Raw genomic sequence first — 72,089 nt, forward strand, 5'->3', positions numbered from 1 at the left:
TGGACAGAGGACAGAATGAGGACGGACAGAGGACAGACTGAGGACAGAGGACATACTGAGGGCAGACTGATGACGGACAGATGACAGACAGAGGACATACTGAGGACAGACAGAGGACAGACTGAGGACAGACAGAGGACAGATTGAGGACATAGGACAAACTGAGGACAGACAGAGGACATACTGATGACAGACTGAGGACTGACAGAGGATGGACAGAGGACGGACTGAGGACATACTGAGGACAGACTGAGGACAGATAGAGGAGAGACTGAGGACAGAACGATGACAGACTGTGGACAGACTGAGGAAAGACTTAGGACAGACTGAGGACAGACTGATGAAAGACTGAGGACAGACTGAGGACGGACTGATGACAGACTGATGAAAGACTGAGGACAGACTGAGGACAGAGGACAGACTGATGACACACTGATGACAGACTGATGAAAGACTGAGGACAGACTGATGACAGACTGAGGACAGAGGAGAGAATGAGGACAGACTGATGAAAGACTGAGGACAGACTGAAGACGGACTGATGACAGACTGATGAAAGACTTAGGACAGACTGAGGACAGACTGATGAAAGACTGAGGACAGACTGAGGACGGACTGATGACAGACTGATGAAAGACTGAGGACTAACTGAGGACAGAGGACAGACTGATGACACACTGATGACAGACTGAGGACAGACCGAGGACAGACTGAGGACAGACTGAGGACAGACAGAGGACAGACTGATGATAGACTGATGACAGACTAAGGACAGACTGAGGACAGACTGAGATCAGACTGAGGACGGACAGAGGACAGACGGAGGACAGAGGACAGACTGATGACAGACTGATGAAAGACTGAGGACAGACTGAGGACATACTGAGGACAGACTGAGGACGGACAGAGGACAAACTGAGGACGGACAGAGGACAGACTGAGGACAGAGGACAGACTGAGGACAGACTGAGGACGGACAGATGACACACAGAGGACAGACTGAGGACAGACTGAGGACAGACAGAGGACAGACTGAGGACAGACTGATGACAAACTGAGGACAGACTGAGTACAGACTGAGGACGGACAGAGGACAGACTGAGGACAGACTGATGAAAGACTGTGGACAGACTGAGGACAGAGGACATACTGAGGACATACTGAGGACAGACTGAGGACGGACAGAGGACAAACTGAGGATGGACAGAGGACAGACTGAGGACAGAGGACAGACTGAGGACAGACTAAGGACGGACAGATGACAGACAGAGGACAGACTGAGGACAGACTGAGGACAGACAGAGGACAGACTGAGGACAGACTGATGACAAACTGAGGACAGACTGAGTACAGACTGAGGACGGACAGAGGACAGACTGAGGACAGACTGATGAAAGACTGAGGACAGACTGAGGACAGAGGACAGACTGAGGACAGACTGATATCAGACTGAGGACGGACAGAGGACAGACTGAGGACAGAGGACAGACTGATGACAGACTGATGAAAGACTGAGGACAGACTGAGGACAGAGGACAGACTGAGGACATACTGAGGACAGACTGAGGACGGACAGAGGACAAACTGAGGACGGACAGAGGACAGACTGAGTACAGAGGACATACTGAGGACAGACTGAGGACGGACAGATGACAGACAGAGGACAAACTGAGGACAGACAGAGGACAGACTGAGGACAGACTGATGACAAACTGAGGACAGACTGAGTACAGACTGAGGACGGACAGAGGACAGACTGAGGACAGACTGATGAAAGACTGAGGACAGACTGATGACATACTGAGGACAGACTGATGAAATACTGAGGACAGACTGAGGACGGACAGAGGACAAACTGAGGACGGACAGAGGACAGACTGAGGACAGAGGACATACTGAGGACTGACTGAGAACGGACAGATGACAGACAGAGGACAGACTGAGGACATACTGAGGACAGACAGAGGACAGTCTGAGGACAGACTGATGACAAACTGAGGACAGACTGAGTACAGACTGAGGACGGACAGAGGACAGAATGAGGACAGACTGATGAAAGACTGAGGACAGACTGATGAAAGACTGTGGACAGACTGAGGACAGAGGATAGACTGAGATCAGACTGAGGACGGACAGAGGACAGACTGAGGACAGAGGACAGACTGATGACACACTGATGAAAGACTGAGGACAGACTGAGGACAGAGGACAGACTGAGGACGGACAAAGGACAGACTGAGGAGAGACTGATTAAAGACTGAGGACAGACTGATGACATACTGAGGACAGACTGAGGACGGACAGAGGACAAACTGATGACGGACAGAGGACAGACTGAGGACAGACTGAGATAAGACTGAGGACCGACTGAGGACAGACTGAGGACAGAGGACATACTGAGGACAGACTGAGGACGGACAGATGACAGACCAAGGATCGACTGATGCCAGACTGGTGAAAGACTGAGGACAGACCGAGGACAGACTGAGGACACACTGAGGATAGACAGAGGACAGACTAATGATAGACTGATGACAGACTGATGAATGACTGAGGACATACTGAGGACAGAGGATAGACTGAGATCAGACTGAGGACGGACAGAGGACAGACTGAGGACAGAGGACAGACTGATGACATACTGATGAAAGACTGAGGACAGACTGAGGACAGAGGACAGACTGAGGACAGACTGAGATCAGACTGAGGACGGACAGAGGACAGAGGACAGACTGAGGACATACTGATGCCAGACCGAGGATCGACTGATGCCAGACAGAGGACAGACTGATGATAGACAGAGGACAGACTGATGATAGACTGATGACAGACTGATGAAAGAATGAAGACATACTGAGGACAGAGGATAGACTGAGATCAGACTGAGGACGGACAGAGGACAGACTGAGGACAGAGGACAGACTGATGACATACTAATGAAAGACTGAGGACAGACTGAGGACAGACTGAGATCAGACTGATGACGGACAGAGGACAGACTGAGGACAGAGGACAGACTGATGACAGACTGATGAAAGACTGAGGACAGACTGAGGACAGAGGACAGACTGAGGACATACTGAGGACAGACTGAGGACAGACTGAGGACAGACAGAGGACATACTGAGGACAGACTGAGTATAGACTGAGTACAGACTGAGGACAGACAGATGACAGACAGAGGACATACTGAGGACAGACTGAGTATAGACTGAGTACAGACTGAGGACAGACAGATGACAGACTGAGGACAGACCGAGGACAGTCTGAGGACAGACTGATGACAAACTGAGGACAGACTGAGGACAGACAGAGGACATACTGAGGACAGACTGAGTATAGACTGAGTACAGACTGAGGACAGACAGAGGATAGACTGAGGACAGACTGAGGACAGACTGAGTACAGAGGACAGGCTGAGTACAGACAGAGGACAGACTGAGTACAGACTAAGGACAGACAGAGGACAGACAGAGGACAGACTGAGAACATAGGACAGACTGAGGACAAACTGAGGACAGACTGAGTGCAGAGGACAGACTGAGGACAGACCGAGGACAGATTGATGATATACTGAGTACCGAGGACAGACTGAGGACGAACAGAGGACAGACTGAGGACATACAGAGGACAGAATGAGGACGGGCAGAGGACAGACTGAAGACAGACTGAGGACAGACTGAGGATATAATGAGGACATAGGACAGACTGAGGGCAGAGGACAGAATGAGGACAGACCGAGGACAGACTGAGGACAGACTGAGGACAAACAGAGGACAAACTGAGGACGAACAGAGGACAAACTGAGTATGGACAGAGGACTAACTGAGGACAGAGGACATACTGAGGACAGACTGAGGATGGACAGATCACAGACAGAGGACAGACTGAGGACAGACTGATGACAAACTGAGGACAGACTGAGAACGGACATAGGACAGAGTGAGGACAGACTGATGAAAGACTGAGGACAGACTGATGATATACTGAGGACAGAGGACAGACTGAGGACGAACAGAGGACAGACTGAGGACGGACAGAGGACAGACTGAGGACATACTGATGAAAGACTGAGGACAGACTGATGAAAGACTGGGGACAGACTGAGGACAGAGGATAGACTGAGATCAGACTGAGGACGGACAGAGGACAGAATGAGGACAGAGGACAGACTGATGACACACTGATGAAAGACTGAGGACAGACTGAGGACATAGGACAGACTGAGGACGGACAGAGGACAGACTGAGGACAGAGGACATACTGAGGGCAGACTGATGACGGACAGATGACAGACAGAGGACATACTGAGGACAGACAGAGGACATACTGAGGACAGACAGAGGACAGATTGAGGACATAGGACAAACTGAGGACAGACAGAGGACATACTGATGACAGACTGAGGACTGACAGAGGATGGACAGAGGACGGACTGAGGACATACTGAGGACAGACTGAGGACAGATAGAGGAGAGACTGAGGACGGAACGATGACAGACTGTGGACAGACTGAGGAAAGACTTAGGACAGACTGAGGACAGACTGATGACAGACTTAGGACAGACTGAGGACAGACTGATGAAAGACTGAGGACAGACTGAGGACGGACTGATGACAGACTGATGAAAGACTGAGGACTAACTGAGGACAGAGGACAGACTGATGACACACTGATGACAGACTGAGGACAGACCGAGGACAGACTGAGGACAGACTGAGGACAGACAGAGGACAGACTGATGATAGACTGATGACAGACTGATGAAAGACTGAGGACAGACTGAGGACAGAGGATAGACTGATATCAGACTGAGGACAGACAGAGGACAGACTGAGGACAAAGGACAGACCGATGACAGACTGATGAAAGACTGAGGACACACTGATGTTATGCTGAGGACAGAGGACAGACTGAGGACGAACAGAGTACAGACTGAGGATGGACAGAGGACAGACTGAGGACAGACAGAGGACATACTGAGGACAGAGGACAGACAGAGGGCAGACAGAGGAGATACTGAGGACAGACAGAGGACAGACTCAGGACACACTGAGGATAGAGGAAAGACTGAGGACAGACTGAGGACAGATAGAGGACATATTGAGGACATACTGAGTATAGACTGAGTACAGACTGAGGACACACAGAGGATAGACTGAGGACAGACTGAGGACAGACTGAGTACAGAGGACAGGCTGAGTACAGACAGAGGACAGACTGAGTACAGACTAAGGACAGACAGAGGACAGACTGAGAACATAGGACAGACTGAGGACAAACTGAGGACAGACTGAGTGCAGAGGACAGATTGAGGACAGACCGAGGACAGATTGATGATATACTGAGTACCGAGGACAGACTGAGGACGAACAGAGGACAGACTGAGGACAGAATGAGGACGGACAGAGGACAGACTGAAGACAGACTGAGGACATACTGAGAATATAATGAGGACAGAGGACAGACTGAGGGCAGAGGACAGAATGAGGACAGACCAAGGACAGACTGAGGACGGACAGAGGACAAACTGAGGACGAACAGAGGACAAACTGAGTATGGACAGAGGACTAACTGAGGACAGAGGACATACTGAGGACAGACTGAGGATGGACAGATCACAGACAGAGGACAGACTGAGGACAGACTGATGACAAACTGAGGACAGACTGAGAACGGACATAGGACAGTGTGAGGACAGACTGATGAAAGACTGAGGACATACTGATGATATACTGATGACAGAGGACAGACTGAGGACGAACAGAGGACAGACTGAAGACGGACAGAGAACAGACTGAGGACATACTGATGAAAGACTCAGGACAGACTGATGAAAGACTGGGGACAGACTGAGGACAGAGGATAGACTGAGATCAGACTGAGGACGGACAGAGGACATAATGAGGACAGAGGACAGACTGATGACACACTGATGAAAGACTGAGGACATACTGATGATATACTGATGACAGAGGACAGACTGAGGACGAACAGAGGACAGACTGAAGACGGACAGAGAACAGACTGAGGACATACTGATGAAAGACTGAGGACAGACTGATGAAAGACTGGGGACAGACTGAGGACAGAGGATAGACTGAGATCAGACTGAGGACGGACAGAGGACAGAATGAGGACAGAGGACAGACTGATGACACACTGATGAAAGACTGAGGACCGACTGAGGACATACTGAGGACAGACTGAGGACGGACAGAGGACAAACTGAGGACGGACAGAGGACATACTGAGGACAGAGGACAGACTGAGGACAGACTAAGGACGGACAGATGACAGACAGAGGACATACTGTGGACAGACTGAGGACAGACTGAGGACAGACAGAGGACAGCCTGATGATAGACTGATGACAGACTGATGAAAGACTGAGGACATACTGAGGACAGAGGATATACTGAGATCAGACTGAGGACGGACAGAGGACAGACTGAGGACAGAGGACAGACTGATGACATACTGATGAAAGACTAAGGACAGACTGAGGACAGACTGAGATCAGACTGAGGACGGACAGAGGACAGACAGAGGACAGAGGACATACTGATGACAGACTGATGAAAGACTGAGGACAGACTGAGGACATACTGAGGACAGACTGAGGACGGACAGAGGACAAACTGAGGACGGACAGAGGACAGACTGAGGACAGAGGACAGACTGAGGACAGACTGAGGACGGACAGATGACAGACAGAGGACAGACTGAGGACAGACTGAGGACAGACAGAGGACAGACTGAGGACAGACTGATGACAAACTGAGGACAGACTGAGTACAGACTGAGGACGGAAAGAGGACAGACTGAGGACAGACTGAGGACGGACAGAGGACAAACTGAGGATGGACAGAGGACATACTGAGGACAGAGGACAGACTGAGGACAGACTAAGGACGGACAGATGACAGACAGAGGACAGACTGAGGACAGACTGAGGACAGACAGAGGACAGACTGAGGACAGACTGATGACAAACTGAGGACAGACTGAGTACAGACTGAGTACAGACAGAGGACAGACTGAGGACAGACTGATGAAAGACTGAGGACAGACTGAGGACAGAGGACAGACTGAGGACAGACTGATATCAGACTGAGGACGGACAGAGGACAGACTGAGGACAGAGGACAGACTGATGACAGACTGATGAAAGACTGAGGACAGACTGAGGACAGAGGACATACTGAGGACATACTGAGGACAGACTGAGGACGGACAGAGGACAAACTGAGGACGGACAGAGGACAGACTGAGTACAGAGGACATACTGAGGACAGACTGAGGACGGACAGATGACAGACAGAGGACAAACTGAGGACAGACAGAGGACAGACTGAGGACAGACTGATGACAAACTGAGGACAGACTGAGTACAGACTGAGGACGGACAGAGGACAGACTGAGGACAGACTGATGAAAGACTGAGGACAGACTGATGACATACTGAGGACAGACTGATGAAATACTGAGGACAGACTGAGGACGGACAGAGGACAAACTGAGGACGGACAGAGGACAGACTGAGGACAGAGGACATACTGAGGACTGACTGAGAACGGACAGATGACAGACAGAGTACAGACTGAGGACAGACTGAGGACAGACAGAGGACAGTCTGAGGACAGACTGATGACAAACTGAGGACAGACTGAGTACAGACTGAGGACGGACAGAGGACAGGATGAGGACAGACTGATGAAAGACTGAGGACAGACTGATGAAAGACTGTGGACAGACTGAGGACAGAGGATAGAGTGAGATCAGACTGAGGACGGACAGAGGACAGACTGAGGACAGAGGACAGACTGATGACACACTGATGAAAGACTGAGGACAGACTGAGGACAGAGGACAGACTGATGATAGACTGATGACAGACTAAGGACAGACTGAGGACAGACTGAGATCAGACTGAGGACGGACAGAGGACAGACGGAGGACAGAGGACAGACTGATGACAGACTGATGAAAGACTGAGGACAGACTGAGGACATACTGAGGACAGACTGAGGACGGACAGAGGACAAACTGAGGACGGACAGAGGACAGACTGAGGACAGAGGACAGACTGAGGACAGACTGAGGACGGACAGATGACACACATAGGACAGACTGAGGACAGACAGAGGACAGACTGAGGACAGACTGATGACAAACTGAGGACAGACTGAGTACAGACTGAGGACGGACAGAGGACAGACTGAGGACAGACTGATGAAAGACTGAGGACAGACTGAGGACAGAGGACAGACTGAGGACATACTGAGGACAGACTGAGGACGGACAGAGGACAAAATGAGGATGGACAGAGGACAGACTGAGGACAGAGGACAGACTGAGGACAGACTGAGGACGGACAGATGACAGACAGAGGACAGACTGAGGACAGACTGAGGACAGACAGAGGACAGACTGAGGACAGACTGATGACAAACTGAGGACAGACTGAGTACAGACTGAGGACGGACAGAGGACAGACTGAGGACAGACTGAGGACGGACAGAGGACAAACTGAGGATGGACAGAGGACATACTGAGGACAGAGGACAGACTGAGGACAGACTAAGGACGGACAGATGACAGACAGAGGACAGACTGAGGACAGACTGAGGACAGACAGAGGACAGACTGAGGACAGACTGATGACAGACTGAGGACAGACTGAGTACAGACTGAGTACAGACAGAGGACAGACTGAGGACAGACTGATGAAAGACTGAGGACAGACTGAGGACAGAGGACAGACTGAGGACAGACTGATATCAGACTGAGGACGGACAGAGGACAGACTGAGGACAGAGGACAGACTGATGACAGACTGATGAAAGACTGAGGACAGACTGAGGACAGAGGACATACTGAGGACATACTGAGGACAGACTGAGGACGGACAGAGGACAAACTGAGGACGGACAGAGGACAGACTGAGTACAGAGGACATACTGAGGACAGACTGAGGACGGACAGATGACAGACAGAGGACAAACTGAGGACAGACAGAGGACAGACTGAGGACAGACTGATGACAAACTGAGGACAGACTGAGTACAGACTGAGGACGGACAGAGGACAGACTGAGGACAGACTGATGAAAGACTGAGGACAGACTGATGACATACTGAGGACAGACTGATGAAATACTGAGGACAGACTGAGGACGGACAGAGGACAAACTGAGGACGGACAGAGGACAGACTGAGGACAGAGGACATACTGAGGACTGACTGAGAACGGACAGATGACAGACAGAGTACAGACTGAGGACAGACTGAGGACAGACAGAGGACAGTCTGAGGACAGACTGATGACAAACTGAGGACAGACTGAGTACAGACTGAGGACGGACAGAGGACAGGATGAGGACAGACTGATGAAAGACTGAGGACAGACTGATGAAAGACTGTGGACAGACTGAGGACAGAGGATAGAGTGAGATCAGACTGAGGACGGACAGAGGACAGACTGAGGACAGAGGACAGACTGATGACACACTGATGAAAGACTGAGGACAGACTGAGGACAGAGGACAGACTGATGATAGACTGATGACAGACTAAGGACAGACTGAGGACAGACTGAGATCAGACTGAGGACGGACAGAGGACAGACGGAGGACAGAGGACAGACTGATGACAGACTGATGAAAGACTGAGGACAGACTGAGGACATACTGAGGACAGACTGAGGACGGACAGAGGACAAACTGAGGACGGACAGAGGACAGACTGAGGACAGAGGACAGACTGAGGACAGACTGAGGACGGACAGATGACACACAGAGGACAGACTGAGGACAGACAGAGGACAGACTGAGGACAGACTGATGACAAACTGAGGACAGACTGAGTACAGACTGAGGACGGACAGAGGACAGACTGAGGACAGACTGATGAAAGACTGAGGACAGACTGAGGACAGAGGACAGACTGAGGACATACTGAGGACAGACTGAGGACGGACAGAGGACAAAATGAGGATGGACAGAGGACAGACTGAGGACAGAGGACAGACTGAGGACAGACTAAGGACGGAAAGATGACAGACAGAGGACAGACTGAGGACAGACTGAGGACAGACATAGGACAGACTGAGGACAGACTGATGACAAACTGAGGACAGACTGAGTACAGACTGAGGACGGACAGAGGACAGACTGAGGACAGACTGATGAAAGACTGAGGACAGACTGAGGACAGAGGACAGACTGAGGACAGACTGATATCAGACTGAGGACGGACAGAGGACAGACTGAGGACAGAGGACAGACTGATGACAGACTGATGAAAGACTGAGGACAGACTGAGGACAGAGGACAGACTGAGGACATACTGAGGACAGACTGAGGACGGACAGAGGACAAACTGAGGACGGACAGAGGACAGACTGAGTACAGAGGACATACTGAGGACAGACTGAGGACGGACAGATGACAGACAGAGGACAAACTGAGGACAGACAGAGGACAAACTGAGGACATACAGAGGACAGACTGAGGACAGACTGATGACAAACTGAGGACAGACTGAGTACAGACAGAGGACAGACTGAGGACAGACTGATGAAAGACTGAGGACAGACTGATGACATACTGAGGACAGACTGATGACAAACTGAGGACAGACTGAGTACAGACTGAGGACGGACAGAGGACAGACTGAGGACAGACTGATGAAAGACTGAGGACAGACTGATGACATACTGAGGACAGACTGATGAAATACTGAGGACAGACTGAGGACGGACAGAGGACAAACTGAGGACGGACAGAGGACAGACTGAGGACATACTGAGGACTGACTGAGAACGGACAGATGACAGACAGAGGACAGACTGAGGACAGACTGAGGACAGACAGAGGACAGTCTGAGGACAGACTGATGACAAACTGAGGACAGACTGAGTACAGACTGAGGACGGACAGAGGACAGAATGAGGACAGACTGATGAAAGACTGAGGACAGACTGATGAAAGACTGTGGACAGACTGAGGACAGAGGATAGACTGAGATCAGACTGAGGACGGACAGAGGACAGACTGAGGACAGAGGACAGACTGATGACACACTGATGAAAGACTGAGGACAGACTGAGGACAGAGGACAGACTGAGGACGGACAAAGGACATACTGAGGAGAGACTGATTAAAGACTGAGGACAGACTGATGACATACTGAGGACAGACTGAGGACGGACAGAGGACAAACTGATGACGGACAGAGGACAGACTGAGGACAGAGGACATACTGAGGACAGACTGAGGACGGACAGAGGACAAACTGATGACGGACAGAGGACAGACTGAGGACATACTGAGGACAGACTGAGGACAGACTGAGGACAGACAGAGGACAGACTGAGGACAGACTAATGACAAACTTAGGACAGACTGAGGACCGACTGAGGACAGACTGATGGCATACTGACGACATACTGAGGACAGACTGAGGACAGATAGAGGACAGACTGAGGACAGACTGAGGACAAACTGAGGACAGACTGAGTACAGACTGAGGACGTACAGAGGACAGACTGAGGACAGACTGATGAAAGACTGAGGACAGACTGAGAACAGACTGAGATCAGACTGAGGACGGACAGAGGACAGACTGAGGACAGACTGAGATAAGACTGAGGACCGACTGAGGACAGACTGAGGACAGAGGACATACTGAGGACAGACTGAGGACGGACAGATGACAGACCGAGGATAGACTGATGACAGACTGGTGAAAGACTAAGGACAGACCGAGGACAGACTGAGGACAGACTGAGGACAGACAGAGGACAGACTGATGATAGACTGATGACAGACTGATGAAAGAATGAAGACATACTGAGGACAGAGGATAGACTGAGATCAGACTGAGGACGGACAGAGGACAGACTGAGGACAGAGGACAGACTGATGACATACTAATGAAATACTGAGGACAGACTGAGGACAGACTGAGATCAGACTGATGACGGACAGAGGACAGACTGAGGACAGAGGACAGACGGATGACAGACTGATGAAAGACTGAGGACAGACTGAGGACAGAGGACAGACTGAGGACATACTGAGGACAGACTGAGGACGGACTGATGACAGACTGATGAAAGACTGAGGACTAACTGAGGACAGAGGACAGACTGATGACACACTGATGACAGACTGAGGACAGACAGAGGACAGAATGAGGACGGACAGAGGACAGACTGAAGACAGACTGAGGACAGACTGAGGATATAATGAGGACAGAGGACAGACTGAGGGCAGAGGACAGAATGAGGACAGAACGAGGACAGACTGAGGACAGACTGAGGACGGACAGAGGACAAACTGAGGACGAACAGAGGACAAACTGAGGACAGACTGAGAACGGACATAGGACAGAGTGAGGACAGACTGATGAAAGACTGAGGACAGACTGATGATATACTGAGGACAGAGGACAGACTGAGGACGAACAGAGGACAGACTGAGGACGGACAGAGGACAGACTGAGGACATACTGATGAAAGACTGAGGACAGACTGATGAAAGACTGGGGACAGACTGAGGACAGAGGATAGACTGAGATCAGACTGAGGACATAGGACAGACTGAGGACGGACAGAGGACAGACTGAGGACATACTGATGAAAGACTGAGGACAGACTGATGAAAGACTGGGGACAGACTGAGGACAGAGGATAGACTGAGATCAGACTGAGGACAGAGGACAGACTGATGACACACTGATGAAAGACTGAGGACAGACTGAGGACATAGGACAGACTGAGGACGGACAGAGGACAGACTGAGGACAGAGGACATACTGAGGGCAGACTGATGACGGACAGATGACAGACAGAGGACATACTGAGGACAGACATAGGACAGACTGAGGACAGACAGAGGACAGATTGAGGACATAGGACAAACTGAGGACAGACAGAGGACATACTGATGACAGACTGAGGACTGACAGAGGATGGACAGAGGACGGACTGAGGACATACTGAGGACAGACTGAGGACAGATAGAGGAGAGACTGAGGACAGAACGATGACAGACTGTGGACAGACTGAGGAAAGACTTAGGACAGACTGAGGACAGACTGATGAAAGACTGAGGACAGACTGAGGACGGACTGATGACAGACTGATGAAAGACTGAGGACAGACTGAGGACAGAGGACAGACTGATGACACACTGATGACAGACTGATGAAAGACTGAGGACAGACTGATGACAGACTGAGGACAGAGGAGAGAATGAGGACAGACTGATGAAAGACTGAGGACAGACTGAGGACGGACTGATGACAGACTGATGAAAGACTTAGGACAGACTGAGGACAGACTGATGAAAGACTGAGGACAGACTGAGGACGGACTGATGACAGACTGATGAAAGACTGAGGACTAACTGAGGACAGAGGACAGACTGATGACACACTGATGACAGACTGAGGACAGACCGAGGACAGACTGAGGACAGACTGAGGACAGACAGAGGACAGACTGATGATAGACTGATGACAGACTAAGGACAGACTGAGGACAGACTGAGATCAGACTGAGGACGGACAGAGGACAGACGGAGGACAGAGGACAGACTGATGACAGACTGATGAAAGACTGAGGACAGACTGAGGACATACTGAGGACAGACTGAGGACGGACAGAGGACAAACTGAGGACGGACAGAGGACAGACTGAGGACAGAGGACAGACTGAGGACAGACTGAGGACGGACAGATGACACACAGAGGACAGACTGAGGACAGACAGAGGACAGACTGAGGACAGACTGATGACAAACTGAGGACAGACTGAGTACAGACTGAGGACGGACAGAGGACAGACTGAGGACAGACTGATGAAAGACTGAGGACAGACTGAGGACAGAGGACAGACTGAGGACATACTGAGGACAGACTGAGGACGGACAGAGGACAAAATGAGGATGGACAGAGGACAGACTGAGGACAGAGGACAGACCGAGGACAGACTAAGGACGGACAGATGACAGACAGAGGACAGACTGAGGACAGACTGAGGACAGACATAGGACAGACTGAGGACAGACTGATGACAAACTGAGGACAGACTGAGTACAGACTGAGGACGGACAGAGGACAGACTGAGGACAGACTGATGAAAGACTGAGGACAGACTGAGGACAGAGGACAGACTGAGGACAGACTGATATCAGACTGAGGACGGACAGAGGACAGACTGAGGACAGAGGACAGACTGATGACAGACTGATGAAAGACTGAGGACAGACTGAGGACAGAGGACAGACTGAGGACATACTGAGGACAGACTGAGGACGGACAGAGGACAAACTGAGGACGGACAGAGGACAGACTGAGTACAGAGGACATACTGAGGACAGACTGAGGACGGACAGATGACAGACAGAGGACAAACTGAGGACAGACAGAGGACAGACTGAGGACAGACTGATGACAAACTGAGGACAGACTGAGTACAGACAGAGGACAGACTGAGGACAGACTGATGAAAGACTGAGGACAGACTGATGACATACTGAGGACAGACTGATGAAATACTGAGGACAGACTGAGGACGGACAGATGACAAACTGAGGACGGACAGAGGACAGACTGAGGACAGAGGACATACTGAGGACTGACTGAGAACGGACAGATGACAGACAGAGGACAGACTGAGGACAGACAGAGGACAGTCTGAGGACAGACTGATGACAAACTGAGGACAGACTGAGTACAGACTGAGGACGGACAGAGGACAGAATGAGGACAGACTGATGAAAGACTGAGGACAGACTGATGAAAGACTGTGGACAGACTGAGGACAGAGGATAGACTGAGATCAAACTGAGGACGGACAGAGGACAGACTGAGGACAGAGGACAGACTGATGACACACTGATGAAAGACTGAGGACAGACTGAGGACAGAGGACAGACTGAGGACGGACAAAGGACAGACTGAGGAGAGACTGATTAAAGACTGAGGACAGACTGATGACATACTGAGGACAGACTGAGGACGGACAGAGGACAAACTGATGACGGACAGAGGACAGACTGAGGACAGAGGACATACTGTGGACAGACTGAGGACGGACAGAGGACAAACTGATGACGGACAGAGGACAGACTGAGGACATACTGAGGACATACTGAGGACAGACTGAGGACAGACAGAGGACAGACTGAGGACAGACTAATGACAAACTTAGGACAGACTGAGGACCGACTGAGGACAGACTGATGGCATACTGACGACATACTGAGGACAGACTGAGGACAGATAGAGGACAGACTGAGGACAGACTGAGGACAAACTGAGGACAGACTGAGTACAGACTGAGGACGTACAGAGGACAGACTGAGGACAGACTGATGAAAGACTGAGGACAGACTGAGGACAGACTGAGATCAGACTGAGGACGGACAGAGGACAGACTGAGGACAGACTGAGATAAGACTGAGGACCGACTGAGGACAGACTGAGGACAGAGGACATACTGAGGACAGACTGAGGACGGACAGATGACAGACCGAGGATAGACTGATGACAGACTGGTGAAAGACTAAGGACAGACCGAGGACAGACTGAGGACAGACTGAGGACAGACAGAGGACAGACTGATGATAGACTGATGACAGACTGATGAAAGAATGAAGACATACTGAGGACAGAGGATAGACTGAGATCAGACTGAGGACGGACAGAGGACAGACTGAGGACAGAGGACAGACTGATGACATACTAATGAAAGACTGAGGACAGACTGAGGACAGACTGAGATCAGACTGATGACGGACAGAGGACAGACTGAGGACAGAGGACAGACTGATGACAGACTGATGAAAGACTGAGGACAGACTGAGGACAGAGGACAGACTGAGGACATACTGAGGACAGACTGATGACGGACTGATGACAGACTGATGAAAGACTGAGGACAAACTGAGGACAAAGGACAGACTGATGACACACTGATGAAAGACTGAGGACAGAGGACAGACTGAGGGCAGACATAGGACATACTGAGGACAGACAGAGGACAGACTCAGGACATACTGAGGACAGAGGACAGACATAGGGCAGACAGAGGACATACTGAGGACAGACAGAGGACAGACTCAGGACACACTGAGGACAGAGGAAAGACTGAGGACAGACTGAGGACAGACAGAGGACATACTGAGGACAGACTGAGTATAGACTGAGTACAGACTGAGGACAGACAGAGGATAGACTGAGGACAGACTGAGGACAGACTGAGTACAGAGGACAGGCTGAGTACAGACAGAGGACAGACTGAGTACAGACTAAGGACAGACAGAGGACAGACAGAGGACAGACTGAGAACATAGGACAGACTGAGGACAAACTGAGGACAGACTGAGTGCAGAGGACAGACTGAGGACAGACCGAGGACAGATTGATGATATACTGAGTACCGAGGACAGACTGAGGACGAACAGAGGACAGACTGAGGACATACAGAGGACAGAATGAGGACGGATAGAGGACAGACTGAAGACAGACTGAGGACAGACTGAGGATATAATGAGGACAGAGGACAGACTGAGGGCAGAGGACAGAATGAGGACAGACCGAGGACAGACTGAGGACAGACTGAGGACGGACAGAGGACAAACTGAGGACGAACAGAGGACAAACTGAGTATGGACAGAGGACTAACTGAGGACAGAGGACATACTGAGGACAGACTGAGGATGGACAGATCACAGACAGAGGACAGACTGAGGACAGACTGATGACAAACTGAGGACAGACTGAGAACGGACATAGGACAGAGTGAGGACAGACTGATGAAAGACTGAGGACAGACTGATGATATACTGAGGACAGAGGACAGACTGAGGACGAACAGAGGACAGACTGAGGACGGACAGAGGACAGACTGAGGACATACTGATGAAAGACTGAGGACAGACTGATGAAAGACTGGGGACAGACTGAGGACAGAGGATATACTGAGATCAGACTGAGGATGGACAGAGGACAGAATGAGGACAGAGGACAGACTGATGACACACTGATGAAAGACTGAGGACAGACTGAGGACATAGGACAGACTGAGGACGGACAGAGGACAGACTGAGGACAGAGGACATACTGAGGGCAGACTGATGACGGACAGATGACAGACAGAGGACATACTGAGGACAGACAGAGGACAGACTGAGGACAGACAGAGGACAGATTGAGGACATAGGACAAACTGAGGACAGACAGAGGACATACTGATGACAGACTGAGGACTGACAGAGGATGGACAGAGGACGGACTGAGGACATACTGAGGACAGACTGAGGACAGATAGAGGAGAGACTGAGGACAGAACGATGACAGACTGTGGACAGACTGAGGAAAGACTTAGGACAGACTGAGGACAGACTGATGAAAGACTGAGGACAGACTGAGGACGGACTGATGACAGACTGATGAAAGACTGAGGACAGACTGAGGACAGAGGACAGACTGATGACACACTGATGACAGACTGATGAAAGACTGAGGACAGACTGATGACAGACTGAGGACAGAGGAGAGAATGAGGACAGACTGATGAAAGACTGAGGACAGACTGAAGACGGACTGATGACAGACTGATGAAAGACTTAGGACAGACTGAGGACAGACTGATGAAAGACTGAGGACAGACTGAGGACGGACTGATGACAGACTGATGAAAGACTGATGACTAACTGAGGACAGAGGACAGACTGATGACACACTGATGACAGACTGAGGACAGACCGAGGACAGACTGAGGACAGACTGAGGACAGACAGAGGACAGACTGATGATAGACTGATGACAGACTAAGGACAGACTGAGGACAGACTGAGATCAGACTGAGGACGGACAGAGGACAGACGGAGGACAGAGGACAGACTGATGACAGACTGATGAAAGACTGAGGACAGACTGAGGACATACTGAGGACAGACTGAGGACGGACAGAGGACAAACTGAGGACGGACAGAGGACAGACTGAGGACAGAGGACAGACTGAGGACAGACTGAGGACGGACAGATGACACACAGAGGACAGACTGAGGACAGACTGAGGACAGACAGAGGACAGACTGAGGACAGACTGATGACAAACTGAGGACAGACTGAGTACAGACTGAGGACGGACAGAGGACAGACTGAGGACAGACTGATGAAAGACTGTGGACAGACTGAGGACAGAGGACATACTGAGGACATACTGAGGACAGACTGAGGACGGACAGAGGACAAACTGAGGATGGACAGAGGACAGACTGAGGACAGAGGACAGACTGAGGACAGACTAAGGACGGACAGCTGACAGACAGAGGACAGACTGAGGACAGACTGAGGACAGACAGAGGACAGACTGAGGACAGACTGATGACAAACTGAGGACAGACTGAGTACAGACTGAGGACGGACAGAGGACAGACTGAGGACAGACTGATGAAAGACTGAGGACAGACTGAGGACAGAGGACAGACTGAGGACAGACTGATATCAGACTGAGGACGGACAGAGGACAGACTGAGGACAGAGGACAGACTGATGACAGACTGATGAAAGACTGAGGACAGACTGAGGACAGAGGACATACTGAGGACATACTGAGGACAGACTGAGGACGGACAGAGGACAAACTGAGGACGGACAGAGGACAGACTGAGTACAGAGGACATACTGAGGACAGACTGAGGACGGACAGATGACAGACAGAGGACAAACTGAGGACAGACAGAGGACAGACTGAGGACAGACTGATGACAGACAGAGGACAGACTGATGATAGACTGATGACAGACTAAGGACAGACTGAGGACAGACTGAGATCAGACTGAGGACGGACAGAGGACAGACGGAGGACAGAGGACAGACTGATGACAGACTGATGAAAGACTGAGGACAGACTGAGGACATACTGAGGACAGACTGAGGACGGACAGAGGACAAACTGAGGACGGACAGAGGACAGACTGAGGACAGAGGACAGACTGAGGACAGACTGAGGACGGACAGATGACACACAGAGGACAGACTGAGGACAGACTGAGGACAGACAGAGGACAGACTGAGGACAGACTGATGACAAACTGAGGACAGACTGAGTACAGACTGAGGACGGACAGAGGACAGACTGAGGACAGACTGATGAAAGACTGTGGACAGACTGAGGACAGAGGACATACTGAGGACATACTGAGGACAGACTGAGGACGGACAGAGGACAAACTGAGGATGGACAGAGGACAGACTGAGGACAGAGGACAGACTGAGGACAGACTAAGGACGGACAGATGACAGACAGAGGACAGACTGAGGACAGACTGAGGACAGACAGAGGACAGACTGAGGACAGACTGATGACAAACTGAGGACAGACTGAGTACAGACTGAGGACGGACAGAGGACAGACTGAGGACAGACTGATGAAAGACTGAGGACAGACTGAGGACAGAGGACAGACTGAGGACAGACTGATATCAGACTGAGGACGGACAGAGGACAGACTGAGGACAGAGGACAGACTGATGACAGACTGATGAAAGACTGAGGACAGACTGAGGACAGAGGACAGACTGAGGACATACTGAGGACATACTGAGGACGGACAGAGGACAAACTGAGGACGGACAGAGGACAGACTGAGTACAGAGGACATACTGAGGACAGACTGAGGACGGACAGATGACAGACAGAGGACAAACTGAGGACAGACAGAGGACAGACTGAGGACAGACTGATGACAAACTGAGGACAGACTGAGTACAGACTGAGGACGGACAGAGGACAGACTGAGGACAGACTGATGAAAGACTGAGGACAGACTGATGACATACTGAGGACAGACTGATGAAATACTGAGGACAGACTGAGGACGGACAGAGGACAAACTGAGGACGGACAGAGGACAGACTGAGGACAGAGGACATACTGAGGACTGACTGAGAACGGACAGATGACAGACAGAGGACAGACTGAGGACATACTGAGGACAGACAGAGGACAGTCTGAGGACAGACTGATGACAAACTGAGGACAGACTGAGTACAGACTGAGGACGGACAGAGGACAGAATGAGGACAGACTGATGAAAGACTGAGGACAGACTGATGAAAGACTGTGGACAGACTGAGGACAGAGGATAGACTGAGATCAGACTGAGGACGGACAGAGGACAGACTGAGGACAGAGGACAGACTGATGACACACTGATGAAAGACTGAGGACAGACTGAGGACAGAGGACAGACTGAGGACGGACAAAGGACAGACTGAGGAGAGACTGATTAAAGACTGAGGACAGACTGATGACATACTGAGGACAGACTGAGGACGGACAGAGGACAAACTGATGACGGACAGAGGACAGACTGAGGACAGACTGAGATAAGACTGAGGACCGACTGAGGACAGACTGAGGACAGACTAATGACAAACTTAGGACAGACTGAGGACCGACTGAGGACAGACTGATGGCATACTGACGACATACTGAGGACAGACTGAGGACAGATAGAGGACAGACTGAGGACAGACTGAGGACAAACTGAGGACAGACTGAGTACAGACTGAGGACGTACAGAGGACAGACTGAGGACAGACTGATGAAAGACTGAGGACAGACTGAGGACAGACTGAGATCAGAATGAGGACGGACATAGGACAGACTGAGGACAGACTGAGATAAGACTGAGGACCGACTGAGGACAGACTGAGGACAGAGGACATACTGAGGACAGACTGAGGACGGACAGATGACAGACCAAGGATCGACTGATGCCAGACTGGTGAAAGACTGAGGACAGACCGAGGACAGACTGAGGACACACTGAGGATAGACAGAGGACAGACTAATGATAGACTGATGACAGACTGATGAATGACTGAGGACATACTGAGGACAGAGGATAGACTGAGATCAGACTGAGGACGGACAGAGGACAGACTGAGGACAGAGGACAGACTGATGACATACTGATGAAAGACTGAGGACAGACTGAGGACAGAGGACAGACTGAGGACAGACTGAGATCAGACTGAGGACGGACAGAGGACAGAGGACAGACTGAGGACATACTGATGCCAGACTGAGGACGGACAGAGGACAAACTGAGGACGGACAGAGGACAGACTGAGGACAGAGGACATACTGAGGACAGACTGAGGACGGACAGAGGACAGACCGAGGATCGACTGATGCCAGACTGGTGAAAGACTGAGGACAGACCGAGGACAGACTGAGGACAGACTGAGGATAGACAGAGGACAGACTAATGATAGACTGATGACAGACTGATGAATGACTGAGGACATACTGAGGACAGAGGATAGACTGAGATCAGACTGAGGACGGACAGAGGACAGACTGAGGACAGAGGACAGACTGAGGACAGACTGAGATCAGACTGAGGACGGACAGAGGACAGAGGACAGACTGAGGACATACTGATGCCAGACCGAGGATCGACTGATGCCAGACAGAGGACAGACTGATGATAGACAGAGGACAGACTGATGATAGACTGATGACAGACTGATGAAAGAATGAAGACATACTGAGGACAGAGGATAGACTGAGATCAGACTGAGGACGGACAGAGGACAGACTGAGGACAGAGGACAGACTGATGACATACTAATGAAAGACTGAGGACAGACTGAGGACAGACTGAGATCAGACTGATGACGGACAGAGGACAGACTGAGGACAGAGGACAGACTGATGACAGACTGATGAAAGACTGAGGACAGACTGAGGACAGAGGACAGACTGAGGACATACTGAGGACAGACTGAGGACAGACTGAGGACAGACAGAGGACATACTGAGGACAGACTGAGTATAGACTGAGTACAGACTGAGGACAGACAGATGACAGACTGAGGACAGACTGAGGACAGTCTGAGGACAGACTGATGACAAACTGAGGACAGACTGAGGACAGACAGAGGACATACTGAGGACAGACTGAGTATAGACTGAGTACAGACTGAGGACAGACAGAGGATAGACTGAGGACAGACTGAGGACAGACTGAGTACAGAGGACAGGCTGAGTACAGACAGAGGACAGACTGAGTACAGACTAAGGACAGACAGAGGACAGACAGAGGACAGACTGAGAACATAGGACAGACTGAGGACAAACTGAGGACAGACTGAGTGCAGAGGACAGACTGAGGACAGACCGAGGACAGATTGATGATATACTGAGTACCGAGGACAGACTGAGGACGAACAGAGGACAGACTGAGGACATACAGAGGACAGAATGAGGACGGGCAGAGGACAGACTGAAGACAGACTGAGGACAGACTGAGGATATAATGAGGACAGAGGACAGACTGAGGGCAGAGGACAGAATGAGGACAGACCGAGGACAGACTGAGGACAGACTGAGGACGAACAGAGGACAAACTGAGGACGAACAGAGGACAAACTGAGTATGGACAGAGGACTAACTGAGGACAGAGGACATACTGAGGACAGACTGAGGATGGACAGATCACAGACAGAGGACAGACTGAGGACCGACTGATGACAAACTGAGGACAGACTGAGAACGGACATAGGACAGAGTGAGGACAGACTGATGAAAGACTGAGGACATACTGATGATATACTGAGGACAGAGGACAGACTGAGGACGAACAGAGGACAGATTGAGGACGGACAGAGGACAGACTGAGGACATACTGATGAAAGACTGAGGACAGACTGATGAAAGACTGGGGACAGACTGAGGACAGAGGATAGACTGAGATCAGACTGAGGACGGACAGAGGACAGAATGAGGACAGAGGACAGACTGATGACACACTGATGAAAGACTGAGGACAGACTGAGGACATAGGACAGACTGAGGACGGACAGAGGACAGACTGAGGACAGAGGACATACTGAGGGCAGACTGATGACGGACAGATGACAGACAGAGGACATACTAAGGACAGACAGAGGACATACTGAGGACAGACAGAGGACAGATTGAGGACATAGGACAAACTGAGGACAGACAGAGGACATACTGATGACAGACTGAGGACTGACAGAGGATGGACAGAGGACGGACTGAGGACATACTGAGGACAGACTGAGGACAGATAGAGGAGAGACTGAGGACGGAACGATGACAGACTGTGGACAGACTGAGGAAAGACTTAGGACAGACTGAGGACAGACTGATGACAGACTTAGGACAGACTGAGGACAGACTGATGAAAGACTGAGGACAGACTGAGGACGGACTGATGAAAGACTGATGAAAGACTGAGGACTAACTGAGGACAGAGGACAGACTGATGACACACTGATGACAGACTGAGGACAGACCGAGGACAGACTGAGGACAGACTGAGGACAGACAGAGGACAGACTGATGATAGACTGATGACAGACTGATGAAAGACTGAGGACAGACTGAGGACAGAGGATAGACTGATATCAGACTGAGGACAGACAGAGGACAGACTGAGGACAGAGGACAGACCGATGACAGACTGATGAAAGACTGAGGACACACTGATGTTATGCTGAGGACAGAGGACAGACTGAGGACGAACAGAGTACAGACTGAGGATGGACAGAGGACAGACTGAGGACAGACAGAGGACATACTGAGGACAGAGGACCGACAGAGGGCAGACAGAGGAGATACTGAGGACAGACAGAGGACAGACTCAGGACACACTGAGGATAGAGGAAAGACTGAGGACAGACTGAGGACAGATAGAGGACATATTGAGGACATACTGAGTATAGACTGAGTACAGACTGAGGACACACAGAGGATAGACTGAGGACAGACTGAGGACAGACTGAGTACAGAGGACAGGCTGAGTACAGACAGAGGACAGACTGAGTACAGACTAAGGACAGACAGAGGACAGACTGAGAACATAGGACAGACTGAGGACAAACTGAGGACAGACTGAGTGCAGAGGACAGATTGAGGACAGACCGAGGACAGATTGATGATATACTGAGTACCGAGGACAGACTGAGGACGAACAGAGGACAGACTGAGGACAGAATGAGGACGGACAGAGGACAGACTGAAGACAGACTGAGGACATACTGAGGATATAATGAGGACAGAGGACAGACTGAGGGCAGAGGACAGAATGAGGACAGACCAAAGACAGACTGAGGACGGACAGAGGACAAACTGAGGACGAACAGAGGACAAACTGAGTATGGACAGAGGACTAACTGAGGACAGAGGACATACTGAGGACAGACTGAGGATGGACAGATCACAGACAGAGGATAGACTGAGGACAGACTGATGACAAACTGAGGACAGACTGAGAACGGACATAGGACAGTGTGAGGACAGACTGATGAAAGACTGAGGACATACTGATGATATACTGATGACAGAGGACAGACTGAGGACGAACAGAGGACAGACTGAAGACGGACAGAGAACAGACTGAGGACAGACTGATGAAAGACTGAGGACAGACTGAGGACAGAGGATATACTGAGATCAGACTGAGGACGGACAGAGGACAGACTGAGGACAGAGGACAGACTGATGACACACTGATGAAAGACTGAGGACAGACTGAGGACAGAGATCAGACTGAGGACGGACAGAGGACAGAATGAGGACAGAGGACAGACTGATGACACACTGATGAAAGACTGAGGACATACTGATGATATACTGATGACAGAGGACAGACTGAGGACGAACAGAGGACAGACTGAAGACGGACAGAGAACAGACTGAGGACATACTGATGAAAGACTGAGGACAGACTGATGAAAGACTGGGGACAGACTGAGGACAGAGGATAGACTGAGATCAGACTGAGGACGGACAGAGGACAGAATGAGGACAGAGGACAGACTGATGACACACTGATGAAAGACTGAGGACCGACTGAGGACATACTGAGGACAGACTGAGGACGGACAGAGGACAAACTGAGGACGGACAGAGGACATACTGAGGACAGAGGACAGACTGAGGACAGACTAAGGACGGACAGATGACAGACAGAGGACAGACTGTGGACAGACTGAGGACAGACTGAGGACAGACAGAGGACAGCCTGATGATAGACTGATGACAGACTGATGAAAGACTGAGGACATACTGAGGACAGAGGATATACTGAGATCAGACTGAGGACGGACAGAGGACAGACTGAGGACAGAGGACAGACTGATGACATACTGATGAAAGACTAAGGACAGACTGAGGACAGACTGAGATCAGACTGAGGACGGACAGAGGACAGACAGAGGACAGAGGACAGACTGATGACAGACTGATGAAAGACTGAGGACAGACTGAGGACATACTGAGGACAGACTGAGGACGGACAGAGGACAAGCTGAGGACGGACAGAGGACAGACTGAGGACAGAGGACAGACTGAGGACAGACTGAGGACGGACAGATGACAGACAGAGGACAGACTGAGGACAGACTGAGGACAGACAGAGGACAGACTGAGGACAGACTGATGACAAACTGAGGACAGACTGAGTACAGACTGAGGACGGACAGAGGACAGACTGAGGACAGACTGATGAAAGACTGAGGACAGACTGAGGACAGAGGACAGACTGAGGACATACTGAGGACAGACTGAGGACGGACAGAGGACAAACTGAGGATGGACAGAGGACATACTGAGGACAGAGGACAGACTGAGGACAGACTAAGGACGGACAGATGACAGACAGAGGACAGACTGAGGACAGACTGATGACAAACTGAGGACAGACTGAGTACAGACTGAGTACGGACAGAGGACAGACTGAGGACAGACTGATGAAAGACTGAGGACAGACTGAGGACAGAGGACAGACTGAGGACAGACTGATATCAGACTGAGGACGGACAGAGGACAGACTGAGGACAGAGGACAGACTGATGACAGACTGATGAAAGACTGAGGACAGACTGAGGACAGAGGACATACTGAGGACATACTGAGGACAGACTGAGGACGGACAGAGGACAAACTGAGGACGGACAGAGGACAGACTGAGTACAGAGGACATACTGAGGACAGACTGAGGACGGACAGATGACAGACAGAGGACAAACTGAGGACAGACAGAGGACAGACTGAGGACAGACTGATGACAAACTGAGGACAGACTGAGTACAGACTGAGGACGGACAGAGGACAGACTGAGGACAGACTGATGAAAGACTGAGGACAGACTGATGACATACTGAGGACAGACTGATGAAATACTGAGGACAGACTGAGGACGGACAGAGGACAAACTGAGGACGGACAGAGGACAGACTGAGGACAGAGGACATACTGAGGACTGACTGAGAACGGACAGATGACAGACAGAGTACAGACTGAGGACAGACAGAGGACAGTCTGAGGACAGACTGATGACAAACTGAGGACAGACTGAGTACAGACTGAGGACGGACAGAGGACAGAATGAGGACAGACTGATGAAAGACTGAGGACAGACTGATGAAAGACTGTGGACAGACTGAGGACAGAGGATAGAGTGAGATCAGACTGAGGACGGACAGAGGACAGACTGAGGACAGAGGACAGACTGATGACACACTGATGAAAGACTGAGGACAGACTGAGGACAGAGGACAGACTGATGATAGACTGATGACAGACTAAGGACAGACTGAGGACAGACTGAGATCAGACTGAGGACGGACAGAAGACAGACGGAGGACAGAGGACAGACTGATGACAGACTGATGAAAGACTGAGGACAGACTGAGGACATACTGAGGACAGACTGAGGACGGACAGAGGACAAACTGAGGACGGACAGAGGACAGACTGAGGACAGAGGACAGACTGAGGACAGACTGAGGACGGACAGATGACACACAGAGGACAGACTGAGGACAGACAGAGGACAGACTGAGGACAGACTGATGACAAACTGAGGACAGACTGAGTACAGACTGAGGACGGACAGAGGACAGACTGAGGACAGACTGATGAAAGACTGAGGACAGACTGAGGACAGAGGACAGACTGAGGACATACTGAGGACAGACTGAGGACGGACAGAGGACAAAATGAGGATGGACAGAGGACAGACTGAGGACAGAGGACAGACTGAGGACAGACTAAGGACGGACAGATGACAGACAGAGGACAGACTGAGGACAGACTGAGGACAGACATAGGACAGACTGAGGACAGACTGATGACAAACTGAGGACAGACTGAGTACAGACTGAGGACGGACAGAGGACAGACTGAGGACAGACTGATGAAAGACTGAGGACAGACTGAGGACAGAGGACAGACTGAGGACAGACTGATATCAGACTGAGGACGGACAGAGGACAGACTGAGGACAGAGGACAGACTGATGACAGACTGATGAAAGACTGAGGACAGACTGAGGACAGAGGACAGACTGAGGACATACTGAGGACAGACTGAGGACGGACAGAGGACAAACTGAGGACGGACAGAGGACAGACTGAGTACAGAGGACATACTGAGGACAGACTGAGGACGGACAGATGACAGACAGAGGACAAACTGAGGACAGACAGAGGACAGACTGAGGACAGACTGATGACAAACTGAGGACAGACTGAGTACAGACAGAGGACAGACTGAGGACAGACTGATGAAAGACTGAGGACAGACTGATGACATACTGAGGACAGACTGATGACAAACTGAGGACAGACTGAGTACAGACTGAGGACGGACAGAGGACAGACTGAGGACAGACTGATGAAAGACTGAGGACAGACTGATGACATACTGAGGACAGACTGATGAAATACTGAGGACAGACTGAGGACGGACAGAGGACAAACTGAGGACGGACAGAGGACAGACTGAGGACATACTGAGGACTGACTGAGAACGGACAGATGACAGACAGAGGACAGACTGAGGACAGACTGAGGACAGACAGAGGACAGTCTGAGGACAGACTGATGACAAACTGAGGACAGACTGAGTACAGACTGAGGACGGACAGAGGACAGAATGAGGACAGACTGATGAAAGACTGAGGACAGACTGATGAAAGACTGTGGACAGACTGAGGACAGAGGATAGACTGAGATCAGACTGAGGACGGACAGAGGACAGACTGAGGACAGAGGACAGACTGATGACACACTGATGAAAGACTGAGGACAGACTGAGGACAGAGGACAGACTGAGGACGGACAAAGGACAGACTGAGGAGAGACTGATTAAAGACTGAGGACAGACTGATGACATACTGAGGACAGACTGAGGACGGACAGAGGACAAACTGATGACGGACAGAGGACAGACTGAGGACAGAGGACATACTGAGGACAGACTGAGGACGGACAGAGGACAAACTGATGACGGACAGAGGACAGACTGAGGACATACTGAGGACAGACTGAGGACAGACTGAGGACAGACAGAGGACAGACTGAGGACAGACTAATGACACACTTAGGACAGACTGAGGACCGACTGAGGACAGACTGATGGCATACTGACGACATACTGAGGACAGACTGAGGACAGATAGAGGACAGACTGAGGACAGACTGAGGACAAACTGAGGACAGACTGAGTACAGACTGAGGACGTACAGAGGACAGACTGAGGACAGACTGATGAAAGACTGAGGACAGACTGAGAACAGACTGAGATCAGACTGAGGACGGACAGAGGACAGACTGAGGACAGACTGAGATAAGACTGAGGACCGACTGAGGACAGACTGAGGACAGAGGACATACTGAGGACAGACTGAGGACGGACAGATGACAGACCGAGGATAGACTGATGACAGACTGGTGAAAGACTAAGGACAGACCGAGGACAGACTGAGGACAGACTGAGGACAGACAGAGGACAGACTGATGATAGACTGATGACAGACTGATGAAAGAATGAAGACATACTGAGGACAGAGGATAGACTGAGATCAGACTGAGGACGGACAGAGGACAGACTGAGGACAGAGGACAGACTGATGACATACTAATGAAATACTGAGGACAGACTGAGGACAGACTGAGATCAGACTGATAACGGACAGAGGACAGACTGAGGACAGAGGACAGACGGATGACAGACTGATGAAAGACTGAGGACAGACTGAGGACAGAGGACAGACTGAGGACATACTGAGGACAGACTGAGGACGGACTGATGACAGACTGATGAAAGACTGAGGACTAACTGAGGACAGAGGACAGACTGATGACACACTGATGACAGACTGAGGACAGACAGAGGACAGAATGAGGACGGACAGAGGACAGACTGAAGACAGACTGAGGACAGACTGAGGATATAATGAGGACAGAGGACAGACTGAGGGCAGAGGACAGAATGAGGACAGAACGAGGACAGACTGAGGACAGACTGAGGACGGACAGAGGACAAACTGAGGACGAACAGAGGACAAACTGAGTATGGACAGAGGACTAACTGAGGACAGAGGACATACTGAGGAAAGACTGAGGATGGACAGATCACAGACAGAGGACAGACTGAGGACAGACTGATGACAAACTGAGGACAGACTGAGAAAGGACATAGGACAGAGTGAGGACAGACTGATGAAAGACTGAGGACAGACTGATGATATACTGAGGACAGAGGACAGACTGAGGACGAACAGAGGACAGACTGAGGACGGACAGAGGACAGACTGAGGACATACTGATGAAAGACTGAGGACAGACTGATGAAAGACTGGGGACAGACTGAGGACAGAGGATAGACTGAGATCAGACTGAGGACATAGGACAGACTGAGGACGGACAGAGGACAGACTGAGGACATACTGATGAAAGACTGAGGACAGACTGATGAAAGACTGGGGACAGACTGAGGACAGAGGATAGACTGAGATCAGACTGAGGACAGAGGACAGACTGATGACACACTGATGAAAGACTGAGGACAGACTGAGGACATAGGACAGACTGAGGACGGACAGAGGACAGACTGAGGACAGAGGACATACTGAGGGCAGACTGATGACGGACAGATGACAGACAGAGGACATACTGAGGACAGACAGAGGACAGACTGAGGACAGACAGAGGACAGATTGAGGACATAGGACAAACTGAGGACAGACAGAGGACATACTGATGACAGACTGAGGACTGACAGAGGATGGACAGAGGACGGACTGAGGACATACTGAGGACAGACTGAGGACAGATAGAGGAGAGACTGAGGACAGAACGATGACAGACTGTGGACAGACTGAGGAAAGACTTAGGACAGACTGAGGACAGACTGATGAAAGACTGAGGACAGACTGAGGACGGACTGATGACAGACTGATGAAAGACTTAGGACAGACTGAGGACAGACTGATGAAAGACTGAGGACAGACTGAGGACGGACTGATGACAGACTGATGAAAGACTGAGGACTAACTGAGGACAGAGGACAGACTGATGACACACTGATGACAGACTGAGGACAGACCGAGGACAGACTGAGGACAGACTGAGGACAGACAGAGGACAGACTGCTGATAGACTGATGACAGACTAAGGACAGACTGAGGACAGACTGAGATCAGACTGAGGACGGACAGAGGACAGACGGAGGACAGAGGACAGACTGATGACAGACTGATGAAAGACTGAGGACAGACTGAGGACATACTGAGGACAGACTGAGGACGGACAGAGGACAAACTGAGGACGGACAGAGGACAGACTGAGGACAGAGGACAGACTGAGGACAGACTGAGGACGGACAGATGACACACAGAGGACAGACTGAGGACAGACAGAGGACAGACTGAGGACAGACTGATGACAAACTGAGGACAGACTGAGTACAGACTGAGGACGGACAGAGGACAGACTGAGGACAGACTGATGAAAGACTGAGGACAGACTGAGGACAGAGGACAGACTGAGGACATACTGAGGACAGACTGAGGACGGACAGAGGACAAAATGAGGATGGACAGAGGACAGACTGAGGACAGAGGACAGACCGAGGACAGACTAAGGACGGACAGATGACAGACAGAGGACAGACTGAGGACAGACTGAGGACAGACATAGGACAGACTGAGGACAGACTGATGACAAACTGAGGACAGACTGAGTACAGACTGAGGACGGACAGAGGACAGACTGAGGACAGACTGATGAAAGACTGAGGACAGACTGAGGACAGAGGACAGACTGAGGACAGACTGATATCAGACTGAGGACGGACAGAGGACAGACTGAGGACAGAGGACAGACTGATGACAGACTGATGAAAGACTGAGGACAGACTGAGGACAGAGGACAGACTGAGGACATACTGAGGACAGACTGAGGACGGACAGAGGACAAACTGAGGACGGACAGAGGACAGACTGAGTACAGAGGACATACTGAGGACAGACTGAGGACGGACAGATGACAGACAGAGGACAAACTGAGGACAGACAGAGGACAGACTGAGGACAGACTGATGACAAACTGAGGACAGACTGAGTACAGACAGAGGACAGACTGAGGACAGACTGATGAAAGACTGAGGACAGACTGATGACATACTGAGGACAGACTGATGAAATACTGAGGACAGACTGAGGACGGACAGATGACAAACTGAGGACGGACAGAGGACAGACTGAGGACAGAGGACATACTGAGGACTGACTGAGAACGGACAGATGACAGACAGAGGACAGACTGAGGACAGACAGAGGACAGTCTGAGGACAGACTGATGACAAACTGAGGACAGACTGAGTACAGACTGAGGACGGACAGAGGACAGAATGAGGACAGACTGATGAAAGACTGAGGACAGACTGATGAAAGACTGTGGACAGACTGAGGACAGAGGATAGACTGAGATCAAACTGAGGACGGACAGAGGACAGACTGAGGACAGAGGACAGACTGATGACACACTGATGAAAGACTGAGGACAGACTGAGGACAGAGGACAGACTGAGGACGGACAAAGGACAGACTGAGGAGAGACTGATTAAAGACTGAGGACAGACTGATGACATACTGAGGACAGACTGAGGACGGACAGAGGACAAACTGATGACGGACAGAGGACAGACTGAGGACAGAGGACATACTGTGGACAGACTGAGGACGGACAGAGGACAAACTGATGACGGACAGAGGACAGACTGAGGACATACTGAGGACATACTGAGGACAGACTGAGGACAGACAGAGGACAGACTGAGGACAGACTAATGACAAACTTAGGACAGACTGAGGACCGACTGAGGACAGACTGATGGCATACTGACGACATACTGAGGACAGACTGAGGACAGATAGAGGACAGACTGAGGACAGACTGAGGACAAACTGAGGACAGACTGAGTACAGACTGAGGACGTACAGAGGACAGACTGAGGACAGACTGATGAAAGACTGAGGACAGACTGAGGACAGACTGAGATCAGACTGAGGACGGACAGAGGACAGACTGAGGACAGACTGAGATAAGACTGAGGACCGACTGAGGACAGACTGAGGACAGAGGACATACTGAGGACAGACTGAGGACGGACAGATGACAGACCGAGGATAGACTGATGACAGACTGGTGAAAGACTAAGGACAGACCGAGGACAGACTGAGGACAGACTGAGGACAGACAGAGGACAGACTGATGATAGACTGATGACAGACTGATGAAAGAATGAAGACATACTGAGGACAGAGGATAGACTGAGATCAGACTGAGGACGGACAGAGGACAGACTGAGGACAGAGGACAGACTGATGACATACTAATGAAAGACTGAGGACAGACTGAGGACAGACTGAGATCAGACTGATGACGGACAGAGGACAGACTGAGGACAGAGGACAGACTGATGACAGACTGATGAAAGACTGAGGACAGACTGAGGACAGAGGACAGACTGAGGACATACTGAGGACAGACTGATGACGGACTGATGACAGACTGATGAAAGACTGAGGACAAACTGAGGACAAAGGACAGACTGATGACACACTGATGAAAGACTGAGGACAGAGGACAGACTGAGGGCAGACATAGGACATACTGAGGACAGACAGAGGACAGACTCAGGACATACTGAGGACAGAGGACAGACATAGGGCAGACAGAGGACATACTGAGGACAGACAGAGGACAGACTCAGGACACACTGAGGACAGAGGAAAGACTGAGGACAGACTGAGGACAGACAGAGGACATACTGAGGACAGACTGAGTATAGACTGAGTACAGACTGAGGACAGACAGAGGATAGACTGAGGACAGACTGAGGACAGACTGAGTACAGAGGACAGGCTGAGTACAGACAGAGGACAGACTGAGTACAGACTAAGGACAGACAGAGGACAGACATAGGACAGACTGAGAACATAGGACAGACTGAGGACAAACTGAGGACAGACTGAGTGCAGAGGACAGACTGAGGACAGACCGAGGACAGATTGATGATATACTGAGTACCGAGGACAGACTGAGGACGAACAGAGGACAGACTGAGGACATACAGAGGACAGAATGAGGACGGACAGAGGACAGACTGAAGACAGACTGAGGACAGACTGAGGATATAATGAGGACAGAGGACAGACTGAGGGCAGAGGACAGAATGAGGACATACCGAGGACAGACTGAGGACAGACTGAGGACGGACAGAGGACAAACTGATGACGGACAGAGGACAGACTGAGGACAGAGGACATACTGTGGACAGACTGAGGACGGACAGAGGACAAACTGATGACGGACAGAGGACAGACTGAGGACATACTGAGGACATACTGAGGACAGACTGAGGACAGACAGAGGACAGACTGAGGACAGACTAATGACAAACTTAGGACAGACTGAGGACCGACTGAGGACAGACTGATGGCATACTGACGACATACTGAGGACAGACTGAGGACAGATAGAGGACAGACTGAGGACAGACTGAGGACAAACTGAGGACAGACTGAGTACAGACTGAGGACGTACAGAGGACAGACTGAGGACAGACTGATGAAAGACTGAGGACAGACTGAGGACAGACTGAGATCAGACTGAGGACGGACAGAGGACAGACTGAGGACATACTGAGATAAGACTGAGGACCGACTGAGGACAGACTGAGGACAGAGGACATACTGAGGACAGACTGAGGACGGACAGATGACAGACCGAGGATAGACTGATGACAGACTGGTGAAAGACTAAGGACAGACCGAGGACATACTGAGGACAGACTGAGGACAGACAGAGGACAGACTGATGATAGACTGATGACAGACTGATGAAAGAATGAAGACATACTGAGGACAGAGGATAGACTGAGATCAGACTGAGGACGGACAGAGGACAGACTGAGGACAGAGGACAGACTGATGACATACTAATGAAAGACTGAGGACAGACTGAGGACAGACTGAGATCAGACTGATGACGGACAGAGGACAGACTGAGGACAGAGGACAGACTGATGACAGACTGATGAAAGACTGAGGACAGACTGAGGACAGAGGACAGACTGAGGACATACTGAGGACAGACTGATGACGGACTGATGACAGACTGATGAAAGACTGAGGACAAACTGAGGACGAACAGAGGACAAACTGAGGACGAACAGAGGACAAACTGAGTATGGACAGAGGACTAACTGAGGACAGAGGACATACTGAGGACAGACTGAGGATGGACAGATCACAGACAGAGGACAGACTGAGGACAGACTGATGACAAACTGAGGACAGACTGAGAACGGACATAGGACAGAGTGAGGACAGACTGATGAAAGACTGAGGACATACTGATGATATACTGAGGACAGAGGACAGACTGAGGACGAACAGAGGACAGATTGAGGACGGACAGAGGACAGACTGAGGACATACTGATGAAAGACTGAGGACAGACTGATGAAAGACTGGGGACAGACTGAGGACAGAGGATAGACTGAGATCAGACTGAGGACGGACAGAGGACAGAATGAGGACAGAGGACAGACTGATGACACACTGATGAAAGACTGAGGACAGACTGAGGACATAGGACAGACTGAGGACGGACAGAGGACAGACTGAGGACAGAGGACATACTGAGGGCAGACTGATGACGGACAGATGACAGACAGAGGACATACTAAGGACAGACAGAGGACATACTGAGGACAGACAGAGGACAGATTGAGGACATAGGACAAACTGAGGACAGACAGAGGACATACTGATGACAGACTGAGGACTGACAGAGGATGGACAGAGGACGGACTGAGGACATACTGAGGACAGACTGAGGACAGATAGAGGAGAGACTGAGGACGGAACGATGACAGACTGTGGACAGACTGAGGAAAGACTTAGGACAGACTGAGGACAGACTGATGACAGACTTAGGACAGACTGAGGACAGACTGATGAAAGACTGAGGACAGACTGAGGACGGACTGATGAAAGACTGATGAAAGACTGAGGACTAACTGAGGACAGAGGACAGACTGATGACACACGGATGACAGACTGAGGACAGACCGAGGACAGACTGAGGACAGACTGAGGACAGACAGAGGACAGACTGATGATAGACTGATGACAGACTGATGAAAGACTGAGGACAGACTGAGGACAGAGGATAGACTGATATCAGACTGAGGACAGACAGAGGACAGACTGAGGACAGAGGACAGACCGATGACAGACTGATGAAAGACTGAGGACACACTGATGTTATGCTGAGGACAGAGGACAGACTGAGGACGAACAGAGTACAGACTGAGGATGGACAGAGGACAGACTGAGGACAGACAGAGGACATACTGAGGACAGAGGACAGACAGAGGGCAGACAGAGGAGATACTGAGGACAGACAGAGGACAGACTCAGGACACACTGAGGATAGAGGAAAGACTGAGGACAGACTGAGGACAGATAGAGGACATATTGAGGACATACTGAGTATAGACTGAGTACAGACTGAGGACACACAGAGGATAGACTGAGGACAGACTGAGGACAGACTGAGTACAGAGGACAGGCTGAGTACAGACAGAGGACAGACTGAGTACAGACTAAGGACAGACAGAGGACAGACTGAGAACATAGGACAGACTGAGGACAAACTGAGGACAGACTGAGTGCAGAGGACAGATTGAGGACAGACCGAGGACAGATTGATGATATACTGAGTACCGAGGACAGACTGAGGACGAACAGAGGACAGACTGAGGACAGAATGAGGACGGACAGAGGACAGACTGAAGACAGACTGAGGACATACTGAGGATATAATGAGGACAGAGGACAGACTGAGGGCAGAGGACAGAATGAGGACAGACCAAGGACAGACTGAGGACGGACAGAGGACAAACTGAGGACGAACAGAGGACAAACTGAGTATGGACAGAGGACTAACTGAGGACAGAGGACATACTGAGGACAGACTGAGGATGGACAGATCACAGACAGAGGATAGACTGAGGACAGACTGATGACAAACTGAGGACAGACTGAGAACGGACATAGGACAGTGTGAGGACAGACTGATGAAAGACTGAGGACATACTGATGATATACTGATGACAGAGGACAGACTGAGGACGAACAGAGGACAGACTGAAGACGGACAGAGAACAGACTGAGGACAGACTGATGAAAGACTGAGGACAGACTGAGGACAGAGGATAGACTGAGATCAGACTGAGGACGGACAGAGGACAGACTGAGGACAGAGGACAGACTGATGACACACTGATGAAAGACTGAGGACAGACTGAGGACAGAGATCAGACTGAGGACGGACAGAGGACAGAATGAGGACAGAGGACAGACTGATGACACACTGATGAAAGACTGAGGACATACTGATGATATACTGATGACAGAGGACAGACTGAGGACGAACAGAGGACAGACTGAAGACGGACAGAGAACAGACTGAGGACATACTGATGAAAGACTGAGGACAGACTGATGAAAGACTGGGGACAGACTGAGGACAGAGGATAGACTGAGATCAGACTGAGGACGGACAGAGGACAGAATGAGGACAGAGGACAGACTGATGACACACTGATGAAAGACTGAGGACCGACTGAGGACATACTGAGGACAGACTGAGGACGGACAGAGGACACACTGAGGACGGACAGAGGACATACTGAGGACAGAGGACAGACTGAGGACAGACTAAGGACGGACAGATGACAGACAGAGGACAGACTGTGGACAGACTGAGGACAGACTGAGGACAGACAGAGGACAGCCTGATGATAGACTGATGACAGACTGATGAAAGACTGAGGACATACTGAGGACAGAGGATATACTGAGATCAGACTGAGGACGGACAGAGGACAGACTGAGGACAGAGGACAGACTGATGACATACTGATGAAAGACTAAGGACAGACTGAGGACAGACTGAGATCAGACTGAGGACGGACAGAGGACAGACAGAGGACAGAGGACAGACTGATGACAGACTGATGAAAGACTGAGGACAGACTGAGGACATACTGAGGACAGACTGAGGACGGACAGAGGACAAACTGAGGACGGACAGAGGACAGACTGAGGACAGAGGACAGACTGAGGACAGACTGAGGACGGACAGATGACAGACAGAGGACAGACTGAGGACAGACTGAGGACAGACAGAGGACAGACTGAGGACAGACTGATGACAAACTGAGGACAGACTGAGTACAGACTGAGGACGGACAGAGGACAGACTGAGGACAGACTGATGAAAGACTGAGGACAGACTGAGGACAGAGGACAGACTGAGGACATACTGAGGACAGACTGAGGACGGACAGAGGACAAACTGAGGATGGACAGAGGACATACTGAGGACAGAGGACAGACTGAGGACAGACTAAGGACGGACAGATGACAGACAGAGGACAGACTGAGGACAGACTGATGACAAACTGAGGACAGACTGAGTACAGACTGAGTACGGACAGAGGACAGACTGAGGACAGACTGATGAAAGACTGAGGACAGACTGAGGACAGAGGACAGACTGAGGACAGACTGATATCAGACTGAGGACGGACAGAGGACAGACTGAGGACAGAGGACAGACTGATGACAGACTGATGAAAGACTGAGGACAGACTGAGGACAGAGGACATACTGAGGACATACTGAGGACAGACTGAGGACGGACAGAGGACAAACTGAGGACGGACAGAGGACAGACTGAGTACAGAGGACATACTGAGGACAGACTGAGGACGGACAGATGACAGACAGAGGACAAACTGAGGACAGACAGAGGACAGACTGAGGACAGACTGATGACAAACTGAGGACAGACTGAGTACAGACTGAGGACGGACAGAGGACAGACTGAGGACAGACTGATGAAAGACTGAGGACAGACTGATGACATACTGAGGACAGACTGATGAAATACTGAGGACAGACTGAGGACGGACAGAGGACAAACTGAGGACGGACAGAGGACAGACTGAGGACAGAGGACATACTGAGGACTGACTGAGAAGGGACAGATGACAGACAGAGTACAGACTGAGGACAGACAGAGGACAGTCTGAGGACAGACTGATGACAAACTGAGGACAGACTGAGTACAGACTGAGGACGGACAGAGGACAGAATGAGGACAGACTGATGAAAGACTGAGGACAGACTGATGAAAGACTGTGGACAGACTGAGGACAGAGGATAGAGTGAGATCAGACTGAGGACGGACAGAGGACAGACTGAGGACAGAGGACAGACTGATGACACACTGATGAAAGACTGAGGACAGACTGAGGACAGAGGACAGACTGATGATAGACTGATGACAGACTAAGGACAGACTGAGGACAGACTGAGATCAGACTGAGGACGGACAGAGGACAGACGGAGGACAGAGGACAGACTGATGACAGACTGATGAAAGACTGAGGACAGACTGAGGACATACTGAGGACAGACTGAGGACGGACATAGGACAAACTGAGGACGGACAGAGGACAGACTGAGGACAGAGGACAGACTGAGGACAGACTGAGGACGGACAGATGACACACAGAGGACAGACTGAGGACAGACAGAGGACAGACTGAGGACAGACTGATGACAAACTGAGGACAGACTGAGTACAGACTGAGGACGGACAGAGGACAGACTGAGGACAGACTGATGAAAGACTGAGGACAGACTGAGGACAGAGGACAGACTGAGGACATACTGAGGACAGACTGAGGACGGACAGAGGACAAAATGAGGATGGACAGAGGACAGACTGAGGACAGAGGACAGACTGAGGACAGACTAAGGACGGACAGATGACAGACAGAGGACAGACTGAGGACAGACTGAGGACAGACATAGGACAGACTGAGGACAGACTGATGACAAACTGAGGACAGACTGAGTACAGACTGAGGACGGACAGAGGACAGACTGAGGACAGACTGATGAAAGACTGAGGACAGACTGAGGACAGAGGACAGACTGAGGACAGACTGATATCAGACTGAGGACGGACAGAGGACAGACTGAGGACAGAGGACAGACTGATGACAGACTGATGAAAGACTGAGGACAGACTGAGGACAGAGGACAGACTGAGGACATACTGAGGACAGACTGAGGACGGACAGAGGACAAACTGAGGACGGACAGAGGACAGACTGAGTACAGAGGACATACTGAGGACAGACTGAGGACGGACAGATGACAGACAGAGGACAAACTGAGGACAGACAGAGGACAGACTGAGGACAGACTGATGACAAACTGAGGACAGACTGAGTACAGACAGAGGACAGACTGAGGACAGACTGATGAAAGACTGAGGACAGACTGATGACATACTGAGGACAGACTGATGACAAACTGAGGACAGACTGAGTACAGACTGAGGACGGACAGAGGACAGACTGAGGACAGACTGATGAAAGACTGAGGACAGACTGATGACATACTGAGGACAGACTGATGAAATACTGAGGACAGACTGAGGACGGACAGAGGACAAACTGAGGACGGACAGAGGACAGACTGAGGACATACTGAGGACTGACTGAGAACGGACAGATGACAGACAGAGGACAGACTGAGGACAGACTGAGGACAGACAGAGGACAGTCTGAGGACAGACTGATGACAAACTGAGGACAGACTGAGTACAGACTGAGGACGGACAGAGGACAGAATGAGGACAGACTGATGAAAGACTGAGGACAGACTGATGAAAGACTGTGGACAGACTGAGGACAGAGGATAGACTGAGATCAGACTGAGGACGGACAGAGGACAGACTGAGGACAGAGGACAGACTGATGACACACTGATGAAAGACTGAGGACAGACTGAGGACAGAGGACAGACTGAGGACGGACAAAGGACAGACTGAGGAGAGACTGATTAAAGACTGAGGACAGACTGATGACATACTGAGGACAGACTGAGGACGGACAGAGGACAAACTGATGACGGACAGAGGACAGACTGAGGACAGAGGACATACTGAGGACAGACTGAGGACGGACAGAGGACAAACTGATGACGGACAGAGGACAGACTGAGGACATACTGAGGACAGACTGAGGACAGACTGAGGACAGACAGAGGACAGACTGAGGACAGACTAATGACACACTTAGGACAGACTGAGGACCGACTGAGGACAGACTGATGGCATACTGACGACATACTGAGGACAGACTGAGGACAGATAGAGGACAGACTGAGGACAGACTGAGGACAAACTGAGGACAGACTGAGTACAGACTGAGGACGTACAGAGGACAGACTGAGGACAGACTGATGAAAGACTGAGGACAGACTGAGAACAGACTGAGATCAGACTGAGGACGGACAGAGGACAGACTGAGGACAGACTGAGATAAGACTGAGGACCGACTGAGGACAGACTGAGGACAGAGGACATACTGAGGACAGACTGAGGACGGACAGATGACAGACCGAGGATAGACTGATGACAGACTGGTGAAAGACTAAGGACAGACCGAGGACAGACTGAGGACAGACTGAGGACAGACAGAGGACAGACTGATGATAGACTGATGACAGACTGATGAAAGAATGAAGACATACTGAGGACAGAGGATAGACTGAGATCAGACTGAGGACGGACAGAGGACAGACTGAGGACAGAGGACAGACTGATGACATACTAATGAAATACTGAGGACAGACTGAGGACAGACTGAGATCAGACTGATAACGGACAGAGGACAGACTGAGGACAGAGGACAGACGGATGACAGACTGATGAAAGACTGAGGACAGACTGAGGACAGAGGACAGACTGAGGACATACTGAGGACAGACTGAGGACGGACTGATGACAGACTGATGAAAGACTGAGGACTAACTGAGGACAGAGGACAGACTGATGACACACTGATGACAGACTGAGGACAGACAGAGGACAGAATGAGGACGGACAGAGGACAGACTGAAGACAGACTGAGGACAGACTGAGGATATAATGAGGACAGAGGACAGACTGAGGGCAGAGGACAGAATGAGGACAGAACGAGGACAGACTGAGGACAGACTGAGGACGGACAGAGGACAAACTGAGGACGAACAGAGGACAAACTGAGTATGGACAGAGGACTAACTGAGGACAGAGGACATACTGAGGAAAGACTGAGGATGGACAGATCACAGACAGAGGACAGACTGAGGACAGACTGATGACAAACTGAGGACAGACTGAGAAAGGACATAGGACAGAATGAGGACAGACCGAGGACAGACTGAGGACAGACTGAGGACAAACAGAGGACAAACTGAGGACGAACAGAGGACAAACAGAGGACAAACTGAGGACGAACAGAGGACAAACTGAGTATGGACAGAGGACTAACTGAGGACAGAGGACATACTGAGGACAGACTGAGGATGGACAGATCACAGACAGAGGACAGACTGAGGACAGACTGATGACAAACTGAGGACAGACTGAGAACGGACATAGGACAGAGTGAGGACAGACTGATGAAAGACTGAGGACAGACTGATGATATACTGAGGACAGAGGACAGACTGAGGACGAACAGAGGACAGACTGAGGACGGACAGAGGACAGACTGAGGACATACTGATGAAAGACTGAGGACAGACTGATGAAAGACTGGGGACAGACTGAGGACAGAGGATAGACTGAGATCAGACTGAGGACATAGGACAGACTGAGGACGGACAGAGGACAGACTGAGGACATACTGATGAAAGACTGAGGACAGACTGATGAAAGACTGGGGACAGACTGAGGACAGAGGATAGACTGAGATCAGACTGAGGACAGAGGACAGACTGATGACACACTGATGAAAGACTGAGGACAGACTGAGGACATAGGACAGACTGAGGACGGACAGAGGACAGACTGAGGACAGAGGACATACTGAGGGCAGACTGATGACGGACAGATGACAGACAGAGGACATACTGAGGACAGACAGAGGACAGACTGAGGACAGACAGAGGACAGATTGAGGACATAGGACAAACTGAGGACAGACAGAGGACATACTGATGACAGACTGAGGACTGACAGAGGATGGACAGAGGACGGACTGAGGACATACTGAGGACAGACTGAGGACAGATAGAGGAGAGACTGAGGACAGAACGATGACAGACTGTGGACAGACTGAGGAAAGACTTAGGACAGACTGAGGACAGACTGATGAAAGACTGAGGACAGACTGAGGACGGACTGATGACAGACTGATGAAAGACTTAGGACAGACTGAGGACAGACTGATGAAAGACTGAGGACATACTGAGGACGGACTGATGACAGACTGATGAAAGACTGAGGACTAACTGAGGACAGAGGACAGACTGATGACACACTGATGACAGACTGAGGACAGACCGAGGACAGACTGAGGACAGACTGAGGACAGACAGAGGACAGACTGCTGATAGACTGATGACAGACTAAGGACAGACTGAGGACAGACTGAGATCAGACTGAGGACGGACAGAGGACAGACGGAGGACAGAGGACAGACTGATGACAGACTGATGAAAGACTGAGGACAGACTGAGGACATACTGAGGACAGACTGAGGACGGACAGAGGACAAACTGAGGACGGACAGAGGACAGACTGAGGACAGAGGACAGACTGAGGACAGACTGAGGACGGACAGATGACACACAGAGGACAGACTGAGGACAGACAGAGGACAGACTGAGGACAGACTGATGACAAACTGAGGACAGACTGAGTACAGACTGAGGACGGACAGAGGACAGACTGAGGACAGACTGATGAAAGACTGAGGACAGACTGAGGACAGAGGACAGACTGAGGACATACTGAGGACAGACTGAGGACGGACAGAGGACAAAATGAGGATGGACAGAGGACAGACTGAGGACAGAGGACAGACCGAGGACAGACTAAGGACGGACAGATGACAGACAGAGGACAGACTGAGGACAGACTGAGGACAGACATAGGACAGACTGAGGACAGACTGATGACAAACTGAGGACAGACTGAGTACAGACTGAGGACGGACAGAGGACAGACTGAGGACAGACTGATGAAAGACTGAGGACAGACTGAGGACAGAGGACAGACTGAGGACAGACTGATATCAGACTGAGGACGGACAGAGGACAGACTGAGGACAGAGGACAGACTGATGACAGACTGATGAAAGACTGAGGACAGACTGAGGACAGAGGACAGACTGAGGACATACTGAGGACAGACTGAGGACGGACAGAGGACAAACTGAGGACGGACAGAGGACAGACTGAGTACAGAGGACATACTGAGGACAGACTGAGGACGGACAGATGACAGACAGAGGACAAACTGAGGACAGACAGAGGACAGACTGAGGACAGACTGATGACAAACTGAGGACAGACTGAGTACAGACAGAGGACAGACTGAGGACAGACTGATGAAAGACTGAGGACAGACTGATGACATACTGAGGACAGACTGATGAAATACTGAGGACAGACTGAGGACGGACAGATGACAAACTGAGGACGGACAGAGGACAGACTGAGGACAGAGGACATACTGAGGACTGACTGAGAACGGACAGATGACAGACAGAGGACAGACTGAGGACAGACAGAGGACAGTCTGAGGACAGACTGATGACAAACTGAGGACAGACTGAGTACAGACTGAGGACGGACAGAGGACAGAATGAGGACAGACTGATGAAAGACTGAGGACAGACTGATGAAAGACTGTGGACAGACTGAGGACAGAGGATAGACTGAGATCAAACTGAGGACGGACAGAGGACAGACTGAGGACAGAGGACAGACTGATGACACACTGATGAAAGACTGAGGACAGACTGAGGACAGAGGACAGACTGAGGACGGACAAAGGACAGACTGAGGAGAGACTGATTAAAGACTGAGGACAGACTGATGACATACTGAGGACAGACTGAGGACGGACAGAGGACAAACTGATGACGGACAGAGGACAGACTGAGGACAGAGGACATACTGTGGACAGACTGAGGACGGACAGAGGACAAACTGATGACGGACAGAGGACAGACTGAGGACATACTGAGGACATACTGAGGACAGACTGAGGACAGACAGAGGACAGACTGAGGACAGACTAATGACAAACTTAGGACAGACTGAGGACCGACTGAGGACAGACTGATGGCATACTGACGACATACTGAGGACAGACTGAGGACAGATAGAGGACAGACTGAGGACAGACTGAGGACAAACTGAGGACAGACTGAGTACAGACTGAGGACGTACAGAGGACAGACTGAGGACAGACTGATGAAAGACTGAGGACAGACTGAGGACAGACTGAGATCAGACTGAGGACGGACAGAGGACAGACTGAGGACAGACTGAGATAAGACTGAGGACCGACTGAGGACAGACTGAGGACAGAGGACATACTGAGGACAGACTGAGGACGGACAGATGACAGACCGAGGATAGACTGATGACAGACTGGTGAAAGACTAAGGACAGACCGAGGACAGACTGAGGACAGACTGAGGACAGACAGAGGACAGACTGATGATAGACTGATGACAGACTGATGAAAGAATGAAGACATACTGAGGACAGAGGATAGACTGAGATCAGACTGAGGACGGACAGAGGACAGACTGAGGACAGAGGACAGACTGATGACATACTAATGAAAGACTGAGGACAGACTGAGGACAGACTGAGATCAGACTGATGACGGACAGAGGACAGACTGAGGACAGAGGACAGACTGATGACAGACTGATGAAAGACTGAGGACAGACTGAGGACAGAGGACAGACTGAGGACATACTGAGGACAGACTGATGACGGACTGATGACAGACTGATGAAAGACTGAGGACAAACTGAGGACAAAGGACAGACTGATGACACACTGATGAAAGACTGAGGACAGAGGACAGACTGAGGGCAGACATAGGACATACTGAGGACAGACAGAGGACAGACTCAGGACATACTGAGGACAGAGGACAGACATAGGGCAGACAGAGGACATACTGAGGACAGACAGAGGACAGACTCAGGACACACTGAGGACAGAGGAAAGACTGAGGACAGACTGAGGACAGACAGAGGACATACTGAGGACAGACTGAGTATAGACTGAGTACAGACTGAGGACAGACAGAGGATAGACTGAGGACAGACTGAGGACAGACTGAGTACAGAGGACAGGCTGAGTACAGACAGAGGACAAACTGAGGACAGACTGAGTGCAGAGGACAGACTGAGGACAGACCGAGGACAGATTGATGATATACTGAGTACCGAGGACAGACTGAGGACGAACAGAGGACAGACTGAGGACATACAGAGGACAGAATGAGGACGGACAGAGGACAGACTGAAGACAGACTGAGGACAGACTGAGGATATAATGAGGACAGAGGACAGACTGAGGGCAGAGGACAGAATGAGGACATACCGAGGACAGACTGAGGACAGACTGAGGACGGACAGAGGACAAACTGATGACGGACAGAGGACAGACTGAGGACAGAGGACATACTGTGGACAGACTGAGGACGGACAGAGGACAAACTGATGACGGACAGAGGACAGACTGAGGACATACTGAGGACATACTGAGGACAGACTGAGGACAGACAGAGGACAGACTGAGGACAGACTAATGACAAACTTAGGACAGACTGAGGACCGACTGAGGACAGACTGATGGCATACTGACGACATACTGAGGACAGACTGAGGACAGATAGAGGACAGACTGAGGACAGACTGAGGACAAACTGAGGACAGACTGAGTACAGACTGAGGACGTACAGAGGACAGACTGAGGATAGACTGATGAAAGACTGAGGACAGACTGAGGACAGACTGAGATCAGACTGAGGACGGACAGAGGACAGACTGAGGACAGACTGAGATAAGACTGAGGACCGACTGAGGACAGACTGAGGACAGAGGACATACTGAGGACAGACTGAGGACGGACAGATGACAGACCGAGGATAGACTGATGACAGACTGGTGAAAGACTAAGGACAGACCGAGGACAGACTGAGGACAGACTGAGGACAGACAGAGGACAGACTGATGATAGACTGATGACAGACTGATGAAAGAATGAAGACATACTGAGGACAGAGGATAGACTGAGATCAGACTGAGGACGGACAGAGGACAGACTGAGGACAGAGGACAGACTGATGACATACTAATGAAAGACTGAGGACAGACTGAGGACAGACTGAGATCAGACTGATTACGGACAGAGGACAGACTGAGGACAGAGGACAGACTGATGACAGACTGATGAAAGACTGAGGACAGACTGAGGACAGAGGACAGACTGAGGACATACTGAGGACAGACTGATGACGGACTGATGACAGACTGATGAAAGACTGAGGACAAACTGAGGACAAAGGACAGACTGATGACACACTGATGAAAGACTGAGGACAGAGGACAGACTGAGGGCAGACATAGGACATACTGAGGACAGACAGAGGACAGACTCAGGACATACTGAGGACAGAGGACAGACATAGGGCAGACAGAGGACATACTGAGGACAGACAGAGGACAGACTCAGGACACACTGAGGACAGAGGAAAGACTGAGGACAGACTGAGGACAGACAGAGGACATACTGAGGACAGACTGAGTATAGACTGAGTACAGACTGAGGACAGACAGAGGATAGACTGAGGACAGACTGAGGACAGACTGAGTACAGAGGACAGGCTGAGTACAGACAGAGGACAGACTGAGTACAGACTAAGGACAGACAGAGGACAGACAGAGGACAGACTGAGAACATAGGACAGACTGAGGACAAACTGAGGACAGACTGAGTGCAGAGGACAGACTGAGGACAGACCGAGGACAGATTGATGATATACTGAGTACCGAGGACAGACTGAGGACGAACAGAGGACAGACTGAGGACATACAGAGGACAGAATGAGGACGGACAGAGGACAGACTGAAGACAGACTGAGGACAGACTGAGGATATAATGAGGACAGAGGACAGACTGAGGGCAGAGGACAGAATGAGGACATACCGAGGACAGACTGAGGACAGACTGAGGACGGACAGAGGACAAACTGAGGACGAACAGAGGACAAACTGAGTATGGACAGAGGACTAACTGAGGACAGAGGACATACTGAGGACAGACTGAGGATGGACAGATCACAGACAGAGGACAGACTGAGGACAGACTGATGACAAACTGAGGACAGACTGAGAACGGACATAGGACAGAGTGAGGACAGACTGATGAAAGACTGAGGACAGACTGATGATATACTGAGGACAGAGGACAGACTGAGGACGAACAGAGGACAGACTGAGGACGGACAGAGGACAGACTGAGGACATACTGATGAAAGACTGAGGACAGACTGATGAAAGACTGGGGACAGACTGAGGACAGAGGATATACTGAGATCAGACTGAGGATGGACAGAGGACAGAATGAGGACAGAGGACAGACTGATGACACACTGATGAAAGACTGAGGACAGACTGAGGACATAGGACAGACTGAGGACGGACAGAGGACATACTGAGGACAGAGGACATACTGAGGGCAGACTGATGACGGACAGATGACAGACAGAGGACATACTGAGGACAGACAGAGGACAGACTGAGGACAGACAGAGGACAGATTGAGGACATAGGACAAACTGAGGACAGACAGAGGACATACTGATGACAGACTGAGGACTGACAGAGGATGGACAGAGGACGGACTGAGGACATACTGAGGACAGACTGAGGACAGATAGAGGAGAGACTGAGGACAGAACGATGACAGACTGTGGACAGACTGAGGAAAGACTTAGGACAGACTGAGGACAGACTGATGAAAGACTGAGGACAGACTGAGGACGGACTGATGACAGACTGATGAAAGACTGAGGACAGACTGAGGACAGAGGACAGACTGATGACACACTGATGACAGACTGATGAAAGACTGAGGACAGACTGATGACAGACTGAGGACAGAGGAGAGAATGAGGACAGACTGATGAAAGACTGAGGACAGACTGAAGACGGACTGATGACAGACTGATGAAAGACTTAGGACAGACTGAGGACAGACTGATGAAAGACTGAGGACAGACTGAGGACGGACTGATGACAGACTGATGAAAGACTGAGGACTAACTGAGGACAGAGGACAGACTGATGACACACTGATGACAGACTGAGGACAGACCGAGGACAGACTGAGGACAGACTGAGGACAGACAGAGGACAGACTGATGATAGACTGATGACAGACTAAGGACAGACTGAGGACAGACTGAGATCAGACTGAGGACGGACAGAGGACAGACGGAGGACAGAGGACAGACTGATGACAGACTGATGAAAGACTGAGGACAGACTGAGGACATACTGAGGACAGACTGAGGACGGACAGAGGACAAACTGAGGACGGACAGAGGAAAGACTGAGGACAGAGGACAGACTGAGGACAGACTGAGGACGGACAGATGACACACAGAGGACAGACTGAGGACAGACTGAGGACAGACAGAGGACAGACTGAGGACAGACTGATGACAAACTGAGGACAGACTGAGTACAGACTGAGGACGGACAGAGGACAGACTGAGGACAGACTGATGAAAGACTGTGGACAGACTGAGGACAGAGGACATACTGAGGACATACTGAGGACAGACTGAGGACGGACAGAGGACAAACTGAGGATGGACAGAGGACAGACTGAGGACAGAGGACAGACTGAGGACAGACTAAGGAAGGACAGATGACAGACAGAGGACAGACTGAGGACAGACTGAGGACAGACAGAGGACAGACTGAGGACAGACTGATGACAAACTGAGGACAGACTGAGTACAGACTGAGGACGGACAGAGGACAGACTGAGGACAGACTGATGAAAGACTGAGGACAGACTGAGGACAGAGGACAGACTGAGGACAGACTGATATCAGACTGAGGACGGACAGAGGACAGACTGAGGACAGAGGACAGACTGATGACAGACTGATGAAAGACTGAGGACAGACTGAGGACAGAGGACAGACTGAGGACATACTGAGGACAGACTGAGGACGGACAGAGGACAAACTGAGGACGGACAGAGGACAGACTGAGTACAGAGGACATACTGAGGACAGACTGAGGACGGACAGAGGACATACTGAGGACAGAGGACATACTGAGGGCAGACTGATGACGGACAGATGACAGACAGAGGACATACTGAGGACAGACAGAGGACAGACTGAGGACAGACAGAGGACAGATTGAGGACATAGGACAAACTGAGGACAGACAGAGGACATACTGATGACAGACTGAGGACTGACAGAGGATGGACAGAGGACGGACTGAGGACATACTGAGGACAGACTGAGGACAGATAGAGGAGAGACTGAGGACAGAACGATGACAGACTGTGGACAGACTGAGGAAAGACTTAGGACAGACTGAGGACAGACTGATGAAAGACTGAGGACAGACTGAGGACGGACTGATGACAGACTGATGAAAGACTGAGGACAGACTGAGGACAGAGGACAGACTGATGACACACTGATGACAGACTGATGAAAGACTGAGGACAGACTGATGACAGACTGAGGACAGAGGAGAGAATGAGGACAGACTGATGAAAGACTGAGGACAGACTGAAGACGGACTGATGACAGACTGATGAAAGACTTAGGACAGACTGAGGACAGACTGATGAAAGACTGAGGACAGACTGAGGACGGACTGATGACAGACTGATGAAAGACTGAGGACTAACTGAGGACAGAGGACAGACTGATGACACACTGATGACAGACTGAGGACAGACCGAGGACAGACTGAGGACAGACTGAGGACAGACAGAGGACAGACTGATGATAGACTGATGACAGACTAAGGACAGACTGAGGACAGACTGAGATCAGACTGAGGACGGACAGAGGACAGACGGAGGACAGAGGACAGACTGATGACAGACTGATGAAAGACTGAGGACAGACTGAGGACATACTGAGGACAGACTGAGGACGGACAGAGGACAAACTGAGGACGGACAGAGGAAAGACTGAGGACAGAGGACAGACTGAGGACAGACTGAGGACGGACAGATGACACACAGAGGACAGACTGAGGACAGACTGAGGACAGACAGAGGACAGACTGAGGACAGACTGATGACAAACTGAGGACAGACTGAGTACAGACTGAGGACGGACAGAGGACAGACTGAGGACAGACTGATGAAAGACTGTGGACAGACTGAGGACAGAGGACATACTGAGGACATACTGAGGACAGACTGAGGACGGACAGAGGACAAACTGAGGATGGACAGAGGACAGACTGAGGACAGAGGACAGACTGAGGACAGACTAAGGAAGGACAGATGACAGACAGAGGACAGACTGAGGACAGACTGAGGACAGACAGAGGACAGACTGAGGACAGACTGATGACAAACTGAGGACAGACTGAGTACAGACTGAGGACGGACAGAGGACAGACTGAGGACAGACTGATGAAAGACTGAGGACAGACTGAGGACAGAGGACAGACTGAGGACAGACTGATATCAGACTGAGGACGGACAGAGGACAGACTGAGGACAGAGGACAGACTGATGACAGACTGATGAAAGACTGAGGACAGACTGAGGACAGAGGACAGACTGAGGACATACTGAGGACAGACTGAGGACGGACAGAGGACAAACTGAGGACGGACAGAGGACAGACTGAGTACAGAGGACATACTGAGGACAGACTGAGGACGGACAGATGACAGACAGAGGACAAACTGAGGACAGACAGAGGACAGACTGAGGACAGACTGATGACAAACTGAGGACAGACTGAGTACAGACTGAGGACGGACAGAGGACAGACTGAGGACAGACTGATGAAAGACTGAGGACAGACTGATGACATACTGAGGACAGACTGATGAAATACTGAGGACAGACTGAGGACGGACAGAGGACAAACTGAGGACGGACAGAGGACAGACTGAGGACAGAGGACATACTGAGGACTGACTGAGAACGGACAGATGACAGACAGAGGACAGACTGAGGACATACTGAGGACAGACAGAGGACAGTCTGAGGACAGACTGATGACAAACTGAGGACAGACTGAGTACAGACTGAGGACGGACAGAGGACAGACTGAGGACAGACTGATGAAAGACTGAGGACAGACTGATGAAAGACTGTGGACAGACTGAGGACAGAGGATAGACTGAGATCAGACTGAGGACGGACAGAGGACAGACTGAGGACAGAGGACAGACTGATGACACACTGATGAAAGACTGAGGACAGACTGAGGACAGAGGACAGACTGAGGATGGACAAAGGACAGACTGAGGAGAGACTGATTAAAGACTGAGGACAGACTGATGACATACTGAGGACAGACTGAGGACGGACAGAGGACAAACTGATGACGGACAGAGGACAGACTGAGGACAGAGGACATACTGAGGACAGACTGAGGACGGACAGAGGACAAACTGATGACGGACAGAGGACAGACTGAGGACATACTGAGGACAGACTGAGGACAGACTGAGGACAGACAGAGGACAGACTGAGGACAGACTAATGACAAACTTAGGACAGACTGAGGACCGACTGAGGACAGACTGATGGCATACTGACGACATACTGAGGACAGACTGAGGACAGATAGAGGACAGACTGAGGACAGACTGAGGACAAACTGAGGACAGACTGAGTACAGACTGAGGACGTACAGAGGACATACTGAGGACAGACTGATGAAAGACTGAGGACAGACTGAGGACGGACAGATGACAAACTGAGGACGGACAGAGGACAGACTGAGGACAGAGGACATACTGAGGACTGACTGAGAACGGACAGATGACAGACAGAGGACAGACTGAGGACAGACAGAGGACAGTCTGAGGACAGACTGATGACAAACTGAGGACAGACTGAGTACAGACTGAGGACGGACAGAGGACAGAATGAGGACAGACTGATGAAAGACTGAGGACAGACTGATGAAAGACTGTGGACAGACTGAGGACAGAGGATAGACTGAGATCAAACTGAGGACGGACAGAGGACAGACTGAGGACAGAGGACAGACTGATGACACACTGATGAAAGACTGAGGACAGACTGAGGACAGAGGACAGACTGAGGACGGACAAAGGACAGACTGAGGAGAGACTGATTAAAGACTGAGGACAGACTGATGACATACTGAGGACAGACTGAGGACGGACAGAGGACAAACTGATGACGGACAGAGGACAGACTGAGGACAGAGGACATACTGTGGACAGACTGAGGACGGACAGAGGACAAACTGATGACGGACAGAGGACAGACTGAGGACATACTGAGGACATACTGAGGACAGACTGAGGACAGACAGAGGACAGACTGAGGACAGACTAATGACAAACTTAGGACAGACTGAGGACCGACTGAGGACAGACTGATGGCATACTGACGACATACTGAGGACAGACTGAGGACAGATAGAGGACAGACTGAGGACAGACTGAGGACAAACTGAGGACAGACTGAGTACAGACTGAGGACGTACAGAGGACAGACTGAGGACAGACTGATGAAAGACTGAGGACAGACTGAGGACAGACTGAGATCAGACTGAGGACGGACAGAGGACAGACTGAGGACAGACTGAGATAAGACTGAGGACAGACTGAGGACAGAGGACATACTGAGGACATACTGAGGACAGACTGAGGACGGACAGAGGACAAACTGAGGATGGACAGAGGACAGACTGAGGACAGAGGACAGACTGAGGACAGACTAAGGAAGGACAGATGACAGACAGAGGACAGACTGAGGACAGACTGAGGACAGACAGAGGACAGACTGAGGACAGACTGATGACAAACTGAGGACAGACTGAGTACAGACTGAGGACGGACAGAGGACAGACTGAGGACAGACTGATGAAAGACTGAGGACAGACTGAGGACAGAGGACAGACTGAGGACAGACTGATATCAGACTGAGGACGGACAGAGGACAGACTGAGGACAGAGGACAGACTGATGACAGACTGATGAAAGACTGAGGACAGACTGAGGACAGAGGACAGACTGAGGACATACTGAGGACAGACTGAGGACGGACAGAGGACAAACTGAGGACGGACAGAGGACAGACTGAGTACAGAGGACATACTGAGGACAGACTGAGGACGGACAGATGACAGACAGAGGACAAACTGAGGACAGACAGAGGACAGACTGAGGACAGACTGATGACAAACTGAGGACAGACTGAGTACAGACTGAGGACGGACAGAGGACAGACTGAGGACAGACTGATGAAAGACTGAGGACAGACTGATGACATACTGAGGACAGACTGATGAAATACTGAGGACAGACTGAGGACGGACAGAGGACAAACTGAGGACGGACAGAGGACAGACTGAGGACAGAGGACATACTGAGGACTGACTGAGAACGGACAGATGACAGACAGAGGACAGACTGAGGACATACTGAGGACAGACAGAGGACAGTCTGAGGACAGACTGATGACAAACTGAGGACAGACTGAGTACAGACTGAGGACGGACAGAGGACAGACTGAGGACAGACTGATGAAAGACTGAGGACAGACTGATGAAAGACTGTGGACAGACTGAGGACAGAGGATAGACTGAGATCAGACTGAGGACGGACAGAGGACAGACTGAGGACAGAGGACAGACTGATGACACACTGATGAAAGACTGAGGACAGACTGAGGACAGAGGACAGACTGAGGATGGACAAAGGACAGACTGAGGAGAGACTGATTAAAGACTGAGGACAGACTGATGACATACTGAGGACAGACTGAGGACGGACAGAGGACAAACTGATGACGGACAGAGGACAGACTGAGGACAGAGGACATACTGAGGACAGACTGAGGACGGACAGAGGACAAACTGATGACGGACAGAGGACAGACTGAGGACATACTGAGGACAGACTGAGGACAGACTGAGGACAGACAGAGGACAGACTGAGGACAGACTAATGACAAACTTAGGACAGACTGAGGACCGACTGAGGACAGACTGATGGCATACTGACGACATACTGAGGACAGACTGAGGACAGATAGAGGACAGACTGAGGACAGACTGAGGACAAACTGAGGACAGACTGAGTACAGACTGAGGACGTACAGAGGACATACTGAGGACAGACTGATGAAAGACTGAGGACAGACTGAGGACGGACAGATGACAAACTGAGGACGGACAGAGGACAGACTGAGGACAGAGGACATACTGAGGACTGACTGAGAACGGACAGATGACAGACAGAGGACAGACTGAGGACAGACAGAGGACAGTCTGAGGACAGACTGATGACAAACTGAGGACAGACTGAGTACAGACTGAGGACGGACAGAGGACAGAATGAGGACAGACTGATGAAAGACTGAGGACAGACTGATGAAAGACTGTGGACAGACTGAGGACAGAGGATAGACTGAGATCAAACTGAGGACGGACAGAGGACAGACTGAGGACAGAGGACAGACTGATGACACACTGATGAAAGACTGAGGACAGACTGAGGACAGAGGACAGACTGAGGACGGACAAAGGACAGACTGAGGAGAGACTGATTAAAGACTGAGGACAGACTGATGACATACTGAGGACAGACTGAGGACGGACAGAGGACAAACTGATGACGGACAGAGGACAGACTGAGGACAGAGGACATACTGTGGACAGACTGAGGACGGACAGAGGACAAACTGATGACGGACAGAGGACAGACTGAGGACATACTGAGGACATACTGAGGACAGACTGAGGACAGACAGAGGACAGACTGAGGACAGACTAATGACAAACTTAGGACAGACTGAGGACCGACTGAGGACAGACTGATGGCATACTGACGACATACTGAGGACAGACTGAGGACAGATAGAGGACAGACTGAGGACAGACTGAGGACAAACTGAGGACAGACTGAGTACAGACTGAGGACGTACAGAGGACAGACTGAGGACAGACTGATGAAAGACTGAGGACAGACTGAGGACAGACTGAGATCAGACTGAGGACGGACAGAGGACAGACTGAGGACAGACTGAGATAAGACTGAGGACCGACTGAGGACAGACTGAGGACAGAGGACATACTGAGGACAGACTGAGGACGGACAGATGACAGACCGAGGATAGACTGATGACAGACTGGTGAAAGACTAAGGACAGACCGAGGACAGACTGAGGACAGACTGAGGACAGACAGAGGACAGACTGATGATAGACTGATGACAGACTGATGAAAGAATGAAGACATACTGAGGACAGAGGATAGACTGAGATCAGACTGAGGACGGACAGAGGACAGACTGAGGACAGAGGACAGACTGATGACATACTAATGAAAGACTGAGGACAGACTGAGATCAGACTGATGACGGACAGAGGACAGACTGAGGACAGAGGACAGACTGATGACAGACTGATGAAAGACTGAGGACAGACTGAGGACAGAGGACAGACTGAGGACATACTGAGGACAGACTGATGACGGACTGATGACAGACTGATGAAAGACTGAGGACAAACTGAGGACAAAGGACAGACTGATGACACACTGATGAAAGACTGAGGACAGAGGACAGACTGAGGGCAGACATAGGACATACTGAGGACAGACAGAGGACAGACTCAGGACATACTGAGGACAGAGGACAGACATAGGGCAGACAGAGGACATACTGAGGACAGACAGAGGACAGACTCAGGACACACTGAGGGCAGAGGAAAGACTGAGGACAGACTGAGGACAGACAGAGGACATACTGAGGACAGACTGAGTATAGACTGAGTACAGACTGAGGACAGACAGAGGATAGACTGAGGACAGACTGAGGACAGACTGAGTACAGAGGACAGGCTGAGTACAGACAGAGGACAGACTGAGTACAGACTAAGGACAGACAGAGGACAGACATAGGACAGACTGAGAACATAGGACAGACCTAGGACAAACTGAGGACAGACTGAGTGCAGAGGACAGACTGAGGACAGACCGAGGACAGATTGATGATATACTGAGTACCGAGGACAGACTGAGGACGAACAGAGGACAGACTGAGGACATACAGAGGACAGAATGAGGACGGACAGAGGACAGACTGAAGACAGACTGAGGACAGACTGAGGATATAATGAGGACAGAGGACAGACTGAGGGCAGAGGACAGAATGAGGACAGACCGAGGACAGACTGAGGACAGACTGAGGACGGACAGAGGACAAACTGAGGACGAACAGAGGACAAACTGAGTATGGACAGAGGACTAACTGAGGACAGAGGACATACTGAGGACAGACTGAGGATGGACAGATCACAGACAGAGGACAGACTGAGGACAGACTGATGACAAACTGAGGACAGACTGAGAACGGACATAGGACAGAGTGAGGACAGACTGATGAAAGACTGAGGACAGACTGATGATATACTGAGGACAGAGGACAGACTGAGGACGAACATAGGACAGACTGAGGACGGACAGAGGACAGACTGAGGACATACTGATGAAAGACTGAGGACAGACTGATGAAAGACTGGGGACAGACTGAGGACAGAGGATATACTGAGATCAGACTGAGGATGGACAGAGGACAGAATGAGGACAGAGGACAGACTGATGACACACTGATGAAAGACTGAGGACAGACTGAGGACATAGGACAGACTGAGGACGGACAGAGGACAGACTGAGGACAGAGGACATACTGAGGGCAGACTGATGACGGACAGATGACAGACAGAGGACATACTGAGGACAGACAGAGGACAGACTGAGGACAGACAGAGGACAGATTGAGGACATAGGACAAACTGAGGACAGACAGAGGACATACTGATGACATACTGAGGACTGACAGAGGATGGACAGAGGACGGACTGAGGACATACTGAGGACAGACTGAGGACAGATAGAGGAGAGACTGAGGACAGAACGATGACAGACTGTGGACAGACTGAGGAAAGACTTAGGACAGACTGAGGACAGACTGATGAAAGACTGAGGACAGACTGAGGACGGACTGATGACAGACTGATGAAAGACTGAGGACAGACTGAAGACAGAGGACAGACTGATGACACACTGATGACAGACTGATGAAAGACTGAGGACAGACTGATGACAGACTGAGGACAGAGGAGAGAATGAGGACAGACTGATGAAAGACTGAGGACAGACTGAAGACGGACTGATGACAGACTGATGAAAGACTTAGGACAGACTGAGGACAGACTGATGAAAGACTGAGGACAGACTGAGGACGGACTGATGACAGACTGATGAAAGACTGAGGACTAACTGAGGACAGAGGACAGACTGATGACACACTGATGACAGACTGAGGACAGACCGAGGACAGACTGAGGACAGACTGAGGACAGACAGAGGACAGACTGATGATAGACTGATGACAGACTAAGGACAGACTGAGGACAGACTGAGATCAGACTGAGGACGGACAGAGGACAGACGGAGGACAGAGGACAGACTGATGACAGACTGATGAAAGACTGAGGACAGACTGAGGACATACTGAGGACAGACTGAGGACGGACAGAGGACAAACTGAGGACGGACAGAGGACAGACTGAGGACAGAGGACAGACTGAGGACAGACTGAGGACGGACAGATGACACACAGAGGACAGACTGAGGACAGACTGAGGACAGACAGAGGACAGACTGAGGACAGACTGATGACAAACTGAGGACAGACTGAGTACAGACTGAGGACGGACAGAGGACAGACTGAGGACAGACTGATGAAAGACTGTGGACAGACTGAGGACAGAGGACATACTGAGGACATACTGAGGACAGACTGAGGACGGACAGAGGACAAACTGAGGATGGACAGAGGACAGACTGAGGACAGAGGACAGACTGAGGACAGACTAAGGACGGACAGATGACAGACAGAGGACAGACTGAGGACAGACTGAGGACAGACAGAGGACAGACTGAGGACAGACTGATGACAAACTGAGGACAGACTGAGTACAGACTGAGGACGGACAGAGGACAGACTGAGGACAGACTGATGAAAGACTGAGGACAGACTGAGGACAGAGGACAGACTGAGGACAGACTGATATCAGACTGAGGACGGACAGAGGACAGACTGAGGACAGAGGACAGACTGATGACAGACTGATGAAAGACTGAGGACAGACTGAGGACAGAGGACAGACTGAGGACATACTGAGGACAGACTGAGGACGGACAGAGGACAAACTGAGGACGGACAGAGGACAGACTGAGTACAGAGGACATACTGAGGACAGACTGAGGACGGACAGATGACAGACAGAGGACAAACTGAGGACAGACAGAGGACAGACTGAGGACAGACTGATGACAAACTGAGGACAGACTGAGTACAGACTGAGGACGGACAGAGGACAGACTGAGGACAGACTGATGAAAGACTGAGGACAGACTGATGACATACTGAGGACAGACTGATGAAATACTGAGGACAGACTGAGGACGGACAGAGGACAAACTGAGGACGGACAGAGGACAGACTGAGGACAGAGGACATACTGAGGACTGACTGAGAACGGACAGATGACAGACAGAGGACAGACTGAGGACATACTGAGGACAGACAGAGGACAGTCTGAGGACAGACTGATGACAAACTGAGGACAGACTGAGTACAGACTGAGGACGGACAGAGGACAGAATGAGGACAGACTGATGAAAGACTGAGGACAGACTGATGAAAGACTGTGGACAGACTGAGGACAGAGGATAGACTGAGATCAGACTGAGGACGGACAGAGGACAGACTGAGGACAGAGGACAGACTGATGACACACTGATGAAAGACTGAGGACAGACTGAGGACAGAGGACAGACTGAGGACGGACAAAGGACAGACTGAGGAGAGACTGATTAAAGACTGAGGACAGACTGATGACATACTGAGGACAGACTGAGGACGGACAGAGGACAAACTGATGACGGACAGAGGACAGACTGAGGACAGAGGACATACTGAGGACAGACTGAGGACGGACAGAGGACAAACTGATGACGGACAGAGGACATACTGAGGACAGAGGACAGACTGAGGACAGACTAAGGACGGACAGATGACAGATGACAGACAGAGGACAGACTGAGGACAGACTGAGGACAGACAGAGGACAGACTGAGGACAGACTGATGACAAACTGAGGACAGACTGAGTACAGACTGAGTACGGACAGAGGACAGACTGAGGACAGACTGATGAAAGACTGAGGACAGACTGAGGACAGAGGACAGACTGAGGACAGACTGATATCAGACTGAGGACGGACAGAGGACAGACTGAGGACAGAGGACAGACTGATGACAGACTGATGAAAGACTGAGGACAGACTGAGGACAGAGGACATACTGAGGACATACTGAGGACAGACTGAGGACGGACAGAGGACAAACTGAGGACGGACAGAGGACAGACTGAGTACAGAGGACATACTGAGGACAGACTGAGGACGGACAGATGACAGACAGAGGACAAACTGAGGACAGACAGAGGACAGACTGAGGACAGACTGATGACAAACTGAGGACAGACTGAGTACAGACTGAGGACGGACAGAGGACAGACTGAGGACAGACTGATGAAAGACTGAGGACAGACTGATGACATACTGAGGACAGACTGATGAAATACTGAGGACAGACTGAGGACGGACAGAGGACAAACTGAGGACGGACAGAGGACAGACTGAGGACAGAGGACATACTGAGGACTGACTGAGAACGGACAGATGACAGACAGAGGACAGACTGAGGACAGACAGAGGACAGTCTGAGGACAGACTGATGACAAACTGAGGACAGACTGAGTACAGACTGAGGACGGACAGAGGACAGAATGAGGACAGACTGATGAAAGACTGAGGACAGACTGATGAAAGACTGTGGACAGACTGAGGACAGAGGATAGAGTGAGATCAGACTGAGGACGGACAGAGGACAGACTGAGGACAGAGGACAGACTGATGACACACTGATGAAAGACTGAGGACAGACTGAGGACAGAGGACAGACTGAGGACGGACAAAGGACAGACTGAGGAGAGACTGATTAAAGACTGAGGACAGACTGATGACATACTGAGGACAGACTGAGGACGGACAGAGGACAGACTGAGGACAGACAGAGGACATACTGAGGACAGACTAATGACAAACTTAGGACAGACTGAGGACCGACTGAGGACAGACTGATGGCATACTGACGACAGACTGAGGACAGCCTGAGGACATATAGAGGACAGACTGAGGACAAACTGAGGACAGACTGAGGACAAACTGATGACGGACAGAGGACAGACTGAGGACATACTGAGGACAGACTGAGGACAGACTGAGGACAGACAGAGGACAGACTGAGGACAGACTGAGGACAGACTAATGACAAACTTAGGACAGACTGAGGACCGACTGAGGACAGACTGATGGCATACTGACGACATACTGAGGACAGACTGAGGACAGACAGAGGACAGACTGATGATAGACAGAGGACAGACTGATGATAGACTGATGACAGACTGATGAAAGAATGAAGACATACTGAGGACAGAGGATAGACTGAGATCAGACTGAGGACGGACAGAGGACAGACTGAGGACAGAGGACAGACTGATGACATACTAATGAAAGACTGAGGACAGACTGAGGACAGACTGAGATCAGACTGATGACGGACAGAGGACAGACTGAGGACAGAGGACAGACTGATGACAGACTGATGAAAGACTGAGGACAGACTGAGGACAGAGGACAGACTGAGGACATACTGAGGACAGACTGAGGACAGACTGAGGACAGACAGAGGACATACTGAGGACAGACTGAGTATAGACTGAGTACAGACTGAGGACAGACAGATGACAGACAGAGGACATACTGAGGACAGACTGAGTATAGACTGAGTACAGACTGAGGACAGACAGATGACAGACTGAGGACAGACTGAGGACAGTCTGAGGACAGACTGATGACAAACTGAGGACAGACTGAGGACAGACAGAGGACATACTGAGGACAGACTGAGTATAGACTGAGTACAGACTGAGGACAGACAGAGGATAGACTGAGGACAGACTGAGGACAGACTGAGTACAGAGGACAGGCTGAGTACAGACAGAGGACAGACTGAGTACAGACTAAGGACAGACAGAGGACAGACAGAGGACAGACTGAGAACATAGGACAGACTGAGGACAAACTGAGGACAGACTGAGTGCAGAGGACAGACTGAGGACAGACCGAGGACAGATTGATGATATACTGAGTACCGAGGACAGACTGAGGACGAACAGAGGACAGACTGAGGACATACAGAGGACAGAATGAGGACGGGCAGAGGACAGACTGAAGACAGACTGAGGACAGACTGAGGATATAATGAGGACAGAGGACAGACTGAGGGCAGAGGACAGAATGAGGACAGACCGAGGACAGACTGAGGACAGACTGAGGACGAACAGAGGACAAACTGAGGACGAACAGAGGACAAACTGAGTATGGACAGAGGACTAACTGAGGACAGAGGACATACTGAGGACAGACTGAGGATGGACAGATCACAGACAGAGGACAGACTGAGGACAGACTGATGACAAACTGAGGACAGACTGAGAACGGACATAGGACAGAGTGAGGACAGACTGATGAAAGACTGAGGACAGACTGATGATATACTGAGGACAGAGGACAGACTGAGGACGAACAGAGGACAGACTGAGGACGGACAGAGGACAGACTGAGGACATACTGATGAAAGACTGAGGACAGACTGATGAAAGACTGGGGACAGACTGAGGACAGAGGATAGACTGAGATCAGACTGAGGACGGACAGAGGACAGAATGAGGACATAGGACAGACTGATGACACACTGATGAAAGACTGAGGACAGACTGAGGACATAGGACAGACTGAGGACGGACAGAGGACAGACTGAGGACAGAGGACATACTGAGGGCAGACTGATGACGGACAGATGACAGACAGAGGACATACTGAGGACAGACAGAGGACATACTGAGGACAGACAGAGGACAGATTGAGGACATAGGACAAACTGAGGACAGACAGAGGACATACTGATGACAGACTGAGGACTGACAGAGGATGGACAGAGGACGGACTGAGGACATACTGAGGACAGACTGAGGACAGATAGAGGAGAGACTGAGGACAGAACGATGACAGACTGTGGACAGACTGAGGAAAGACTTAGGACAGACTGAGGACAGACTGATGACAGACTTAGGACAGACTGAGGACAGACTGATGAAAGACTGAGGACAGACTGAGGACGGACTGATGACAGACTGATGAAAGACTGAGGACTAACTGAGGACAGAGGACAGACTGATGACACACTGATGACAGACTGAGGACAGACCGAGGAAAGACTGAGGACAGACTGAGGACAGACAGAGGACAGACTGATGATAGACTGATGACAGACTGATGAAAGACTGAGGACAGACTGAGGACAGAGGATAGACTGATATCAGACTGAGGACAGACAGAGGACAGACTGAGGACAGAGGACAGACCGATGACAGACTGATGAAAGACTGAGGACACACTGATGTTATGCTGAGGACAGAGGACAGACTGAGGACAGACTAAGGACGGACAGATGACAGACAGAGGACAGACTGAGGACAGAGGACAGACTGAGGACAGACTAAGGACGGACAGATGACAGACAGAGGACAGACTGTGGACAGACTGAGGACAGACTGAGGACAGACAGAGGACAGCCTGATGATAGACTGATGACAGACTGATGAAAGACTGAGGACATACTGAGGACAGAGGATATACTGAGATCAGACTGAGGACGGACAGAGGACAGACTGAGGACAGAGGACAGACTGATGACATACTGATGAAAGACTAAGGACAGACTGAGGACAGACTGAGATCAGACTGAGGACGGACAGAGGACAGACAGAGGACAGAGGACAGACTGATGACAGACTGATGAAAGACTGAGGACAGACTGAGGACATACTGAGGACAGACTGAGGACGGACAGAGGACAAACTGAGGACGGACAGAGGACAGACTGAGGACAGAGGACAGACTGAGGACAGACTGAGGACGGACAGATGACAGACAGAGGACAGACTGAGGACAGACTGAGGACAGACAGAGGACAGACTGAGGACAGACTGATGACAAACTGAGGACAGACTGAGTACAGACTGAGGACGGACAGAGGACAGACTGAGGACAGACTGATGAAAGACTGAGGACAGACTGAGGACAGAGGACAGACTGAGGACATACTGAGGACAGACTGAGGACGGACAGAGGACAAACTGAGGATGGACAGAGGACATACTGAGGACAGAGGACAGACTGAGGACAGACTAAGGACGGACAGATGACAGACAGAGGACAGACTGAGGACAGACTGAGGACAGACAGAGGACAGACTGAGGACAGACTGATGACAAACTGAAGACAGACTGAGTACAGACTGAGTACGGACAGAGGACAGACTGAGGACAGACTGATGAAAGACTGAGGACAGACTGAGGACAGAGGACAGACTGAGGACAGACTGATATCAGACTGAGGACGGACAGAGGACAGACTGAGGACAGAGGACAGACTGATGACAGACTGATGAAAGACTGAGGACAGACTGAGGACAGAGGACATACTGAGGACATACTGAGGACAGACTGAGGACGGACAGAGGACAAACTGAGGACGGACAGAGGACAGACTGAGTACAGAGGACATACTGAGGACAGACTGAGGACGGACAGATGACAGACAGAGGACAAACTGAGGACAGACAGAGGACAGACTGAGGACAGACTGATGACAAACTGAGGACAGGCTGAGTACAGACTGAGGACGGACAGAGGACAGACTGAGGACAGACTGATGAAAGACTGAGGACAGACTGATGACATACTGAGGACAGACTGATGAAATACTGAGGACAGACTGAGGACGGACAGAGGACAAACTGAGGACGGACAGAGGACAGACTGAGGACAGAGGACATACTGAGGACTGACTGAGAACGGACAGATGACAGACAGAGGACAGACTGAGGACAGACAGAGGACAGTCTGAGGACAGACTGATGACAAACTGAGGACAGACTGAGTACAGACTGAGGACGGACAGAGGACAGAATGAGGACAGACTGATGAAAGACTGAGGACAGACTGATGAAAGACTGTGGACAGACTGAGGACAGAGGATAGAGTGAGATCAGACTGAGGACGGACAGAGGACAGACTGAGGACAGAGGACAGACTGATGACACACTGATGAAAGACTGAGGACAGACTGAGGACAGAGGACAGACTGAGGACGGACAAAGGACAGACTGAGGAGAGACTGATTAAAGACTGAGGACAGACTGATGACATACTGAGGACAGACTGAGGACGGACAGAGGACAGACTGAGGACAGACAGAGGACATACTGAGGACAGACTAATGACAAACTTAGGACAGACTGAGGACCGACTGAGGACAGACTGATGGCATACTGACGACAGACTGAGGACAGCCTGAGGACAGATAGAGGACAGACTGAGGACAAACTGAGGACAGACTGAGGACAAACTGATGACGGACAGAGGACAGACTGAGGACATACTGAGGACAGACTGAGGACAGACTGAGGACAGACAGAGGACAGACTGAGGACAGACTGAGGACAGACTAATGACAAACTTAGGACAGACTGAGGACCGACTGAGGACAGACTGATGGCATACTGACGACATACTGAGGACAGACTGAGGACAGATAGAGGACAGACTGAGGACAGACTGAGGACAAACTGAGGACAGACTGAGGACAGACTGAGGACGTACAGAGGACAGACTGAGGACAGACTGATGAAAGACTGAGGACAGACTGAGGACAGACTGAGATCAGAATGAGGACAGACTGATGAAAGACTGAGGACAGACTGAGGACAGACTGAGATCAGAATGAGGACGGACAGAGGACAGACTGAGGACAGACTGAGATAAGACTGAGGACCGACTGAGGACAGACTGAGGACAGAGGACATACTGAGGACAGACTGAGGACGGACAGATGACAGACCAAGGATCGACTGATGCCAGACTGGTGAAAGACTGAGGACAGACCGAGGACAGACTGAGGACACACTGAGGATAGACAGAGGACAGACTAATGATAGACTGATGACAGACTGATGAATGACTGAGGACATACTGAGGACAGAGGATAGACTGAGATCAGACTGAGGACGGACAGAGGACAGACTGAGGACAGAGGACAGACTGATGACATACTGATGAAAGACTGAGGACAGACTGAGGACAGAGGACAGACTGAGGACAGACTGAGATCAGACTGAGGACGGACAGAGGACAGAGGACAGACTGAGGACATACTGATGCCAGACTGAGGACGGACAGAGGACAAACTGAGGACGGACAGAGGACAGACTGAGGACAGAGGACATACTGAGGACAGACTGAGGACGGACAGATGACAGACCGAGGATCGACTGATGCCAGACTGGTGAAAGACTGAGGACAGACCGAGGACAGACTGAGGACAGACTGAGGATAGACAGAGGACAGACTAATGATAGACTGATGACAGACTGATGAATGACTGAGGACATACTGAGGACAGAGGATAGACTGAGATCAGACTGAGGACGGACAGAGGACAGACTGAGGACAGAGGACAGACTGATGACATACTGATGAAAGACTGAGGACAGACTGAGGACAGAGGACAGACTGAGGACAGACTGAGATCAGACTGAGGACGGACAGAGGACAGAGGACAGACTGAGGACATACTGATGCCAGACTGAGGACGGACAGAGGACAAACTGAGGACGGACAGAGGACAGACTGAGGACAGAGGACATACTGAGGACAGACTGAGGACGGACAGATGACAGACCGAGGATCGACTGATGCCAGACAGAGGACAGACTGATGATAGACAGAGGACAGACTGATGATAGACTGATGACAGACTGATGAAAGAATGAAGACATACTGAGGACAGAGGATAGACTGAGATCAGACTGAGGACGGACAGAGGACAGACTGAGGACAGAGGACAGACTGATGACATACTAATGAAAGACTGAGGACAGACTGAGGACAGACTGAGATCAGACTGATGACGGACAGAGGACAGACTGAGGACAGAGGACAGACTGATGACAGACTGATGAAAGACTGAGGACAGACTGAGGACATAGGACAGACTGAGGACATACTGAGGACAGACTGAGGACAGACTGAGGACAGACAGAGGACATACTGAGGACAGACTGAGTATAGACTGAGTACAGACTGAGCACAGACAGATGACAGACAGAGGACATACTGAGGACAGACTGAGTATAGACTGAGTACAGACTGAGGACAGACAGATGACAGACTGAGGACAGACTGAGGACAGACTGAGGACAGACAGAGGACATACTGAGGACAGACTGAGTATAGACTGAGTACAGACTGAGGACAGACAGAGGATAGACTGAGGACAGACTGAGGACAGACTGAGTACAGAGGACAGGCTGAGTACAGACAGAGGACAGACTGAGTACAGACTAAGGACAGACAGAGGACAGACAGAGGACAGACTGAGAACATAGGACAGACTGAGGACAAACTGAGGACAGACTGAGTGCAGAGGACAGACTGAGGACAGACCGAGGACAGATTGATGATATACTGAGTACCGAGGACAGACTGAGGACGAACAGAGGACAGACTGAGGACATACAGAGGACAGAATGAGGACGGGCAGAGGACAGACTGAAGACAGACTGAGGACAGACTGAGGATATAATGAGGACAGAGGACAGACTGAGGGCAGAGGACAGAATGAGGACAGACCGAGGACAGACTGAGGACAGACTGAGGACGAACAGAGGACAAACTGAGGACGAACAGAGGACAAACTGAGTATGGACAGAGGACTAATTGAGGACAGAGGACATACTGAGGACAGACTGAGGATGGACAGATCACAGACAGAGGACAGACTGAGGACAGACTGATGACAAACTGAGGACAGACTGAGAACGGACATAGGACAGAGTGAGGACAGACTGATGATATACTGAGGACAGAGGACAGACTGGGGACGAACAGAGGACAGACTGAGGACGGACAGAGGACAGACTGAGGACATACTGATGAAAGACTGAGGACAGACTGATGAAAGACTGGGGACAGACTGAGGACAGAGGATAGACTGAGATCAGACTGAGGACGGACAGAGGACAGAATGAGGACAGAGGACAGACTGATGACACACTGATGAAAGACTGAGGACAGACTGAGGACATAGGACAGACTGAGGACGGACAGAGGACAGACTGAGGACAGAGGACATACTGAGGGCAGACTGATGACGGACAGATGACAGACAGAGGACATACTGAGGACAGACAGAGGACATACTGAGGACATACAGAGGACAGATTGAGGACATAGGACAAACTGAGGACAGACAGAGGACATACTGATGACAGACTGAGGACTGACAGAGGATGGACAGAGGACGGACTGAGGACATACTGAGGAAAGACTGAGGACAGATAGAGGAGAGACTGAGGACAGAACGATGACAGACTGTGGACAGACTGAGGAAAGACTTAGGACAGACTGAGGACAGACTGATGACAGACTTAGGACAGACTGAGGACAGACTGATGAAAGACTGACGACAGACTGAGGACGGACTGATGACAGACTGATGAAAGACTGATGACTAACTGAGGACAGAGGACAGACTGATGACACACTGATGACAGACTGAGGACAGACCGAGGACAGACTGAGGACAGACAGAGGACAGACTGATGATAGACTGATGACAGACTGATGAAAGACTGAGGACAGACTGAGGACAGAGGATAGACTGATATCAGACTGAGGACAGACAGAGGACAGACTGAGGACAGAGGACAGACCGATGACAGACTGATGAAAGACTGAGGATACACTGATGTTATGCTGAGGACAGAGGACAGACTGAGGATGAACAGAGTACAGACTGAGGATGGACAGAGGACAGACTGAGGACAGACAGAGGACATACTGAGGACAGAGGACAGACAGAGGGCAGACAGAGGAGATACTGAGGACAGACAGAGGACAGACTCAGGACACACTGAGGATAGAGGAAAGACTGAGGACAGACTGAGGACAGATAGAGGACATATTGAGGACATACTGAGTATAGACTGAGTACAGACTGAGGACACACAGAGGATAGACTGAGGACAGACTGAGGACAGACTGAGTACAGAGGACAGGCTGAGTACAGACAGAGGACAGACTGAGTACAGACTAAGGACAGACAGAGGACAGACTGAGAACATAGGACAGACTGAGGACAAACTGAGGACAGACTGAGTGCAGAGGACAGATTGAGGACAGACCGAGGACAGATTGATGATATACTGAGTACCGAGGACAGACTGAGGACGAACAGAGGACAGACTGAGGACAGAATGAGGACGGACAGAGGACAGACTGAAGACAGACTGAGGACATACTGAGGATATAATGAGGACAGAGGACAGACTGAGGGCAGAGGACAGAATGAGGACAGACCAAGGACAGACTGAGGACGGACAGAGGACAAACTGAGGACGAACAGAGGACAAACTGAGTATGGACAGAGGACTAACTGAGGACAGAGGACATACTGAGGACAGACTGAGGATGGACAGATCACAGACAGAGGACAGACTGAGGACAGACTGATGACAAACTGAGGACAGACTGAGAACGGACATAGGACAGTGTGAGGACAGACTGATGAAAGACTGAGGACATACTGATGATATACTGATGACAGAGGACAGACTGAGGACGAACAGAGGACAGACTGAAGACGGACAGAGAACAGACTGAGGACATACTGATGAAAGACTGAGGACAGACTGATGAAAGACTGGGGACAGACTGAGGACAGAGGATAGACTGAGATCAGACTGAGGACGGACAGAGGACATAATGAGGACAGAGGACAGACTGATGACACACTGATGAAAGACTGAGGACATACTGATGATATACTGATGACAGAGGACAGACTGAGGACGAACAGAGGACAGACTGAAGACGGACAGAGAACAGACTGAGGACATACTGATGAAAGACTGAGGACAGACTGATGAAAGACTGGGGACAGACTGAGGACATAGGATAGACTGAGATCAGACTGAGGACGGACAGAGGACAGACTGAGGACAGAGGACAGACTGATGACATACTGATGAAAGACTGAGGACAGACTGAGGACAGAGGACAGACTGAGGACAGACTGAGATCAGACTGAGGACGGACAGAGGACAGAGGACAGACTGAGGACATACTGATGCCAGACTGAGGACGGACAGAGGACAAACTGAGGACGGACAGAGGACAGACTGAGGACAGAGGACATACTGAGGACAGACTGAGGACGGACAGATGACAGACCGAGGATCGACTGATGCCAGACTGGTGAAAGACTGAGGACAGACCGAGGACAGACTGAGGACAGACTGAGGATAGACAGAGGACAGACTAATGATAGACTGATGACAGACTGATGAATGACTGAGGACATACTGAGGACAGAGGATAGACTGAGATCAGACTGAGGACGGACAGAGGACAGACTGAGGACAGAGGACAGACTGATGACATACTGATGAAAGACTGAGGACAGACTGAGGACAGAGGACAGACTGAGGACAGACTGAGATCAGACTGAGGACGGACAGAGGACAGAGGACAGACTGAGGACATACTGATGCCAGACTGAGGACGGACAGAGGACAAACTGAGGACGGACATAGGACAGACTGAGGACAGAGGACATACTGAGGACAGACTGAGGACGGACAGATGACAGACCGAGGATCGACTGATGCCAGACAGAGGACAGACTGATGATAGACAGAGGACAGACTGATGATAGACTGATGACAGACTGATGAAAGAATGAAGACATACTGAGGACAGAGGATAGACTGAGATCAGACTGAGGACGGACAGAGGACAGACTGAGGACAGAGGACAGACTGATGACATACTAATGAAAGACTGAGGACAGACTGAGGACAGACTGAGATCAGACTGATGACGGACAGAGGACAGACTGAGGACAGAGGACAGACTGATGACAGACTGATGAAAGACTGAGGACAGACTGAGGACAGAGGACAGACTGAGGACATACTGAGGACAGACTGAGGACAGACTGAGGACAGACAGAGGACATACTGAGGACAGACTGAGTATAGACTGAGTACAGACTGAGCACAGACAGATGACAGACAGAGGACATACTGAGGACAGACTGAGTATAGACTGAGTACAGACTGAGGACAGACAGATGACAGACTGAGGACAGACTGAGGACAGTCTGAGGACAGACTGATGACAAACTGAGGACAGACTGAGGACAGACAGAGGACATACTGAGGACAGACTGAGTATAGACTGAGTACAGACTGAGGACAGACAGAGGATAGACTGAGGACAGACTGAGGACAGACTGAGTACAGAGGACAGGCTGAGTACAGACAGAGGACAGACTGAGTACAGACTAAGGACAGACAGAGGACAGACAGAGGACAGACTGAGAACATAGGACAGACTGAGGACAAACTGAGGACAGACTGAGTGCAGAGGACAGACTGAGGACAGACCGAGGACAGATTGATGATATACTGAGTACCGAGGACAGACTGAGGACGAACAGAGGACAGACTGAGGACATACAGAGGACAGAATGAGGACGGGCAGAGGACAGACTGAAGACAGACTGAGGACAGACTGAGGATATAATGAGGACAGAGGACAGACTGAGGGCAGAGGACAGAATGAGGACAGACCGAGGACAGACTGAGGACAGACTGAGGACGAACAGAGGACAAACTGAGGACGAACAGAGGACAAACTGAGTATGGACAGAGGACTAATTGAGGACAGAGGACATACTGAGGACAGACTGAGGATGGACAGATCACAGACAGAGGACAGACTGAGGACAGACTGATGACAAACTGAGGACAGACTGAGAACGGACATAGGACAGAGTGAGGACAGACTGATGATATACTGAGGACAGAGGACAGACTGGGGACGAACAGAGGACAGACTGAGGACGGACAGAGGACAGACTGAGGACATACTGATGAAAGACTGAGGACAGACTGATGAAAGACTGGGGACAGACTGAGGACAGAGGATAGACTGAGATCAGACTGAGGACGGACAGAGGACAGAATGAGGACAGAGGACAGACTGATGACACACTGATGAAAGACTGAGGACAGACTGAGGACATAGGACAGACTGAGGACGGACAGAGGACAGACTGAGGACAGAGGACATACTGAGGGCAGACTGATGACGGACAGATGACAGACAGAGGACATACTGAGGACAGACAGAGGACATACTGAGGACATACAGAGGACAGATTGAGGACATAGGACAAACTG

Source organism: Notothenia rossii (genome assembly GCF_949606895.1).
Source record: "Notothenia rossii genome assembly, chromosome: 9".
Lineage (NCBI taxonomy): Eukaryota > Metazoa > Chordata > Actinopteri > Perciformes > Nototheniidae > Notothenia > Notothenia rossii.